At 47.1% G+C, this 72,089-nt stretch overlaps 1 protein-coding gene and 1 pseudogene across 1 annotated transcript; both read left to right on the top strand.

Moving 5' to 3' along the window:
• The first annotated feature begins 26,467 nt into the window (after positions 1-26,467).
• Positions 26,468-45,330, top strand: LOC120847557 (uncharacterized protein K02A2.6-like). The gene is made up of 2 exons (XM_040219380.1): positions 26,468-27,185; positions 45,272-45,330. The coding sequence occupies exons 1-2, from the start codon at positions 26,468-26,470 to the stop codon at positions 45,328-45,330; spliced, it is 777 nt and encodes a 258-aa protein (XP_040075314.1).
• A 17,096-nt stretch (positions 45,331-62,426) lies between these two features.
• Positions 62,427-65,379, top strand: LOC120847534 (annotated as a pseudogene).
• Positions 65,380-72,089: the final 6,710 nt, after the last annotated feature.

The raw sequence follows: 72,089 nt of genomic DNA, 5'->3' as shown, positions 1-72,089 counted from the left end.
CCATGTTCCAGAGGTTGGCACTGGCTAGCACTCGGGAAGCAGTGGCGCCCCGGCACATATGGCCAAAGTCAATGGGATTGCCGTGTCCCCATGGATCCTGTGTAACCACGTGTTCCTGATACCATCCAACATGCTCGAGCCTTGCCCAATCCAGGACATCATCTTGTGCACGTCGATCGGTCAATTCCGTACATGCGACAACCCTCCCAGACTTCTCAGCATCACTCCCAACTTCTTATAGTGATGGATAAATTTCAGCCTACTGCTGACTTGGAGAATTAGAGTGGACACAGGGGCCATGGTTTCATTTACTTCATGCGTGAGTGAAGATGAAGCTATGAGCATGAGCATGTTGCCCTGAACGATGCTACCACTACATGATCGTGCATGCTTGGTAGCGGCATTGAAAGCCTGGATCTTGCACTTAAAATGAAACGGAATCTTGCGTCGTGAGTGTTGTGTGTGTGCATCTGGCAACATCGGCGAGTCAGCAGAAGTCAAGCCAAGGCGAGTCAAGCTGGTTTTACCGAACCGTTTGTCATTCCGGGGACTCGTCGTAAACCATGTGCCTCTTGTCTAACTCCTCTTTTCTGCATGGCCAAGTCGGCTGCCTGAATAAAGATTTGGGCAACGACAAGAATGAAGAAATTCAAACTCCGAGGCACGCAACCACACTTTTTTGAGCAGCGACAGCTTCGTGGCAACTTGGCAACGACGAGAGCATATGGCGAAAAAGGATGAGCCTAACATTGTCATCATGGGGCGGCTGAGACATCTCGAAGAGTTCCCCAAAAAGATTGAAGCGTGGCCCCTGTACCAGGAGCGACTAAACTTTTTCTTCATTGTGCACAACATCGTCGAGGAGTCCCCAATATGCGCAGTCCTGTGTAGCGTTTGTGGACCGACAATCTACTCCGTCATATGCTCGTTGTGTGTGCCAGTAGACTCCCTATGCGGTCATTGTGTTGGAGCTCACCGCCCACTTCACACCGTGCCTGTCAGTGATTGTTCAGTGCTTTGCGTTTCATAAGTGCAGCCAACAGCCTGGAGAAAGCATCGCGAATTTCGTCCCCGCCCCGCGCCGCTTCTCCGAACACTGCAACTTTGGTGAGACCTTGTCAGCCATGCTATAGGACCGTCTACTGTGTGGTGTCTTGGACAAAAGGGTGCAGCGTCGTCCCCTGGGCAAACCAGTGTTGGAGTTCAAAAAGGCGTTTGAGGCTGCAGATCCTTTGCCTTTGTAGGATTTGCAGCAATGACATTGATTTCCGTCAACAGCTTAAGGGGATACTGAAGCGAAACTTGAAATACACCTATTATGGTCAGAAATAGGTTCAATATGATCAATGATATTCATAAATCATAATCGCGCATTTGTATTTTGAACGGGTGGCTATATTTTTCACCCTAATGGGCCCGATTGGGCGCGCGCTCAAAAATCGGCCATCGGAGAGCGCGATGCGTCTTGGAATATTGGGCGCATTTGTGACGTCACTTGTGCCAGACGGGAAAGGTTACGGCGTGAATGTTGTGGTTACGAGCGTTGCCACTTGGTGGCGCGTCGACGATTGACGACCTGTGACAACGTGGCCGTTTGAGATGTGCAAGGGCTGCACGCACGCTGCACCACGGCAAGTCGGCAACCACGGCAGCACTGACAAAACCAGCTCTGAGGCCGGATTCTCAAAGCGAACTCACGACGAAAAAAGTGCGTACGACAAATTTGAGAGAGAACCCGTACTCTCGAAACGAAATTGTCGTAACCTTTGCGCAGGTTACGACAGCTCCGAAGCTGTCTTACGCACTTTTTACGATCAAATCAACAAGGCCGACAGCGTCGCTCAGTTACTTGGTATGGGCCACCAACGGACATTTATTTTTCTACGTGCTCTTCTCGTGCGTCCCGACTTCAACCAGCAAGAAAAAAGGAAGGAGTACTTAAAACAGACCACGACGATCAAGAACGCAGGATCCACAAACACACGTGAAGAGCTACAACGGCCACGATTCTGCCGACCGAGCGAGCTCGGCAGAATATAGTAGGCCTAGCAGCAACATCGACTCGGCGCACCGTTGCTCCGGCGGTCCTTGGCCAAGACCGTCTGTCCATGACCGGCTGGCCTGCTGAATGGAATATGCCCGCGCGACCCTTGTGGACCCTTACCGGATGAGTAGTTTGATCCCTGAACTAAATTTCAGAGGTCAATATTTTCCCCCTGTCATCTCGATCTCCTTGTTTTCCGAGACAGCGGTGACGAACGCTGTCGTCGAAAAGGGACTCTCATTGATTCTATCTCCTTGTTTTGTGTGATATAGAGCTCAAATAAACGCCATACGGATTACCTTCGCAACTCAGTATGTACACTCTGTTATTAGTATGCCATTTTTATTCTGACTCGACGCTACGTCACTGTCGAGCTATAGCAGTTCGTGGGAGCTACGCGATGTCGGTCTAACCTTTCTTTGCCGAGTGTCATGTCAGTATCGAGTTGCAATCATAAAAGATCGGTCCAGAAGCGCTTACCGAAACGCGGTCTAACAGAGCGAATCCAGCACTTCGATCAAACGTGCGTGTCCGCTCCGAGTGTGAACGGGTATTTGCGTGGCTCTTGCTGACACCCTCGTAGTTCAAACATATCCTTTTTAACGTCGGCTCGCAGCTCGCGACTCGCAGCAACTAATACCGGCCGTGCCAGAAGCATGCTCGGGTCGTGTCGTGCAAAGAGCCGCAACGAGAACGAGCTCACTGTAGCCAACTACGCTTTGGCTTTCTCCGCCAAGGCTTTGCAAACGCGTTCAGGCCTAGGCGAATTCTGCCGGCACGCCGTTTGGCCGCAGAACGGCGCTGCTATTATGCCACAAGTGATGTCACGAGAACTTCCCCCCATCCACCAGATGAGAATTTGAAATCGTTTAATTATGTTTAAAATTAGTTCTCCTGTGTTCTACAGCGCAATATTTATATTTCCGAGGTGGTGCCTGTCCCTAGCCCATATTTATGCAACAAGGTCGGCGCTAAAATTTCGTTTCACTGCCCCTTTAAAGGGGCACTCAAGTGGATTCTGAGATCGTCTATTTATTGGCATAACTCAGTCTATGGGCTTTAAGCATCCTGAATAACCCAAGATAGCATTCAAGGGCCCAGCCGGTTTTCATATTAAAAATCCAATTAAAGATTGTGGCACGCCACCCTTTCTGTGCCGTAGCGCAGAACACCAGGGGGTGCCACCGGACGGGAAGGCAGCAGGGGAGGGCACGCGACAGACAGTCACGAGTGACGGCTTCGCGGCGGACTGATTTTTCAAAGGCGCACATGTTCGAAAATTTAGTGTGCTGGGAAGCCATTATTCGTAATTGGCTGTCACGTGCCCTCCCCTGCTGCCTTCCCGTCCGATGGCACCCTCTGGCGTTCTGCGCCACGGCACAGAAAGGAGGGCATGCCCCAATTTTTAATAGAATTTTAAATAGCGAGATTGGCCGCCCTTGTATGTAATTTCGGGTTTCTTAGGATGCTTAGAGTCCATAGATTGAGTTATGACAATAAATAGACGATCTCAGAATCCACCTGAGTGCCCCTTTAAGACGATGACCGCCTTCTTTATTGAAAGTAGCTACCCACTCGGCGTTCTGCGCAATGCGAGCAGTCGCGTCTCTAACATTTCGCGGCACGACGCCCTATTTCCCCAACCAAGATCTAAACCACCATGCAGCCCCCTCATCATCACGTTCCATCCCTCCATATCCAGGCTGAGCAAACTAATCATGGAGACCACTTTCCACCTCGTAAACTCTACAGTTATTTCTAAAGCATCCGCCCTAACTTCCTATCGAAACCCAACTTGCGATCCCTTCCAGTATGCAGCAACCACTCCGAAACCCCCTCATCTTTACGTTCCATCCCTCCATACCCAGGCTCAGCAAACTAATCATGGAGACCGCTTTCCAGCTCGTAGACTCTACAGTTATTTCTAAAGCACCCACCCTAACTTATCGTCGTCAGCCCAACTTACAATCCCTTCTAGTACACAGCAACCACTCCGAAACCCCCTCATCTCTACGTTCTGTCCCTCCATACCCAGGCTCGGCAAACTAACCATGGAGACCACTTCCCACCTCGTAGACTCTACAGTAGTTTCTAAAGCACCCGCCCTAACTTACCGTCGTCAGCCCAACTTACAATCCCTTCTAGTACATAGCAACCACTCCGAAACCCCCTCATCTTTATGTTCCATCCCTCCGTACCCAGGCTCGGCAAACTAATCATGGAGACCACTTCCCACCTCGTAGACTCTAAAGTTATTTCTAAAGCACCCACCCTAGCTTACCGTCGTCAGCCCAACTTACAATCCCTTCTAGTACACAGCAACCACTCCGAAACCCCCTCATCTCTACGTTCTGTCCCTCCATACCCAGGCTCGGCAAACTAATCATGGAGACCACTTCCCACCTCGTAGACTCTAAAGTTATTTCTAAAGCACCCACCCTAACTTACCGTCGTCAGCCCAACTTACAATCCCTTCTAGTACACAGCAACCACTCCGAAACCCCCTCATCTCTACGTTCTGTCCCTCTATACCCAGGCTCGGCAAACTAATCATGGAGACCACTTCCCACCTCGTAGACTCTAAAGTTATTTCTAAAGCACCCACCCTAGCTTACCGTCGTCAGCCCAACTTACAATCCCTTCTAGTACACAGCAACCACTCCGAAACCCCCTCATCTCTACGTTCTGTCCCTCCATACCCAGGCTCGGCAAACTAATCATGGAGACCACTTCCCACCTCGTAGACTCTACAGTAGTTTCTAAAGCACCCGCCCTAACTTACCGTCATCAGCCCAACTTACAATCCCTTCTAGTACACAGCAACCACTCCGAAATTCCCTCATCTCTACGTTCTGTCCCTCCATACCCAGACTCGGCAAACTAACCATGGAGACCACTTCCCACCTCGTAGACTCTACAGTAGTTTCTAAAGCACCCGCCCTAACTTACCGTCGTCAGCCCAACTTACAATCCCTTCTAGTACACAGCAACCACTCCGAAACCCCCTCATCTCTACGTTCTGTCCCTCCATACCGAGGCTCGGCAAACTAATCATGGAAACCACTTCCCACTTCGTAGACTCTACAGTAGTTTCTAAAGCACCCGCCCTAACTTACCGTCGTCAGCCCAACTTACAATCCCTTCTAGTACATAGCAACCACTCCGAAACCCCCTCATCTTTATGTTCCATCCCTCCGTACCCAGGCTCGGCAAACTAATCATGGAAACCACTTCCCACTTCGTAGACTCTACAGTAGTTTCTAAAGCACCCGCCCTAACTTACCGTCGTCAGCCCAACTTACAATCCCTTCTAGTACACAGCAACCACTCCGAAACCCCCTCATTTCTACGTTCTGTCCCTCCATACCCAGGCTCGGCAAACTAATCATGGAAACCACTTCCCACCTCGTAGACTCTACAGTAGTTTCTAAAGCACCCGCCCTAACTTACCGTCGTCAGCCCAACTTACAATCCCTTCTAGTACACAGCAACCACTCCGAAATTCCCTCATCTCTACGTTCTGTCCCTCCATACCCAGGCTCGGCAAACTAACCATGGAGACCACTTCCCACCTCGTAGACTCTACAGTAGTTTCTAAAGCACCCGCCCTAACTTACCGTCGTCAGCCCAACTTACGATCCCTTCTAGTACACAGCAACCACTCCGAAACCCCCTCATCTCTACGTTCTGTCCCTCCATACCGAGGCTCGGCAAACTAATCATGGAAACCACTTCCCACTTCGTAGACTCTACAGTAGTTTCTAAAGCACCCGCCCTAACTTACCGTCGTCAGCCCAACTTACAATCCCTTCTAGTACATAGCAACCACTCCGAAACCCCCTCATCTTTATGTTCCATCCCTCCGTACCCAGGCTCGGCAAACTAATCATGGAAACCACTTCCCACTTCGTAGACTCTACAGTAGTTTCTAAAGCACCCGCCCTAACTTACCGTCGTCAGCCCAACTTACAATCCCTTCTAGTACACAGCAACCACTCCGAAACCCCCTCATTTCTACGTTCTGTCCCTCCATACCCAGGCTCGGCAAACTAATCATGGAAACCACTTCCCACCTCGTAGACTCTACAGTAGTTTCTAAAGCACCCGCCCTAACTTACCGTCGTCAGCCCAACTTACAATCCCTTCTAGTACATAGCAACCACTCCGAAACCCCCTCATCTTTATGTTCCATCCCTCCGTACCCAGGCTCGGCAAACTAACCATGGAGACCACTTCCCACCTCGTAGACTCTACAGTAGTTTCTAAAGCACCCGCCCTAACTTACCGTCGTCAGCCCAACTTACGATCCCTTCCAGTATGCAGCAACCACTCCGAAACCTCCTAATCTTTACGTTCCATCCCTCCGTACCCAGGCTCGGCAAACTAATCATGGAGACCACTTCCCACCTCGTAGACTCTAAAGTTATTTTTAAAGCACCCACCCTAAGTTCCTATCGACAGCCCAACTTACGATCCTTTCCAGTACGCAGCAACCAGTCCACAAAGCATCAGACTTTGCTCCCCGGTACCACGCCGTGCGGCACTCCGACATGTCTTGCATGCAAACACACCGGCTTTCCTCTCAACCTGCCAATGAGAATTTCTCCGGCCCTTAAAAAGTGTCACAAATATTAGATAATGCTGCTCTCCACCTAGTGAAGGCAGATCTGAGATATCATAATGACCACTGTGCCCAGTTACGCCAAAAGCTCACCGTCGCTAAAAGGCTCCTCAAGTCCCTTGACTCGTCTTTCCATTCTCACTCCCGCAACCTTGTCGACAAAATTCTTTAGTCAACTCGTATCTCTATGCCGATGGTCTCGCCTGTAAATCAAGGAAACTAGACACTTTCTTGCCCCGAAATCATGAGGCTGCCGTCCAACGGAATGATGGTGTTGCCATACTTGACGATTTACCCCTCACTGCCCCTGAACACGTTATTTTATCAAAGGGCCTGTCCTTCGTCCCTGCACTTCAAAGCTGATCTGACCCTTTCAATCTGTCGTCTCCCCTTTTAGTATACCTGAAGAAGACCGTTTGGTTGAAACGTCATTCCACTTCTTTCCTTAGGCACTTCTTTTTCCCTTCATACCTCTAATAATATACCAACAGTGCCCGGCAGAACCCCAGATCTTTATATGGAAGAGCTCTTGAACGGCCTTGAAGAAGTGTAGGCTATTTCGGATGACATTCTCATCGGAGGACAAACGGGAGCTGAACACGACGATAGGCTGCCGAGGGTGCTGCAGCGCATCCAGGACAACGGCCTGTGTCTGAACGCTAACAAGTGCGCTTTCCAAGTTGAGGAAGTATAGTAGCTGTGGTACCGTACCAACAAGGACGACGTCAGTCCTTCGGCCGAAAAGGTGAAGGCCACCAAGGAAGCTTCAGAATTGACGAACAAGACAGAACTAAAGTCATTCTTGGGAGCTCTGAACCTCTATGGTTGTTTTTTGAAGGGGGCTGCCCATGAGTTGGAACCCTTTATCGCCTTCTGGATAAGGATAAGGTGTGGGCCTGGACGAAGATGGAAGGAGAGGTGTACAAGCGTGCCAAAGGTCTGCTAGAATCCTCAGATGTTCTAACACACTACGATGTGTCACGTCCCATAGTGCTGGCCTGCGATGCCTCTCCGTCCGGGCTGGAAGCTGTACTGAGCCAAGTGGGAAAAGATGGCATTAAAAGGCCTGCTTCGTCGGCCTGTTCTGGAACTTGTGGCATCATCACCGACATTGTCACTGGTATCTTAGGGTCACTACCAGTGGCAGCCCTGATGCTGGCTATTGCACTGTCCTTGTCAGCCCCACAACGTTCTTTCATTGCGGCTTTTCCAATGTTACCTCACACAGGTTGCGCTTTCTGAAGTGCTTTTGCATTGCACGTCTGAAAACAAGTGAGGAGAATGTCACATAAGTGGCCATGGCTACAAGAAACTGCACTTGTTATTCAGAGGCAGTGATCCCAGGAACTTATAGATTTTTCTGTAATGTAGCCAGATCACTTTGCCTACTTCTATGGTGGCCCCCAGCAGCAGATGTTTTCTGGAACATGTAGATATCTTAAGTAGCAACTGTGCAGCAACTGTATTCAATGTATATGTGCAATACCTTATCAAACGATTTTTGGGATGTTTTGGAATAAAAATGTGCACCTATCATGTAAACATACGTAGCTTATTTAGCTCTGAAACAGAATGGGATTCTCCAACATCAAAGAAAGCTAGAAATAGACACAATCAGAGACTGACTTTATGCAGCATTTCTTTTTATTTCATTTTAGAGCACGTCAATGGGAATGTAAAAGCCGGTAAAAGGTCACGGTGGCGAATACCTACACTACGTTTATTAGAACAACACCACAATTTACAAGATTTGTACCACTTAAAAAAGAAAAATAACCTCTTTTTGACGTCTTGCATTCTTCCCAGAATCTCTACACGGCGGTAGTACATTTGACAAGGCATGTCAGCCAACCTCGGGAGCTGTTGCCTGCGCAACAAACGCGAAATTTAAAGCGCTGCTAGTCGCAGACAGCTATAATAGTATGAACCACGACCAAGCCGGTCGTGCAATGAACTCGTTCAAGGTACGCAGTGCTGCGACTGCTGCGACGACCCACACACGCAAAACAAACACTAGGCGGCCGTCCGCTCCGCTAATTGTCTCACGCGTCGTGGTTTTGCGTGCTCACGTTGGTTACGCCCACCGTCAAAGTTATATCTTACCCAAACATGTTCCTCGAGGTTTCGGTGTTGTGATGGACTGCGACATCTGTCTTGAAAACCGAGGGCTTCTAAAAACGCCCGAATGCCGGTGCAGAACCCGCCGTTCCGCTTCTGCTACTGAAGGCATTCGAGGTGCTCGTCTCACGTAGCTGTGCCGACGTCTCGCGGGTGGTATAATTAACAGGTGGCCTTTTCTTGCCGGCAGGCGCTCCTTCCGACATCGTAAAAATGCGCAAATGTTGAGCGTGACTGGAAATGGAACCAACAGCCGACCGAGGCGAGCTCACGACAGTTACAGCGGTTCAGCGCAGGGTTCAGAGCCATTAGGCCTACTAGATCGCTGGAGCCGTGAGTAGGTTAAACATTTAGGAACGTAAAGTGTGTGCAAAATATCCGTTGAACTAATTGTTTTCGTAATTAAAACGAAGTAAAAATTGTTTCCGCAATTAATGCCTTCTTTTTAAAAAAAAATCCCGTCACATGTGCCGAGCGCTGCCGACGAGAGTACGCTTTGCGAACTCAGTTTACCTGAAATGGCATTTCGGTTGAATGCCATTCGAGTTGCCGTGTGGCAGTGCCTAAATGACATTTACACTGAATGCCATTTGGCGTAAATGCCATTTTAGCTGCCGTCTGACAGGGGTATAACGTTGCCGGAATGGCTGCCTGGAATGCGTCTCCGACTGGTGTGTTTACCGCGGCCAAAAAAGTGGTCCATCGATTTCCGCCTGCTGTCACCGGTCGCCCCTTGGCGGCGTTCCCTGTACTGCTGCAGGTTAGGGACAACTTTTCTTGGCAATGCAGTGGAAGGTAGAGGCCCGCGTCCCCTCTCCCATTTTGAGTGTGCGCGGGCTCTCCTCCTCTCCCCGGAAATGGGGAGGAGGAGAGCCTGCGTACACTCAAAATGGGAGAGGGGACGCGGGCCTGTACCTTCCACTGCATTACCAAGAAAAGTTGTCGCGGAGTGTAGTGAGGGTGGGTGCAACTCAAACCTGGAGTATGGTGGCTGGAAGGGGAAGTGTGACGGGCGCCGTATGCGCGCCGTGTCAGAGAGAAGCGCGAGTTGCGATGAAAATCTTCGCCACCGCGAGGGGCGCTGCAGTCTGCAGGCGAGTCAGCGGTCTCGGGTGATCTGTTGGTTCGCGGGCGCCGGCGCTTTTCTGAGGCTGCTACAAGTTCTGCTCTTTTGGTTGTACTGCTGTTTTGGCTGTGAGTAATCATAATATACATTAGGCTAATAATAAATAAGTGTATGAAGATAAGCTGAAAGTAATCAAGAGTCGTCCTAATGTCATTTGGGTCCAGTTCAAGTCCACTGGTTTAAAAGTAACTAAAACGAATAAAAAGAGTAATAATATAGTCAACTCAGTTCATTATGGATCATTTGGAGGTATAATAACAGGAAATAATCAAACGAGTAGCCAAAATATCAATTAGGCGGAATTAAAGTCCATTTGGTAATAGAAGTAATAAAAAAGTAATAAAGTAAGAAAGTAATAAAACAAGTAACTGCAATGTCAGTTGAGCGAATAATAAACAATTTTATTAAATCTTAGCCCCAAAAATTATAAAAGTAACTCGAAGTAATCAAAAGACTAATAATAATGACTGACTGAGCTACCACCGATAAATTAGCGCTATAATTATACAAAGTAAACAAGAGTCACCAAATGTCATTTAGGCCGAATTAGTCAATTGAATTCAGAGTAACTCAAAGTAATCAAGAGTAATCATAATGTCAATAATCATCACATAAAAATTAAATTTGCTGAATATTAGCTGAAAGTAATAAAGTTTAATTTGAATTTATGGCCAATGGGTCAAAAGTAACTCGAAGTAATCAAAAGAGGAATAACAATGTCAACTGAGCTTATTATAGATCAATTGGAGCAATAATAGCACGAAGTAATCAAAAGAGTAATCATAAATTGCAAGCTAAAATAAATTCGAGTGCGCCATAATAACTCCAGGTTTACAAAAAGAGTAATAAACATATCAATTTTGCCTCGTCAAAAGTGGGACAGTAACTCCAAGTAGTCACAATAGTGATCAAATGATCAGTTGTCGCCCACAAAATCTAAGAGTATAAACAATTATTCTAAGTTACCAAATGTGTAAGCAAAACACGACCACAGAATGCAATTAGTGCATATACTATATATCGTGGATTAAAATGACTAACCCCGGGATTAAAGTGGGTAGCGCAAGGATTAAATTGTGTGGCGCTTGGGTTAAATTGGGTGGTACTGGGATTAAATTGGACGTCTTTTGGATTAGGATGAGCGGGAAAACCTGTAGTTCAGTGTGTGGCATCTCCAGATCAAGCGGCAATCAAACATTTGTCTGCATGCGCACTTTTCCTGGACATTTTTTGCTAAACTATTTAAATAAAATACTCGGCGCGCTTATACTAACGCCTGTTCATGCACTCTTCAGAGAAAGAAAAAGGTCAAAACAAAGGCTGCTTCAGAAGCAAGTAGTTTCTTCCTCTGGCTTGTATTCTTGACGCAATATCTGAAACAGTAAATAAAAGTGAGTTCTACATTCTATTCCTTGTTCGTCACATTTTTCTTCGGCTGCACTTTGAAGCATATGAAGTGTTCACGATTCATAAAGTTATCAAGTAAAAAAAGTCCAATTTCCCCAGCGGACGTTCACCTGCTCCAGCGCATTTGTTATTAAAGGTAAATCAAAAATAGATTTTTTTTCTTTTTTCCTTTCTATTGCGTAACAAGGCGTCAGTAGATTCAGCTCTCGAAGAAAACGTCTAGTTGTCTTTTTTTTTTTTCTGCGTATCAACTATTTTACAGTATTCGCAGCAAGGGGAAAATATCGCGCAGCGCTCTATTCCTATGCTCCGCACGCCAGCGCTAACTTGCCTGCTGCGCGCAGCGCCCTCTATTATTTTCATCGCAACTCTGTGCAGCCCCCCGCTCCCGGCCGCCACACTTCCCCTTCCAGCCACCATACCTGGAGAGCGTTTGTAATTTCATGGCGGCGCCTGAGAGAGGAATCAGGAAAGGATGTGCGCCAATGTTGCCTGCACGAGAGCAGGCGCCCGCTCTGTTGCAACTCTGTTGCTCCAGCGCCTTTCCTCCTCTCGCCTCCCATTGCAAGCAACGAACGCCTTGGCGCAGCCTCTCTCGTTTCCTTCTCGCTCCGAGAATCGCAAACGTCGAGAGGAGAAAGCAGGGTTGTCAGACAAGCAGCAACGTCCAAGATGGCGGAATTTACCAATTTCGCGTTAAAACAATATTTAACCTATCGCAACAAAACTGGTGGCTATGGAAAAGTAATCATTTATACCTTGTGTAAATTATTCGAGCACCTTAATGGGCTCTTATGACCCGAGTTAGAAAATAAAACGACCCTTTGCCCCATAGACTCCCAGCAAAATTTAGCAATTAAATGGCGTCCATGTCCCGTGATTCCCGATCTAGCAGTTGCACCCACCCTCACTTGAGCCTCTTTACTGCAGGTCGCTCTCCACGCTCTCCACTGTGACAGTTCACGGAAGCAACAGCAGCCGTAAGTTAGGACGCCTGGGACGCAGGGACTTTAGGGCAGGGACTCAAACCGAAAAATATAACGTTTCGGTTACGGTTACCGCTTCCTGTTGATAACGGTTTCGTTTCGCTTTTTTACGGTTTTAATTTTTACGGTTTCGGTTACCGGTTACACGTTCATAAAAACCGGTTTATTTCGGTTTTTCCAATAATTTGTCTAATTGAAATGCTAGACAGCCATTTTAGAAAAAAAACTTTAAAGTAGTCTCAGATATCCAATAACGTGAAATACAAGGAACCTAGAAACGTCTTAATACTTCTAATTGGTCAGAAGTTGCACACGTTCCTAGCTCCAACTCTTGTTCACTACATCTACTTACATTATTTAGTTTGATGCCCGAGCATACATGTTACTTCTAGTACTCGGGGATCATCGCGTTCTATATAATAAAAATTAAAATAAACACCGCTACTCTGTTGTTTGGCACCATTTATAAACAATTACCCTAAGAAAGTTCCCACTTGATGCTGGAAGAACCATTCGCACTTTCTCGTCGCTACAGTTGATTTCAACCTCATACATGCAGGCGAGTCTTCGCTTCACTGAAGGAAGGAACAGAACTACAGCCATCTACTAGTAAAATACTGCTAAGTGGAATGAAGTAATAAAATTGAGAGCTGGGCTGGGCGGGCCGTGAGGCAAGAAGCCTTCGTGCAGCGAATGGAAAGTCCGCCGTAGTCGGGCGGCCCGTGAAAACTACTTGCCTCACTAAACACTGCTCAGTCGACTTCAGGTGCCTGCTGGGTCGAGTGGACTGGCGGTGTAGGTCCCGTCGCTTTTGACTTGTAGGCAGTGCTACCCAGGTCCGACTGAGAGTCTTCGACGACGCTTTGTTTGTCTGTAGTGTGTTCCTTTGTGTTGGTGTGGTTTTCCTCCTTGCCATCGTACGTGTCGAAGGAGCCGTCATCGGCGTGGGGCTCAATGACTGTCGGTCCTGCTGAGCCACTCCAGGATTCGCTCGGTGGCGGTGGTTGTCGAGTCGGGATCCATTGGGTCGTTTTCTTCGATCCAAGATCAAGCTCGGGCACGGTCGGCCGAGACGCCAGCCTCGCAAAGAGCATGGGCGAGAATGTCCTCGACAGGAAAAACGCACAGGAGCGTCGAGGAGACGACTGTGCCGTCGATGACGGCACTGGTGGGTTTCGAAGACTCAGCGTAGCTGCCGGACTCACGATTAGGGGGCCTCTTCGACTTGGTGTCTGGGCGGTAGCCGATGTGCGCGGGAGCACGAGGCGTGTGGCGTCCGCGTCGAGGCTGGTTGGGTAGCTGGTCGGTGAGCTCTCTGAAAACCTCAGACTCGAATCCTCGACGTCTGGGATAGGACTGCCGTCCTACAGTTCCCTCTCGCGACGACGTGGAAGAGTTCCAGTCTATCGAAAATGAGGTGTTGGTGTTCGGGGAGCATGTCATCCCAGTAGAACCGATGGCGGGGGAGATGCCTGATCTCATGGACATCTCTCGTGGAGAAACTTATGGTGTCCTGGGCGAGGTCGCTCAGAATGTCGTAGGCATGACGGACCCTCGCTCCGGCATGGGTGGTGGGGGCTCTATCAGAGGTAGTTGGATTGCGCTGGTGGCTATGGTAGAAATGATTCTCGTAGAAGCCATACCTCCGGCGGAGGCAGGAAGAGGCCTCCGGCGATGCTGGAAGCGATCTCTAGGCGCGTCTGTGGATGTTCGAGCTCACCGTGCCGACGTTCGAATAGCTCGCGTTCACAGTTTTGCGAGAGAGACTGTTGAGACTGCTGGCCGTGTGGGGCGAGATTGGCCAGGCCATCGACGATTGGAAGCAGGGCAGCTCCCAAGGTTCAGGCGAAGGAGGCAGAAATTGCATCCGATGTCTGTTGGACGAGGGTGGCGCGTTGGCGCGTTTGACGAGGAGGCATCCTTCTCCTTGGCTTTTTCTTTTGTCATGTTGAGAAGCCGAGAGGCGTGGCAGTGCCGGCGACGGTAGAGCCCCTCTATCCTGGGAAAAGTGGCGCCGTTCATTGTTGTTAAATGCTCGAGGCACGTGCGACGCGCTACTTCTGGGAAATTCATGCCGTCTGAAATAGCTAAGTGTTCCGCTGTGCCGCCATGATCTTCCCAAGGGCTGCACGTTGCACGTGCCTTGTGCATCGACGAACATTGCGCTACTTTTGAAACATGAAGGGGCTTTAGGCGGCGGGTGCCACTCGGTTTGAAGAAGGGTCTCGGCGCGGGAAGGAAAAGAAAAAAACTCGGACACCCTTCTGACGTTTCCTCGCTTCTTCCACCACTCTCAGCCCGAGCATATATATATATATATATATATATATTGTATATATAATACAAAACGCCAATGTCAAACCCCTGACTTTTTCTTCCTTCTGTGTTGTTTCAAAATCGTCACTCGCGACACGTTTCACACTAAATGAACAACATAAACATTATTAATGAACAGCAGGGCCCATTAAAGCCCCTTCATGTTTCAAAAGTAGCGCAAAGTGCGTCGATGCACGAAGCACGTGCAACGTGCATCCCTTGGGAAGGTCATGGCGGCACAGCGCAGCACTGAGCTAGATTTCAGACGCCATGTTCTTTCCAGAAGTGGCGCGCTGAACGTGTCTCGCGCGTTTCCACAACAATGAAGGCGCCACTTTTCCCAGGATACAGGGGCTTTAGGGCCCGTTTGCTCGAAGCGCTAACCGCGGCTAAAGTTAGCCGCAGTACCTAGGAGAGGGATTCTGAGATCATGTGACAGGGATCGGTAGGGATGCGGGAAAACATGGCGGTGCCCCGCAAAGTGAGCGCCGCTCGCTTCGGAACTAATATGTCGTTGTAGCTGCAATATCGCGCGCGTTAGTCAGTAACTAATGGTGCAGGAGGCTTTCGCTTTGCCTTACCTCACTTAAATCGCAAAGCATGAGCAATGACCTCGCCGCATTTTTTAGATAGTATTTCGATTCTGGCCATTCTTAAGCCTAAATGAACACGATAATTGTCGGCATCCATGGAAACGTCTTTGGAAAGTGGATTGCCTTGACTCAATCGCCCTTGTGTTGATAGCACACAAATTTCCCAAGCACCGAGGTGCATGCTACGAGTGTAGTTGCAGGCATTGCGCGTGCTGGCGTATGCAGTAGTAATATACCCGTTGCTCTGGGCAGGGGGCGAGAGCGCGTCCGGAAGACTTACGCAAGACGCGACCAAGTTTTGCTGGCTGCATCATCCGTGTGGCGCTGTAACGTTCGATTTTGCACGTGCCACGTTCGAATACAAGCCGCTGTTAGCATCAGTAGATGTGCGGTAACAAAACGTCTAAAAAAAGTTAAAAAAAAAAAACAACAGAATTATGCTGCTTGCGGCCGCAGCGTTCCATTAAACATTCCTTTCATATTTGCTTTCTTTCACAGCTTCCGCGAGCACGTATATTTCACTTTACGTGATAGTGAAGCCGAAGCTACTCGGAAAAGCGCGTCATCCTGAACGATGCTCGCACTGCACGAGCGCGCGTGCTTGGCAGGGACGCGGAAAGCTCGCAGCTCGCTCTTGTAGCCTCTGCTACGCTGGAACTTAGAATGGAACTGAGTAGAAAAAACTCTAGTGGGGAAGCGTATTGATGAATGTTCGAAACGCGAGCCAAATATTCTATTTTGCTCGCCTGCAGCGCTGCTCAAAACTTGTGAGCTACGGGCCTATAGGCCCGTAGCTCTCAAGTTTTGAGCAGCGCTCCAGGCGAGCAAAATAGAATATTTGGCTCGCGTTTCGAACATGCGTCATTACGCTTCCCCACTAGAGTTTTTTTCTACTCCGTTCCATTCTAAGTGCCAGCGTAGCAGAGGCTACAAGAGCGAGCTGCGAGCTTTCAGCGTCCCTGTCAAGCACGCGCGCTCGCGCAGTGCGAGCACCTTTCAGGAGGACGTGCTTTTGCGAGTAGCTTCGGCTTCGCTATCACCTAAAGTGAAACGTACGTGCTCGCAGAAGCTATGAAAGAAAGCAAAGATGAAAGGAATGTTTAATGGGACGCTGCGGCCGCGAGCTGCATAATTCTTTTTTTTTAATTTTTATTTTTTTATAGAGGTTTTGTTATTGCGAATCTTCATATGCTTGCATTCGAACGTGGCACGTGCAAAATTGAACGTTACAGAGCCACCTGGATGGTTCAGCCATCATAACATGGTCGCGTCTTGCGGATGCGCTCGCGCCCCCTGCCCCAGAGCAACGGGTCAATCGTTCTAAAGGAAAAAGTCTAAAACAAATTTTGCCTTGCACGCGCGTTCGTCCAAGTCTTATAATGATTATTTACTTCGAATCTTTTATAAGAGGAAGGACAGCGAGCGCGGACCATAGAATTACACTTCCAGCGTTCTTCTCGATGCTTGGGTAATTTAGAAAAAGGTCTGTCGGGGCGGGACGCTGGTCTTCTTTTGTGTACTATTAATATCCGGTCGATTGAGTCAAGGCAATCTGCTTTCCAAAGACGTTGCCATACCGACACTTATCGCGTTCATTTAGGCTTAGAAAGGCCAGAATCGAAAGACTATGCAACAAATGCCGCGAAGTCATTGCTCGTGCTTTGCGATTTAAGCGAGGTAAGGCAAAGCGAAAGCCTCCTGCACCATTCGTTGCTGACTAACGCGCCCGATAGTGCAGCTACAACGACATATTAGTTACAAAGCGAGCGGCGCTCACGCACCGGGGCGCCGCCATGCTTCCCGGCTTCCCAGCCCCCAGTCACGTGATTTCAAACTCCCTCTCCTAGGTACTGCTGCTAACTTTAGCCGCGGTTAGCGCTTCGAGTAAACGGGCCCAGGTTTTCTTTTCCGCCAGCTCTGCATGATGGCCAATTTACCTCGTTTCTTTATACTGGCTACTGCATGTCAGGAACATCGGTGCTTTTGAATGAACCGAGCTGGATGGACATCTGAGAATTCGAACTTATTAGTTAATACACTGAAAGCGACACGCACTGAATACATGTAGCGATGTAGGAGTGTGACAGATTTAGAAATATAGAACTTTTTTAATTATAAGCTCGACCACTAATTCAATCTGAGTATTCTTAATCCTAAAGTCAGATTGAATGGAAATATGTAACCAGATGCACCACTCGCTGACAGTAACTCTGTCAAATGGCCACAACAATTTAAGATCCCTCCTCGAGGTCATACTTCAGAAAAACTAATAGTTTATTTTTCGGTTAATATTGGTTAAAACCGGTTACCGGTGAATAATTTACGGTTCCGGTTACGGTTACGGTTTTTATAAATATCAAATAACGGTTTCGTTCCGGTTACGGTTACAGAAAAAATTTCGTTCTTAAACGGTTTTCGGTTTCGGTTACGGTTACGGTTTGAGTCCCTGCTTTAGGGACGCCGTGACGACAGCGACACTCGCGTTCGCTCGTGCTTTTCGCCAGCATTTCTATGGCCAACCGCCAGGATCGCGACAGGCAACAGCATGACACTCCGGCTTCTGTGACGTCCTTTGTTGTCACATTGGGACCACTTTTGATGCAAGGGCGGGATGAGACGCTAAACACACCAGTCGAAGACGCGATCCAGGAATGGATGCGTTTTAAGTTTCGTGTGTTCCGCAATTAGATTGGTCTTTTGTTATGTTTTCCGCGTCCACACGCTTCTTGAAGTGTTGCAATCGACCTTTTCCAAATACCGACGGCACCAGGCGGTGGCTGCACGAACTAAAAATCGAGGAAGTGACCTACCTGCGCTACCATCGATAATGGGAGCTACGTTACCAGTTGCTTCGCTCTCTGAGCAGCGTCGCGTGCCCAACGCAACGAGGTAGGCCTAGCGCGACTTTAAAGAAGGAAATCCGTAGCGTCCACCCAAACGTCGTGTTTTTCTTTCCGTCCACTTTCTTTTTTTGTGTAACACAATTATATATATGCTGCAATTGCGTGTTCTACTCGTCGATTTACAGCCTCACTCCGAATTTCTTCGATTTTTTCGCGCCGACTTCCACCGCTTGGCATCGGGCGTTCGCGCGTGCGCAGAACGCTTCTCGGAAAAGGTCCATTCTTGTGGCGGATCTCCGCAAAATAAAAGTTGCAACGAGCCGCGGCACCACGGCCGTCGAGCGCGACCCGCCTCTATTTCACTCTGAACGATCGCAGATGCTTAGATCCGACTCGTCCGGAGAGTGAAGGAACTTGATCGAACGAATCACACTTGACTTCTTATAAAGTGGGATTGATTAAAAGATTAAAAGTCAGTGGCCTGTGTAAACACAGGCCACTGACGCAGAGCAACTTGGTTACGCATAAAATATTTATTAATTAAAAAAACCGCGTTTACGTTCATGTTTTTTAGTGCGCAGCTCTTAGGCGCCCGTTTCCGGGTTGAGTGGCCTCGCCGTCGGCGTAACCGCGCGTTGCATTATGGGACGTTTTCTCGCTAAAGTTAGCGGTAAAATTTTCCCACTAGATTTAGCGGGGAAATTTGTCCGCTAAATTTTGCTGGAAAATTTCCTCGCTAAATTTAGCAGATTAAGTTTCTCCGCTAAATTTAGCGGGGAAATTGACATCACTTGACCTCAACACCAATTCAGTTTTCCCGTTAAATTTAGGAAACTTTTCGCTAAATTTAACGGTAAAATTTCCCCGTTATATTTAGCGGAGATATTAGGGAGTTTTAGAATAACGTGCGCAATTTTAGCGCACGCTAGCGCTAAATTTAGCGCTTGTATTAGCGCCCGCGACGCAAGAGAGTTTTAGAATAGCGTTACTCCGTCGCGACGCAAAAGCCCAAGCATCTCGCGCTTGCGACGCCACCAAGATACAGTCACAATTTTTATTTCACTCACGAAATGCTGTAACTTTAGAAAGAAACAAGCTTTTTGGTCCAGAGTACCACTTTAGGTTCGTTTAAACAAGAGAATGCGACGCGAGCGGTTGACCGGTCGTGCCCGCTTGCGTCGTCTCGGCAAGAGAGGTCTCGTGTACTGACCTTCGCACATCGTACCTTCGCCGAGAAGTGTTCGCGCGTCGCAAGCATCATGTTGCCGGTGATCGTTGCCAAACCGAGTACAATTTCGTCTCGTATTGAAAATTGCAGTCGCGAGGATGCCGCCGACGTCGCACTCACGACGCCGCCAAAGCAGCCGCCGATACAATCCTGGAAGCCGCCATTTTTGCTTAACTCTGCTCGTCTTGGCTTTAGCCAACTTCTCACCATGAATCCTTCTTGGAAAAGCGCAAAGGCTCTTTGCGTACGCACGCTATTTCCGAGAAATAGCGCACGCTAAAATTGCGCACGCAAAGCGCAAAACCTGGTTTGCGTTCGGAGCATGCGCAGTGGCGACGACGCTATTCTTTGCGTACGCAAAGCTTTAGCGTGCGCTATTCTAAAACTCCCTATTTTCGATTAATTTCCCGCTAAACTTAGCCGGAATATTTTCCCGCAAAATTTAGCGTGAAAATATTTGCTAAATTTAGCGGGAAATTTAGCAAAAACTTGCTGCTAAAGGGGAGGGGAGCAGCAGAGGAGGAGAGGAGCGGAGAAGGGGCACAGCCTCCCCTCTGTACCCTCCTCTCCTCCTCCTCAAGAGCTGCGCTTTACTAAACGTCTTTGATTATTAAATCTTAGAGCAGAGTCACTTACCGACGTTATTTTCGGGTGCATGCGAATGTGAAAGACCTGACAAACTGCAGTAAAAACCCACGAACGAACTAGAAAATAATAATAAAAAGCGTAAAAGTTTTAGAGTTCGTGTTTTTCACATGGAACCCAAACTAAGATTCGGTTTCACTTCAATTTCGAAGTAGGAGAGTCAGATTTTTCTTTTCAGCATGCAATAAAGCCTCTGTTCGTGACACGATTAGACGTCAACCATTGCACGAAATCCCTATTACTATCCTTTCGATTTTATTACTCGACCACTCCTTCAAACACAACAACGCCTGTATGTCTGCCCAAACAGAGCAGTTAGAACAAATGGAATATGTCACCAGGAGTGTCACGTGATCGTAACAAGTCGGACGTGAAACAACTTTTTTTACCTTATCGCCGGGTTCTAGAATTTAAAGTAGCCTTCTGACGTCCGCGTCTGGATATCACTCCGCAAGAAGATGGTCAACCGGATGTTATCTCGGCCACAGGAAGTTCCGTGATTACTTTTTTATGTTCAATTTCAGTTTCGGAAGAAATATCGAAAAATCGATGAAACGTAGTGTAAGCCGAAGTGATACACAATTTTGATTAGCTACCATCGTGCAGTACGAGCGCCTTGCTATTTAAACCATAGAGTTATTATAATAAACGCTAGAGGCTCAGCTGGCGCTAGTGTCTACGGGACTTCCGGTTGCAAATTGAAGCAGACAGCATGCAGTCTACTTTCCCAGACTTCCTGTGTTTTCCTATGGGAAAACTCGCGTGAATTTTGTCTTGTCGCCGGAAAATAACATGAATAGCTTTTGTTATTTCGGCTGTACCGGATAGTATGTACCTTTATTAATATTGTGAACGTGTAATTGCTTTAGCTACAGCATTTTTTCTTTACCACTGAACGATGTTAAACTTCGCTATATTTCAGGCGCAAACCTCTATTCCATGGCAGGTATGTAGAAACGAGCGACGATTCTAAGCAAAATAACAATCGAAAGGAATGTAGAGTGTGTTCAAAGTTCGCCAGCATTCCGTTGGTGCTTATATATTGCTAATATGCCTGTCCCCTCACTATATGAAAATGACCCCGTCGTGCATCTTTACGAGTGGTTAAAAAAATGTTCGAAACGTAAAGAATAAAGTACGTGGGCTACGAAAGGTGTGTTTTCTTATTATTTCCTATGTTGGGCAGTTTTTATCGCGCGCCTGTTCTCTGGCTTCCCCCTATTTGCAGATATTTGGAGCGTGCGGGTGATGATTTGAACACAGAACAAGCATCTTCGCGCATATTCACGAGCAGGAAGCTTAAATCAGTACTTATTCATTGCAAATTGGACTATATTACGTGACTTTCAATTTGTTGTGATCGTCTGCAAGCAGAGTTACTTATCCAGTGTTACTGCGTAGTTCTTGCCGTCTCTCTTCGTTTTCCACATGTCCTTCGTTCGTTTGGCACGTATATCCCCCATGCTGGAAAGCGTTGACGCCGTGTTCGCGCTAACAGTGTCCGACAGTGCACATAAATACATGTACGAAGCAGTTTTAGCACCGTTTTTCATGCCGATTTTAAAATAAAAACGCCGTAGCTGACCAATTATTTCATCTTCGTGTCTGGGAAATGTTCCAATGTGCCTAGTAGGTACGATTTATTCGTGATATTTGCTCTTATAATCGAGCGCAGAGAGGAAATGCACTCGCTTTTTTCATAGAAATGCATTACCGGAAGTTAATTTCGGACTGCTTGCTGTCTGCTTCAATTTGCAACAGCACACTAGCGCCAGTTGAACCTCTAGCATACATTATAATAACTCTATGATTCAAACTGAAGAACCCAAGTCACTAATGGCTGATACGGCAAATCCGGAGACCTAGTCGTCTTCTTTTTTTTCGCGCAGGGGTTGCGGTGACGTCAGAACGACGCCGAGCTCAGGTTGGCTTTGATTGGAAGGATAGGGGGTAGACTTGATGCCATGAGGTCTACGCACTATTTTTGTTTTCAACCAGCCAGTAAGAGCCTTGCATTCTGACACCATCACAACCCCTGTGTAAGAAGCAGATGAACTTGCGCTCCGCATAGCTTTTTCAACTGCGTGATCATTTGAGTGTTTCCAGGTCTTCGGGTACAAGATTCGGCCTTCCTGCATCCTCTCGAATCTCCTGTGCCAAATAAATTAAATAAAATGTTTGCAGTGCCTGTAAACCCTGTAAGCCCTTTCCATCTCAGTAATTACTCGATGAACAACACCGCCGAAGGGGGTGATAGTGCCGACGACGGTAAAAGGACCCAGAGACGTGCCGAAGCCGACGAAAGGGGAAGCCCTGGTCGTGGCGGCACTGCCTGGGAAATCAAAAGGGCCGATAGAGAGAAACGGGGAAAGGTCACGGCAGAGCCACCGCGTCGACCGTCGTCGCTGCCACTTGTTGGACAGATGCCAATAGATGGCGCTACATGTTTTAATGCGAATAGGGTGCCTCCATCTGCCGGCCGCTCCTGCTGACAGGGTGGAGACACCAATGGAGCCAATGAAGCGCCACAATATGGCGCCTAAGGTCAGTATTAACTCCACATTGGGTGTGTGTCCTGTAGAGCGTGTGTGGCAAAGTCGTAGTGCAAAAACATTGTGTTTAGCGAAAGTTCAGGAAAGATAGACGCAATATGACGCCGGTGACAACATCGCAAAGTTCGCCACAAAATGGCGGGTGTCTCTACCCTGTCAGCGGAGAGACCAGAAAATAGAGGCCCCTAATAATGCGAAAGCATTAGGGAGTTTTAGAATAACGTACGCAATTTTAGCGCACGCTAGCGCTAAATTTAGCGCTTGTATTAGCGCACGCGACGCGAAAGAGTTTTAGAATAGCGTTTCTCCGGTCGCGACGCAAAAGCTTAAGCATCTCGCGCTTGCGACGCCACCAAGACACAGTCACACTTTTTATTTCACACACGAAATGCTGTAACTTAAGAAAAAAAAAAAAAAAGGTTTTCTGGTCCAGAGTATTATTTTAGATTTATTTAAACCGAGGGGGTAAAGGTGGGTGAGGAGGAGTGGCAAATCCCGTGCGCCGACATCCTGGGTCCCGAGTGAAAGATCGCGAAAGAGAGCGACAGAACACGAGAGAAAGAAAGCAACGTTGCCATGGTAAACGCGAAGAGTGAAAACTCTCAGCAATATAAACAGTGATAATTTAACGTTGTAAACTAAATTCTGAGCTATTCTAACGTATAAAAAGCAATAAAGTCATTACGATGCATTAACTTCCCTTCTGTCGAAATCTCGAAAATCTGGTGGTTGCGCAGTTTCGTATTCCTCAACCGCGCCCAGCCGCGCCCCACCGGCGAAGCCGGGTATATGGTTTAGTTTAGCGTTAACGCGAGGCCGTACATCTGCACGCTATGCAAAAAGAAAGCTTCGAAAGGAACGCGAATATCTTTCCACCGGTAAGTTCGTGGATTATTGAAGTTCACGAAACTGCTCTGATGATGTAACCGTGTTTGGGACCCCGAGGGTCTGCCTGCAAGATCCGCCGCTTGCGGCCGCCAGAATGTATGGGAAAATGGCGGACCTTTTCCTCTAGAGTTAGTATGTATGATCTCTATGATTTAAACGTGAGAATGCGACGCGAGCGGTTCCGGTCGTGTCCGCTTGCGTCGCCTCGGCAAGAGAGGTCTCGTGTACTGACCTTCGCACATCGTACCTTCGCCGAGAAATGTTCGTGCGTCACAAGCATCAAGCTGTCGGTGATCGTTGGCAAACCGAGTACAATGCCGTCCCGTATTGAAAATCGCAGCCGCGAGGATGCCGCCGACGTCGCACTCACGACATCGCCAAAGCAGCCGCTGACATAATCCTGGAAGCCGCCATCCTTTTTCAACTCTGCTCGTCTTGGCTTTAGCCAACTTCTGATCACGAATCCTCCTTGGAGAAGCGCAAAGAATCTTTGCGTACGCACGCTATTTCCGAGAAATAGCGCACGCTAAAATTGCGCACGCAAAGCGCAAAATCTGGTTTGCGTTCGGAGCATGCGCAGTGGCGACGACGCTATTCTTTGCGCACGCAAAGCTTTAGCGTGCGCTATTCTAAAACTCCCTATTAACTGTCCCGTGTAGCGAGCCGACGTCATCAGCCGCGCCAAACGGCCGATAAATTCCTCTCTCTCAATGGAGCGAAGTGAAGCAGCGATCTGAGGCATCCCAGTTTTTTTGTTCACTTTTTGCTCGCAGTGCTTGTGTTTGCTTACTGTTACGGACGGTCAAAAATATCCGCAAGAGTGGGGTAGAGTGCCTCAATGTTGCTGGCTGCCTCCGTCCCAGAGTGGAGACAACTCTGTCGTCTGCTAGCGGAGCCTCCATATTGCCGCCTTCTTCGCCCGTCGAGTCTATGCGGAACAAGGCTTATGCTGCCGTTTATGAGCTCCCTACGTGGTTAGTGAGCATTCTCACCTGTGAAATGAAGCGTAACCACTTCAAGACACGTAACGTCACGTGTTTAGTCAAGTATGCGTTTGATTTCCCATTTAAAATTACGATTTAGCCCGCATATAACGCAAATGTGCTCGCGAAAGTTCCGCCGGCTGCCGCTGGAATTCTGGTCCAGTTCTTAGAGATGGTCGATCTATGCCAGAACCTTTGATACCGACTATGTTCGTTATCATCTGCTCCAATACCTACCCGTGTTTGGCCTTTCATTGAATGAAGAAAATGAAAGCGATCAACGAGCGAGGCGCAGATATGAGCATATACGTTCTGCTTTCTATCGCCTCTTATTCGCCGATATTATCGTGATAAGTTCTGGATTAGCATTCAGAGCTTCTGAAATAAGAACTCCACAATAAGAGACATCCCATCAGGACCTGTTGAGGTTTTTTGTTTGTTTTTTAATCGGAAGGAGCCAAATTTAGAAACCGAAACTATGCCAATATCGCTGGAATTCTCCGTGCACTTGGACGCGCTGTGCCTCCAAGAGCTATGAAACTGATATGGGTCATTTGATGCAAGAAAAACCACCGAACAGGCGGCCGCCGTACAGGGTTTAAAGGTAATTTGTCAAGCAAACATTTTCGTTTTTTCCATGACTCGTTAGAATTTTAAAGTTCTCACCTGTTGGTGCAGCTGTTCTAAAAACCTTACAACTTACTTAAAAAAAAAAAAAAGTTGCTTGCCTATTTTGTGTGCGCTGGTGCCCTGTAGGCACCAGCGCACACACAGAAGTACACGCAGAAATCCTGACAGATTCAAGTTTTTTTTTTCCTATATTCCTCTAAACGGCCGCAGTAGCTATCTATAAATTTTGTTTGCTGGCCTGTTTTCTCAAAAAAACCTTCCGCAGACAGAAATCAGAATATTTTATTTGTTACAATTACAATAGTTTTGCTCACCTGTTTCCTTAAAATGCACTGATGCCGACAGAAATCAATAGATGTACGTTTAGTTTACAAATATCTGTAGGTAAGTACATGTTATATTAGATACGTTTATAGTATTGAGCACCTAAATAAGAAAAAGCATTGCAATTAACATACATGCTCCCCTGTTCTCAAATGGAAAGTAATTCTTTACCACAGTGTATCAGCACCTGCAACAGGGTTGTATTGAACATTTTACAACATGCAAAAGTCTTACAAAGCAAGTTTAAAGTGGAGAGGATGGAGATCGTTATGGGATGGGGGGGGGGGGGGGGGGGGGGGGGGTGTACTTAGTGTAGTGAGGACATCTGGCAATAGATGGCACCACATGTGTCGTGCTGCGGGCTTACCGGAAGCGAAGCTTCTTCCGGTTGTGGATTGACGATTAAAGGCACTTTTTGACGAGCTGTCACACGGGGTGGTTGTGTTCCTTCTGCCTGGCGACCATGTGGTCGCACTCGGACGCCCACGGTCACAACATGGTGTCAGAAGTGGCCGGCCTCCCGGTCTGACGTCCTCCTCGCTGCTGCTATGCTCACAGCTAGCCCTGCCTCTCGTCGTCTCCGCGTCGCACACTGCTACGCTTTCCGTCTTCTCGTCACCGTCGCTGCGTTCCTCGTCATGTCGCAGGACAGAACAACGGAAGCTGCCGCCACCACCGCCCCCGTCGTCTCACTCCCGAGCTTGGTTCCACCGCCCAAATTCGACTTCGCAAACCCCGACAAGTGGCCGCAATGGTTTCTACAATTCGAAGACTTCAGCTTTGCGTCAGGCCTCTACCAAGCGTCGGACGAAGTTCAGGTGCGGACGTTACTGTACACTATGGGATCCGAAGAGGCGCGGCGTGTTCTTGAGACGTTAGGCCTCACCGCAGAGGAATGGCGGTCCTTCGCTGCGGTAACAGACAAGTTCAAGGCGCACTTCGTACATCCACCGAACGAAGTGTACGAGAGCGTGCTTTTTCACCGGCGGGTCCAGGAACGAGGGGAGACCGTCGACAGTTTTTACACGGCCCTTCGTGCACTCGTCCGCAAGTGCAACTATCCGTCCACAGAGGTCGAGGACAGGCTCGTTAGAGACCGCTTCGTCGTAGGACTTCTCGACTCGAGACTCTCCGACAAGCTCTGCCGCTGTCCGACCCTCACCATGGCCGAGGCCCGGCTACAAGCACGCATCCACGAAGACGCCGTCAAGGCGCGGGCGACCGTTTTTCGTGACGAGACAGCTGCCGTCGCACCTGAGCAGCTGAAGCTGGATGAAGCACGTGTGAAGAAAGGACGGAAACCGGCCCCCAAGACGTCTCCCAAGCGAGACTCGGCGTCGTCGCCGAGAGAAGGCAGCAAGAACTGCAGATTCTGCGGCCGTCAAGCGCACCCCCGTAACGAGTGCCCGGCTAGACAAGCCAAGTGTCACTACTGTCGACGCCTGGGTCACTTCGAAGATGTCTGCGAGAAGCGGAAACGAAGTTTGAGCACTGTTCATCTACATGCCGTTTCGACCGCGGGCCGAGCGAAGTTTGTCAAGGTCGCCGTCAACGGGTACGACGTCGACTTCAAAGTGGACTCCGGAGCCGAAGTCACGGTGGTGCCAAGCACGTTTCCCGGAGCACCTCGCAGTCTCCAAGAGCCTGAAGGGCAACTCACTGGACCGGGCAATCACCCATTGACAGTTCTCGGTACCTTCCAAGCCACATTGACTTGGAAAGGCAAGTCGGTAGTGGAGCGGGTTTACGTCCTGCCGTCGCAAGACCCGCCTCTTTTGGGGTTTCCTGCCGTCCAGAAGCTGGGTGTGGTGAAGTTCGTTGACGCCCTCTCCAGTCTCAACCAGCAGAGCCCTCTTCACAGCGACATCTTTGAAGGGTTGGGTGAGCTGAAGGACGAGTATGTGATTCGACTCCAGCCAGGAGCACAGCCGTTCTCCCTCAGCGTTCCTCGCCGCATTGCGATTCCCCTTCATAACATTGTCCGCGAAGAACTGGATAAGCTAGAAGCTGACGGTGTGATCCGCAAAGTCGACGATCCGACGGACTGGTGTTCTGGTATCGTTGTCGTCCCCAAGTCCTCTGGAGGTTACCGGATCTGTGTCGATCTCACACGCCTTAACCAGGTGGTCCAGCGGGAGCGTCACGTCCTCCCATCGGTGGAGCACATCCTGGGACGTCTGGGTCCTGCACGGATCTTTTCCAAGCTCGACGCTACAGCCAGTTTTCACCAGATCAAGCTATCTGCCGAAAGCCAGCTCCTCACGACCTTCATTACCCCGTTCGGCAGATACTGCTTCTGTCGCCTTCCTTTTGGAATTTGCTCCGCTCCGGAGTATTTCCAACGTCAAATGGGGAGGATCCTGGAGGGTCTCGACGGAGTCGTCCACATGATCGACGACATTTTGGTTTTCGGACGCACCCAAGAGGAACATGACCGGCGTCTTGCAACAGTATTGGGTCGCCTCAGCAGTGCCGGAGTGAAACTGAACAGAGCCAAGTGCGTCTTTTCAGCGCCCACTGTTAGGTTCTTGGGAGTCACAGTCAGTGCAGACGGTATCAGCCCCGATCCAGACAAGGTCCAGGCTCTGGTCAACTTGGAGGCCCCAGCGGACGTCAGTGGTGTCAGGAGACTTCTCGGCATGGCTAATCACATAGGCCGTTTTCTTCCTCACCTGTCCGACGTGACTACGCCGATTCGTGCTCTTCTCCAAAAGAACAGTGCCTGGTGTTGGGGGCCCAGTCAACAGTCTGCCTTTGATCGTCTTAAGGGCATGTTGAGCTCCAAGGTCTGCATGGCCAAGTACGACCCTTCGTACCATACCACAGTGTCGGCTGATGCAAGTTCGTATGGACTGGGAGCCGTTCTGCTACAGGACCAACCATCGGGAGAGCGTCGTGCCGTTGCCTACGCTTCGCGATCTCTTACACCGACAGAAACCCGGTATAGCCAGACGGAGAAAGAGGCTCTGGCCGTCACATGGGCCGTTGAAAGGTTCGACCAGTTCGTCCGTGGCATCAGGTTTGATGTCGAAACAGATCATCGAGCCCTCGTCACTCTGTTGGGATCTGCGGAACTGGACACTATGCCTCCTCGCATTCAGCGCCTGAGGATGCGGCTTATGGCCTACCAGTACAACGTTCTCTATGTACCGGGGAAGCTCCTGGCGACAGCAGACACCCTTTCCCGAGCTCCTGTACAGGCTGCCGACACCAAAGTAGACACCGTCGAGCTCTTCGTTGGGTCACTGCTCAAGGACATCGAAAGTCTTGCATCCACTCGCCTCGATCGCCTTCGCCAGCACCAAGCAGAGGATGGAGTCTGTGCCGGCCTACTCCGATTCTGCAAGGATGGGTGGCCCAAGAAGGTGTCCAACGTTCCAGTTCATCTTAGGGCTTTCTGGAAGGAGCGAGGCAACATCACAGCCTTCGAGGGCCTGTTGCTGAAGGACTGTCGCATCGTGGTTCCTCAGACTCTTCAGAAGGAGATGCTAACATTACTCCACGAGGGCCACCAAGGCGTGGGAAGATGCAAGGCAAGGGCTCGCGACTCAGTGTGGTGGCCAACCTTGAACAGCGAGCTGGAGCAACTGGTGGGGACGTGCGAGCGTTGTGCCCAAACAAGAATTCAGCGCTGCGAGCCGCTTCTCGGGACTCCTACACCCGATCGCCCCTGGCAACGTATTGGGGTTGACCTCCTTGAGCTGCAAGGACGCAACTATGTGGTCATGGTTGACTACTATTCCCGTTTCCCCGAGGTGGTCAGTCTTGCGACCACAACATCAAGCTCCGTCATCGCGGCTATGAAGAGTTCCTTTGCCCGCTTTGGGATTCCGGAGACTGTGGTCTCTGATAACGGTCCGCAGTTTTCGTCAACGGAATTTGCCTCTTTTGCAGCCTTGTATGGGTTCGCCCACCGTACAAGCAGTCCGAGGTACCCGCAAGCGAATGGCGAGGCAGAGCGCATGGTTCGAACACTGAAGGAGCTCTTCGTGAAGGCAGAGGATCCGCACATGGCGTTACTGGTGTACCGGGACACACCCGGAGTGACCGGCTACAGCCCTTCGGAGCTGCTCATGGGTCGTCGTCTCCGGACCAAGCTGCCAGGGTTACCTGCATCGCTGATGCCGAAGTGGCCGTCGCCAAAGCTCGTCAAGAGCAGGGACCAGAGCGTGAAGAGCCATCAACGCAAGGACTTCAACAGGCGTCACGCCGCCCAGTCACTGCGCCCTCTGGAAGCAGGGGAAAAGGTGTGGGTACAAGATATACCATGTGCTGCTAGGGTGTTGAGCCCGGCCAAGCGGCCGCGCTCCTACGTGGTCGAGACGCCAAGGGGTGTTGTCCAGCGCAACCGTCGCCACTTGGTGCCGTTTACGCCCAGTACTCCCAGCCAGCCAAGCGACTTAGTTTGTACCCAGCCTGCAACTTCAGACGGGCCAGTTCCTGTAGCCGAAAGACCAACAGGCGATTCAGCGGTGGTGCCCAGTTCTACACGGCAGTCTCCCCCACCGGGTATACGCGTCACACGTTCGGGGCGGCAAGTCAAGCCTCCTCAAAGACTGAACTTGTGAAAGCACGAGGTAAAGCTCCCTCGAGCTGGAAGGGGAGATGTAGTGAGGACATCTGGCAATAGATGGCACCATATGTGTCGTGCTGCGGGCTTACCGGAAGCGAAGCTTCTTCCGGTTGTGGATTGACGATTAAAGGCACTTTTTGACGAGCTGTCACACGGGGTGGTTGTGTTCCTTCTGCCTGGCGACCATGTGGTCGCACTCGGACGCCCACGGTCACAACACTTAGTACAGGGTTCATTACAACACCTGTTTACTTGACATTTTAAGGGCAAAGATATCGGCAGTAACTAAAATTTAGAGTATTGTTTAGACATAAGTAAGATTTGAGGATGAAGACCCGAGACTAAGGAAATGGAATTAAAAAAGGCACAGAAAGTAGCGATCTAAAAAAAAAACACCAGGATTTATTCGACACAGCAGCTTGATATATACAAAAAAGCAGGACTCACAGATGCCTGTAGGGGAAAACCCAGAAATAAACACACACACTAAATCCAAAAGAATCAATCACACACAACCCAACACAGATTCCACAAAGAAAGTGATAATACACCTAAACGAACAAACTTATAATAGAAAAAAATATATAAAACAATTTCTGGGTATAAAAATAAAAAAAAATAAAAAAAACGGGACACATAGAGGCCTGGATAGGAATCCACAGATATAAAATCTACATAAAATTTAAAAAAAAAACAATGATCAGACACACACTTTCCACAAGAAAAGTGGCAACATACAAACCAACTTACTGAAACATGCCGCTCCTCCGCCACGATCAGCGGAAGTTATTTGCGTAGCTTTACTACAGAACCAAGTCGAAGAAGCCTTCATCTGAAATAATTTATCAGGACCTGAAATACTCCTTTCTAGCAATCGACTGTGCGGCAAAAGACCCGGCGATTGCAAGGAAACAGAAGTTGGTACTCACGCTTTACACAGACGACGAACGGCTCGGCTCCCAGTCGTCGAGCTTTATCTTTATCTGTACGAGCCACAGACGCCTCCGTTTGGCGTTTGTTGGGACGCCGTACACCTTCCACCCTTCCTCGAGTGATTCGAACACTGCGGCAAGCAGCAACCCGGCATTTACAAAAAAAAAAAAAACAAGCCAGTTCAGCGATCCCACGCATGCGTCGGCAGCCGATCGGGGAGGCAAAATGGCGGCGGCGGCCGGGAGCGAGAGGGGGAAAACAAGAAAAGGCGGCACTTGCCCTCCCAAAGGATGTCCCCACTCTAGCAAGGCGCAGCCGGCAAGCAACATTGAGGCACTCTAGAGTGGGGCGGCGGCTCGCGCCATCTAGCGAGGAGTGAAAGTAACAAATTGTCTTTCAAGTGGATGGTTCAAGTATGTACTTGTTACTAGGGGTGTCGCGAACCGGTCGCGGTTCGAGTTCGACCAGGTTCGACTTTTTCGCACTTTTAGTGGAAAGTCGACGAACCTTGTATTGAGGTTCGACTCGTGTGCGCATGCGCGACAGGCTGGCCAGTTGGCTTCGGATTGGATGGTAATGGCTAAGAGATGAATTAAGTGCAGCGCTGATTGGCTATTTCAGTCAATACAGTACTAAAAATTAAGCTATTAACTTCTTCAGTGATTAGAATTAGTTTCTTTTAATTGCAGCTGTTCACAAAATAAAATAACCCCTTGCATAAAAAAAAAATTTTACAAACCTAGACATGCTTGTATTAAGGTCTGGCCACACTGTCTATAAAGTCGAACCGGTCGAATCTGGTGAAAAGTTTCGAAGGTTCGTCGAACCGGTTCGACTCAGTCGAACCCCGGAAGTTCGACCAAAAAATCTGGTTCGACAAAAGTTCGCGACACCCCTACTTGTTACACCAAGAATTCGCCCGCCAACGTAAAAACAAAAACACATAGACTCAGGGTTGCCAGGTTGGGCTATAAATATCCAAATTGGGCTAGTTTTATTTGCAGTTGGCGGGAAAAAATGGTAGTTGGCTATTTGGCTAGTATTGGGCTATTTCTAACCTGTGCATTGGGCTATTTCTGACCTGTGCATTGGGCTATTTCTGACCTGTGCGGGAACCAAAATGCCTGAAAGCACTTGGGTTTATAGGTTCGAATGTATTTTTAGAGTAAGTTACGTGAACATTTGGTGCTTCAGTCCCTTAACCCTGATAAGTTTGCGTCAGCAAACAAATTCGTCTTCTTTTTGCGCGCCTTGTGCAATTGTTTACCTCCGAATGCAAGCATGTGGTGTTATTCCTCCATCTCAACAAGTGACGGCGCGATTCCTTGCGGCCTTAACAGCACCTGTTCTGCGCATTCTTTAGGTTGTCTGAATTCTGCATAGTTCTCCCGTGACGTCATTTTCATGCGCTTGTACGAGCGTTTGGGGAAGTTCGCCGAACGTGCAAGGGACGCCATTTCTGGGGCATTTGATCGATAAAAACGTATTATGTGTCTTTTCTGCTCAAAATAAACGTTTCAAATGATAATTTTTTGGCTATTTTTCTGGATTGACATATGGCTATTTTTGGGCTAGATCTCGTAGACGTTTGGCGGGGTGGAGTTCAAACACCTGGCAACCCTGCATAGACTATGAAACAGCGTTTACACATATGCGATTTTATCGTCGGACTGGTGACAAGCGATAGGTGCGCGTCCGATGTGAAAATCAACAGAGGCGAGGGCACGCGGGGGTTAAAAGAAAAACAAGAAATTTAGTCAGGCGATAAAAAGCCGCGCACGGCGACAACATGACAAAACCATCAGAACGAAATGCCCGAACACGCGTTACTCCAACAACACACTCACGAACCTTCGGGCAGCGGGGCCGCGAAAAAAACAAGACAGCACTCATTTCCTGACACAACGCGAAACAACTCACCGTTCGCGACACAAACTGCAGCCGGGAAACAAGTTCGCCGGTGCAAATAAGACGAAAGTTCCGAAAAAGGAAAGTCCCCACTGCGGGACCCGAAGTCCAGGGAAAAGTTCAAACGAAGTCCGAATACTCACCGACGTCTTGAATCCGACGAAGGACGAAAGCTTCACGTGCCCGGCGTGGTGGACTAGTTGCTTGGCAGCCGACACAACGTCAGCACCGCACACACACACACACACTTCCCGAAAAGGGAAAAACCGACGCCCGTCGTCACTGCTGGAATCGTAGCCAGAGCAGAGGGGTTGAGGGAAAGAAGATAGCAGCGCCGATATCACGTTCTCTTGAGCTGGGGGCCGCCATGTTTCGCGAGACGAGGACGGAAGACCGATGACGGGGCGAGAGAGAGAGAGAGGAGGTGCCGAAGGAAGCGGAGAGCGTTAACTCAAGGTCGCAGTGCCAGGACCTGCATTGTCTCCTTCCGACGGTGCAGCTGGTGCAGCAACGCACCGGTGCGGCGCGCCGCATGAAGTAGTGCAGCCGCACCGAACGTAGTGCAGCCGCACCGACACGACCAGGTGAACGTGACGCGTCCGTCGGTGCAGCGCGGTGCGGTGCGGTGAGCCCCAAGACGAGTGTGACATAAGTAAAGAGGCAGGTTATGCACTGGGGATTTTCGGCCTAATTAGGTACTCCGATCTGTGGAAAAGGAATGAGCGGATCCCGGAACCTCTCGGTCTGGCGCTTATTTCGACAACTGAGTGTCTAAAGGGGATTCCGGAACCTCTCCGTTCGCCACCAGATACTGTACCATATGACCTAAATTGTTTATTGCCTGTTTTGAATACTTCCCTTCGCGAACATAACTTATGTAATACAGCCGTATTGTTCGAGCATTCATACCCGTGCCAAAACGTAAGATAGGAGCGGTTCCAGCTCGGAGCCGCGCGGTTCTAAACTTGTGGACAGTTCCGATTTGCGCGATTCTGGGTGTAACCAGTCGGATCCAGTGAGACGCAACGTACTGGAATCGCACGGTGATGGGTGGATCCGATCCTTTCCCCTTGGTTCCAGTAGGGTCTGGTCCCAGCCAGCGGGTGCGCACATACGTGACTGGAGGAGGGGAGAGGGGGGGGGGGGAGGTCGGCGGAAGACTTCCGCTAAATACCATGTAAGCCAATCCCTATTGAAAATTCTTATTTGTATGAGAAATTTCTGTGTCCAATAAACACATATGAATCATACAAGATATATACGAACATATAAGATCCGTATAAGAACCATATATTAACGATATAAGAACTATATAAGATATATAACAACATACAAGCACCATATAAGATATTAGTGGGAAGTTTCTTATAAGTTTCTTATATGGTTCTTATATATCTTATATGATTCTTATATCGTTCTCATATAATTCTTATATCGTTCTCATATAATTCTTATAAGGTTCTTATATGTTCTTATACGTTCTTATATATCTTGAATGATTCATATGTGTTTATTGGACACAAGAAATTTCTCATACAAATGACTTTTTTTACTAGGGATACTGGCAACTCCCGCGTATCGTTGGCTGGAAGGATGGATGGATGGATGAATGCGGCTGAGCCCTTTGGATCGGGCGGTAGCTTATGCCACCTAGCCATTTTGTTTTACCATTTAAGCTTAGAGTATTTAAGTGTGAAATCTATATTCACTCCGCACTGCAAAGAAAGTGGGGCTATAAAACCCCCTTGCCATCAGTTAATAAGAAAATACCTAGTTTTCCCTCGCTTTCTACCACCATTCACTTAATCTTTGCTTAGTAATCTCTACAGTCTTGAAATCCACTCTCCCTTCACTGTCTTTAAAACCCAATGACTTTATTAAATTCATGTTGTCTTCAGTAGGCGTAGAGTGAAGCCCTTTACAGTAGATTATCAAGTGCTCAGCCGTCTCGTCCTCCTCTCCACAAGCAGTGCACACTGTATCCATTTCCTGGTACCTCGCTCTGTATGTTCTGGTTCGCAGAACACCCGTCCTCGCCTCAAACAACAATGAGCTTCCCCTAGAATTGTCATAAATGCTTTCTTTGGCAATAACTGGTTTGTTTAATCTATAGCTTTCCAGAGCCGTCTTTGTCTGCATTCCGTCTAGCCACCGATCTCTTTCTGTGGCCTTAACTTTCTTCTTAACTGAGACCTGCTCTTCCGTATCTCCACTATAGCCTAAACACTTTCCTCTTAATTTCCTAGTGCGCTGTCTCCACTTTGTGTCTATGCTCCTCATGTATAAATAGCTGAAAACCTTTCGTGCCCATTGGTCCCCATCCATTTGCCTCAACCGATCCTCAAATTCTATCTTTGCTCACCGCTTCCCTGCTCTCAAAAGACGCCCATCCCATGTCTCCTTGTTCTCCCTGGTTTGGCGTTTTGCAATGTGCCCCCAAAGCCAGCCTACCTACTCCGCGCTGTTTTATTTCTAGCCTTGCGTGCACTTCGGATTTCATGCATAGCACTGCGTTTCCAAAAGTCAAGCCAGGGACCATGACCCCTTTCCAAATCTCTCTCACCATTTCATACCTGTTGTAATTCCAAAGTGCTCTATTTTTCATTACAGCTGCATTTCTGTTGCCCTTACCTGTTATATACTTTTCATGCTCACTGAAATATTCTGCACCGTCACATATCCATACTCCTAGATACTTGTATTTACTAGCTCTCTCAACTGTAATATTCTGTATTTTCAGCCTCTCAACTTCATTATTGTTAAAAATCATGACTGCTGATTTTTCACTACTGAATTCTAAACCTAATTGGCGAAAAGTGATCGCAGCGCCCCTGGCGAGCTCGGAGTCTCCGCTAGCAGACGAATTCTCCGCAACACATTGTTTTGCCTATCTCCGTGCGAGGTGACCAATGAAAAAAATTTGTCACGGGTATTAGCTGCTTTGAAAGTTAAAAAAATAGGTGCCACCTCATGAGTCAAGGACATTTTCTTCGCGTGGCAAAGATGTTACAGCTTGTAGGGTGCAATAGAACTTAGGTAAGCCATGCAAAACATGAATGTACCGTCGCCCTGTTTCTTGAAAAAGGGAAATGTAAAATTTTTTTAAAACATTGCTACGTTTCAACTTTACTGTTCATATCGATCAATTCGTTTTGTTAAGACAATTTCAATTTCTCTCACCGTTTCGTCGAATAGGCGAGCTGGCTAATCCCGATCGTCTCCGGATGAAGAAGCAAAAGGCAATTTCGAACCACGTATGTTACTGCGATGTCAATATAATAATAATAATAATAATAATACTCTTTATTTTTCGGGTGCCCTAAAACGGCCGAGCGGCCTTCTCTTAGGTACACCAACTCGTACCATAAAAACTCTTAAACAAAAATCCTACTCATTAAAAAGAAATAGATATGCATATACACTGACGCGCTATGAAGTGACGAAAAGTTCGTCCAACTGACAGCGAAATGTAGCGAAATATGCGCTGAAAGAAGTCGATTGTACACATGCATATCTGACGCTATTACTAAAAGTAATAAAAGCGGAGTTACAAAAAAAAAAAAAAGCACCCGTTGGATGGTTGTGCACCTCCTTCCATTTTTCAAAGTCTACTTTCTTTTTATGTGTGAGGCGACGAAACGCCGCCGCGGTCTTTCTTCCTTCTCCGTTTATGTTTTTGTTGCATCTTTTTTGCGCTTACTTGACGTTCGAACCCTCACATATTTTGCTTTGCCTTGTTCGGCTTAGTTTTTACTTTCTTTCCTTCTCTTCGTCGCTTTACTACTACAGGTTCTCTGCTACGCTATGCCCGGACATTTGGAGGGCCGTCTGCAACTTTGTTGTTATTTCTTTTCTTGTGTTTTTTTTTTTTTTTTCATTGTCGTCTGTGATAATTTTCTTTGTTCGCCTTCGGACATACACCAGCGCATACTTGGAGATGGCAGGCATGCCATATGCCTGCCATCTAGACTGCAAAAGCAAGTTTTTGTGATATAGTGGAAAATCCTTCTTCCGCCTCCCGAAGACCGAACAAACGTGAGTAATTAAGTTACTTCAAATTAAACTCGAAGGGCTGTCGAAGTCTGGCTTCAAAATCGCCACTGACGCCTCAACAGACGAATATTTCACCGAACAAGAGTTCAGCTGAAAATGCACTTGACGCTGCTGATCGTCACTCAAAACAAACGCACTATGTGCAAGGATTGCAGACGTCAACAAGTACTCGAATGTACTTTCGAACTGCTGCGCCAAGCGAGCAAAGAAACAACCTGCCAAATTCACTGGAAAAAAAAAAATGCGAAAGCAATTGTCACACACTGTTAGCACGTAGCAGATTGCAGCGTGCGACTCTTATTTCCCGGGCAGTGTGAGTTGGACTACGTTATTCCTTTCCTCTGTTTTGTTCTTAGTTCCTACCAACGCCGCGAAAGCAAATAAACAAACGTGTAACGTGCAGCTGAAAAGAAAAAAAGTTAAGCTCTTTTATACAGGGTGTTATTTTTTATTCGAAACAGATTTTTAAAAAAGGCGTCTTTACTGCTACGTGAATGCCGTCTTCACTATGTGTTTCTTGAGCTCGGCGGACATTCGAGAGGCGAACAACCGTCACAGTCTGGTGAGTCATTAACTAAAATCTGTTAATTAACTTTTTAATTATTGGTTTTATGGACCATATTGCAATTGTAATTTTGAAGCCAGCCGTCCTGCATGAGGACCCGCTGGTCCTCATGCAGTTCTGCGTATGACGGTTTGATCGCTTGATCAAAATGGGTCTAAAATGTTTTTGCCCGTTTCACTTTTATAATTCACTAACCATTTTTTAACGAAAAACTGACCAGCTCAGTTGTTATATTCTTCTACGTTTATGGTCGTGTCATAATGTCGGAAGAAACTACCTTGTTGACTTAAAACGAGAGATATTTAAAGGGACAAACACACGACACAGCTTTCGACTTTGTCAACGTCAAATTTACTAGGACGTCTAGCCGCTCAGGGTGATGATGAGGATAATAATAATAATAGTAATATATTTGTGCCCCTAAACAACCGTGAGTCAATATACATGACTTAATAAAAAAAGAGATTATGCAGCATCTGATTGAGACACCTGTCTTAAAGGGATGGTGAACCGTAATTTGGATTTCAAAAAACAATGCTGGAGATGTAGGCGGGACGCTACAATGCCTACTACACTACTAGTACGGCGATATCTCAAATGGACGGCCGTAGTTTTGGAAAAAGAAGTCGAGATTGAACCAGGCCGACGAGGCGCGTGACCGTCAAAATACCTTGTTTCCTCCTCTCTTCGCTTCGCTCCCTCAAGGCGGCGAGGCGGAGAAGAAGCGAGGCCGTTCCCTCTCCTTCTCGGAGAAACATGACGTCAACATTCCTGCCAAATGCGCCTCTTTTCTTGAAAAATATGGTCATTGGTTCGAGATATCGCTGTATGAGTGATGTTTTGGTGTTTGTAGCATCCCGTTGCACGCTTTTGCCGCGTGTTTTGGGGAATCTAGATTTCAATTCAATTCAATTCAATGTTTATTTACCATTTTTTACAATGGCGGGGGCTGGGAAAAAAAGCTGCATGGACAGCTTGACAAGTTCCCAGCACCACAAAAGTTTCAGCAGCAGCGGCAATGCGAGTTCACACACAGGGTATACATATTAAAAGGAAGAAAAAAAAAGATAAAAAGTTATACAATATTAGCTAATGCAGAGAACAGTGGATTTAAAATAAAAAAACAAGCAACAAAGCAAGTACAATACAAATGCAACTCAAGTGTAACCATATCACTCGCAACACAAAAAATAAGACCGCAATTCTTTAGGTGAAAGAGTAGTTATGTCTATGTGCTTTAGGGTTAGCATATTTAGCAACTTCGGGAGAGTTACTTTTTGATTCTCTGAAGACCATAGTTAGAGCGGGAGTTTTCAATGAACCAAGGTTCAGAACTACGAGTTGGATAATTTGAGCTTTTTTCCTTCAGTGACGCTAAAGAAATGAAACAGTCTCTATTTTTACTGCATTCTATTTTATATTTCATGCATAACTTAAAGTTGTAGAGTGTGAAGATTTTCATGACATTCAGATTACGAAAAAGTGGTTCTGTGTGAAAGTCATAGCCGACATTGCAAATTATTCTTAAAGCTTTTTTTTTTTTTTTGTTTTTTGCAAGAGATGTATTTTTTGAAGGTTCAGTCCTGTGGTCGTCCCCCAAATCAAATGACAATAGTTTAAATGGGAACAAAATAATGACTGGTACAGAAGTAGTTTAACATTGAATGGAAGAATAAATGCCGATACATTAAACCTACGACGTGACTTAGTTTTGATGTGATGTGGTCAACGTGAGCGTCCCAAGACATATGTTCGGAAAAATACACCCCTAGTGTTTTAAATGATCTAACAACCTCGATTGGTGAAGAGTACATTATGATATTGGTCGGAATTTCAACAAATTTGTTTTTAGGTTTAAAGCAAATAGTCTTTGTCTTAGCTGTGTTGATTTTTAGCAAGTTTGCGTTTGCCCATGATTCTAGCTTTGCTAGTACGTTATTCGCAATATTAGCTATTTCATCCCCAGTCCGAGCAGATACAAAGACACTGGTGTCGTCAGCATAGATACAAAATTTTGCCTGTTTGTTTATATTGACTAAATAATTGATATATATATTAAACAAGAACGGTCCTAAAATACTTCCTTGAGGCACACCTGAAGTTAAATTCTTTACATCTGACGAATAACCGTTAACATGGACGTACTGCTTCCGGTGGCACAAGTAGCTTTTTAGTAATGTTAAAGCCTGTCCTCTGATACCATATGTCTTGAGCTTTTGAAAGAGTAGTTTATGGTTTAAGTAATCGAATGCTTTTGTAAACTCTACATAAAGAAGCATCCCTTTAAAGGGGCGATGTAACAATTTTTGTACTTTGCGCTAATACCGCATAGAATGGATCCCTGACGTTAACGACCTATGAAACACGCGTTCGTTTTTCCCCCCACGCAATAGAAGTCCCAGAAAAAAAATTAAAGAAAAACGAGCAGCGTTCACCCCCTCAACTCGCAGCCAGAACAAGCAGCCACGTGATCGGAGCCGATTATATGCTGCCAATGTTGATCATAGCCACGCGCTGGGGTTGGCAAAGCACAGGAGACGGGCTAAGTTCCAGACATTGTTAATTAAGGCTCAGCTATTGTCGTCGTTGCATCGATTGACCACGGGCCACTCCCCGAATGCTTCAAGAACCAGTAATTATCACGAGCTTAAATCGAGTGCACACGCAATTTTTGGGTCCAATCTATGAACCGCATTCAAATATCGTCATTGGGGTGTACTGCAATCCCCACGTTACGTGATCAAACTTTGCAAAGGAGAGATTGAATGAAAATGATCGCTTTTGTCCTTGAAATTACACCGCAACAAAAGAGTTCCTTGGCCAGTGGCGTTGCGTGCGAGTATCCTGGTGTCCAACTAGTGCCAGTAAGCTCGTGTAAAGTGAAAAACATTCCAGTTGAATATCGTTGCACCGCTCCTTTAAAGGGATACTACAACGAAATTTCGGCGCTCATTTTTTGGTCTATATGTGTTCAAAGGAGCAACATCGCATCGAACATACCAATATCTTGCTCAAAAAGTCGAGAAAAGCAATTTTAAGATGAATTAAACGATTAGCAAAGAGCACCTGGTGGATGTCGCTAACGCCTCGCTTGTAATGCCCGTCTTGGAACCTTCACAGCTAGTGACGGAGGTTGTCTCGCCTCCGGCCACGACGAGAGAAGAGGGGCAGGAGGAACTCCCTTCTTCCCGAGACTGCCTTTTCTGTGTCGCAAAGCGCTATTGTCCCCCTACAAGATTACAGAAGATTAACCGGTCACTCAAAATTGGTACAAAAGCAGTCGCTTCGGTGGCTGGAACGACTAGGCCATCCTCTCGACGTCAGCCTCGCCGTAGCTTTGCTCGTCCCGAGACGACCTACGTCACGATTGCGTTGGATGTTACGTGGTCTCCGCTGGGCCTTCTCTGAGCGCTTGCCAGAGTGGGCCGTTTATAACAAAAAATACAGCCACCAGGCTCAAAATACAAACGTGCGATTGTCATTTACGGATGTTGTGGATCATATTTAACCTATTTTTGAACACGACGGGAATATTTCAAATTTCGTTGAAGTATCCCTTTAAGGTGCAACCCCGCCGTGCATGACGTTTTGGTGCTTTTTTTGGCGGTTTATAACTTTTTTCTATGTATACTACAATTATAAAGTTAATGCCAAATTAAAGAGCTGTGTTTCAACGATACTTTAATGTCTCGATATTACGACTATGTATAGTTGTTAGTTATTTATGCCGCCTTTAACAGACCACAGTCTTTAATATTGAAAAATGTATTTCTTGAGTTATAACGTCCCATATTCCACGATATTTGACGTGAGCGTTCGGTTGGATATAATGAATTAAAAAAGTAAGCAACGAACTGTACAGATAATGTATATTTTAAAATGAAAAAATAAAGTTTAAATTTGTATTATTTTATGGTGCTATAAAAACGGAATCACGCTAACTAATCAAAATTACGAGACATTAAATTATCAAGCGTCCTTCGATATAACATTTTCCAAACTTCCATGTCGATATATTACACGCTAAAAATGTTATTAGACCTCAAACTTTTCCCATTCAGTTACGGCAAATTTCAGTTCCTTAAAGGGGTTATGACACGCTAAAAATAAAATATGAGATAACTATACTGGTAGGACCCGCTCTATTTTCCTATAATCCTGCTAAATTTGTATTGAAAATGGCGCGATATTTTCGTGGATAAATCGATTTATATGCGGGCCCATCGGAGGGGCAGATCCGGGTGAAGCTGGAGGTTGGCTACGTAGCCAGCCTCAAGCGTGGTATCTGCTTGCACGCACTCCCAGACTTGGCTCTCTTGGCGTATCAAGCCTCAGGTTCCTCGTTTACCTTCCACGTCTCGAGCATGCGGTCCGTGACGATTACGTTTGCGGCGTCGCTCGCCTTGTCGAAGTGTTCGACATTGATCGCGGCAGCGATGAGAGTGATTGCTATCAAAAGATGTGGGAAGCTGTTCATTTTGACTGCCACCCGCTGGCGACCAGCACCACCGACGACGAGTTACGGACGTGCTCGCTGTGGCCAACGTCGTCCGGGAATATTTCGCGGGCGCATGCAGGGTGGAAGGTCAACGGGCCGGGGGCGAGAGCAAGAATAGCTTTCGGGTTACCGAGTTGTGTGAGCGGTTTTGATCGTACCGCGACGAGGATAGCTTGAACGATCATGGGGGCGCCTAGAATGAGAGAGATCTCATGGTCACGTGGTTTATGTACACCATTGTGTGACTAACTTGGGCGGTGTTGCCTGGTCGCCAGATGAAAATGATAAAAATTCGTAAATTGAATATTGCAATTAAAATTGGGGTTGTGTGGTATGTTTATACAGCCTAGAACTTGGTCTGCCTCACAGGGGCGACGAGTCTCCCAGCTGTAGATGAGCAATTTAGCCAGTGCAGTACAACCGCTAACTTGGGGTCTTTAACGTGCACCACGCAGTAGTGATACACGACCGCACGCCGGTACGATGCTCATCCAGATCGAAACGGGCAGGGGTGGGGATTGCACCCAGGATCCCTGGGTTCCGCAGCGCGAGCTTTCGCTCCACGTGCTCCAAGCTGGTGTGCGCTAGCCCACTCGGCCACCGATCCCCCCTAGGGTGCCTTCATGTGCGCTTTGCTTAGGGTGGAGACATCTGGCCATTTTGTCTCACACTTTTATTTTTATTTTTTGTTCAGAAGCGCGTGAAAGAACGTGTCCCTGCACGCGCTCGTGGCGCTGACTGTGCTACGGCGACATTTTGTTTTCGTCGATTTCTTTGTATTTTACCCGTGAGCGCGTGCTGTCGGCATCGGGTACTACAAAGGGTGGCATCACCCTAAACAGAAGGACATTGAGGCACCCTAATCCCCCCTATTGCAATTACCAAAGCTCTAAAAATCGCGTAACTTGGTTGTGACGGTGTCGCGTGAACGCTGGGAGAAAAAGGAAAGGAAGAAGAAGATCGAGCAGAAAAAGAAAAAGAATGTCACCACGCCTCAACGGAGCCGAACATTAAAGGAGTCATGAAACGCTTTTTCAACTTTTTTTGTTTAGCTTTCCTCCTCAACTCATAAATCGCGCATTGTACCAAACAGTTCAAGAAGTCGGAAAGAAGGGAGTCCCCTCTTGCTCGGAATCTCGCTTTGTGTAGCCTGGACACAGCCATTGTCCCCCTAGAAGATTAGCCCGTCGCTCAAAATTCCGACTAGTTGCTTTCCCCACCCCGTTCACCCCGAAGCTCACAGTGCTGTGGAAGCTACGTGCTCGTTGGGCCAGCCACACATTTTCCACGTGATCACGCTCTCTCGCGCATACCGACCCGCAGAGAATGAGGTCAGGTGATGAAAGGGAGGCGGGTGATTGGTCCGGCAAGCGCGTAGCTTCCACCGCAATGTCAGCTTAGGGGTAAAGGGATTAAGTGAGGTGCGGAGTCGTGTGACGTGCGCTTGGGCCCTGGTGACGCGCTGCGGGGGCCCGGTTATGGTGGCTAGTAGCCCGGTGACGCGCTGCGGGGTCCGCGGATGTATCACAGTGAAACGGCGGAGAGTTTACGAAGGGAAGGAGGTACGAAATAGTCCGCTATATTTTGCAAATTTTTGTAGCGAAAGTCAGGCTTCTGACTTTCTACCTTTGTTCTTTTGGCCCACTGAACGATGTGCTATTAGTAAAATCCCAATATAAATTGACTTACTCCAGCCCAAAATTCGTTTCATGGGGGCAGCATCCCCTCTGGGCCGACCCTCGCGGAAGGGCCGAGTGTGGATTAGGGCCGAGCGAGCCGGAACTGCCGAGTGCGGGGGCTAGGCCGACGGCTGCGAAAGGGCCAGGAGGGGTGTCGAGGCCGAAAGAGGGGGGAAGGCCGGGTACGGCGGCAAGGCTAAGGGAAGCGTAAGGGCCGATAACGGGGGTGGGGATTAGAGCGATCAGTGCACGCGTGGCTCCTTCGTCGACGCGGGAATTCGTTGGAAAGAAAACCGATAGATGGCGCGCCCTGTTTTCGCTCCTTTCTGTTTGAAGACCTGTTTGGTTTGACTAGTCTGGCGTGGAGCACGGTGGAAGAAAAATGTGTTTCTTCCACCATGGCCTAAAACCCTTTTTTTTTAACACACATTTTGAGCGAGCGATTGTCACGACAGAGTGAAGTCTGGAAAAGCGAAACAACGTAATCCCGCTGCATGAGCTCTCGTGCAGCCAGATCCTCTTGCAGTGCTATGAACTCGTGCTCTAGCTTTCGCTATAGACGCTTTACACATGCGCCAGATTGAGCCGCCATAGCTGCCCTTCTCTTGTCTTACCGAGATGCCGAGCCACTGAAGCGGGCGTTGACGGGTCTTCAGAAGGGCCTATGCTGGGCACAAGAACACAGTAGCATCTAAAATGGCAATAACCTGTCCTGCTGTGGTAATGATGAAGTGAAGCGAACGGAATAAGAGGGAACAAAAACTGAAGGTCAGTTATGGCGGCGCCCATGCACTGCTGCTGTAAAGCGTCTATAATACACGGGGCTCCTAAATTGTCTCAACATCTTTGTCTTCTATGTGCTTGCCCAATAGGGCGCGGGCACAAGCCCTGTTTGAATAGAAGCCTCTTGGCTCCCCTCTAGGCTGACTGGCGCAGTGTCTTCAAGCGGCAAGGTCAGGGGTGCTATGTTGCGCTTTTTACACTCCCAGGAGACTTGGAAGAGGGAAGTGACGTCAACGACTAGAGCAAATGCAGATGGATGTTGACAGAAGAAAACAAAATCAACATCCAATCTGCATTTGCTGCGTTGTTGACGTCACTTCCCTCTCCCTAGTCTCCTGGGAGTGCAAAAAGCGCAACATAGCCCCCCAGGAGCTTCATTTCGTCGCGTACTACTACTTCCGACTTTATAAGCCCGCACAGTGGAAGGCAAGAGGCAGAACCTCAGTTTTTTCTGCGCCCCTGCCAACAGAAGAAAAATAAGCTTACCATGATCCCACTGATAAATTCGGAGTACACTGGATGTGTGGTGTCTGAGGTGGCAAAAAAAAAAAGTGCAAAATACTCCTACGAGGGCACCTATTGCACATATTACAAATTCTGTGCACTCCGAATTGTGTGTGCGATCGATCTAAGGAATTTGCAAAGAAAACGTCTGCTAAGCAAACGTTTGGATACAAAACAAATGAGGAGATCTACGGAATGGGGATTTGCTCCTTTTTGATCCAGAGGCCCGACATGGAATTCTAAATTGAAACCCGGCTCACACCGCTTATACCTCATACAAAAGACAGTCTGACAGACACGATCGAGTCACCGCAAGATCCGTGTTTCGAATGCCGCGTGCCATGTCTCTTCTTCAACTCATTGCCCTGCAGCATTCGAAGAATGGACCTCGCGGTGACTCGCGTTCGAATCTGTCCGCGGACCGCCCTTCGCAGGATTTATGAGCAGTGTGCACCCCCGCTTAACGTTCAGGTATCAATTTTATCATGAAAATCCTGAAAGATTACGTAGACGGGGGCGGTATGTCATAAAGCAAAAGCGACGGGATTGCCATGGTGGAGAAGAACAATCAGAGATGCTTAAAAGAGATGTAAAAAAATTGCAAGGCGAGTAAAAAAAAACGAATTAAGATTAATTAACCGCGTCTCTATGAGAAAGCAATTGACGTCGCACTGAGTTTCTATTTGTGCACGAGCTCACTAGGTAATCGGACAAAAGCTCACCGGACAAAGCTCACCGGACAAAAGCTCACCGACAAAAGCTCACCTAATTTTTTTGGCTACCAGGGCGAAAGGCAGGCTGGGATAAAGTGTGGACACGATGGACATTGCACCACTTCTTGGAGAACATGGTGCCCCTTACCATACAAAGGTGTCGACAGATAAGCCATAACAGGCGAAGCGACGATTTGGGACCAAAATTTAGGTCACCGACATTGAGTGACGCTGATAACATAAAGCTTGCTTAACTTAAGGTATGCCGGAGCACCCTTGCGCCACGCTGAAGGAACTTCGTGGATCGAAGTTTTGAACCCGATTTTTAAATGTTCTTAAGTCACGCTAAACGCGCAGATAAAAATTATGCAGAATCTACTCATCGACATTGCAAGAACACAGTGGTATATAATGGTCAGTGCTAGTCTGGAAATACCTTTAGCTTATTACTGGAAGCATGCTTAAATAGGCTGGTTTAGGCGTGTTAGCTTTGCCTCGAGAAGTTGAAGTTGCTCGAGCGCTTGTAAACTTTGATTTTGTCAACGCGCGATTCAGGTGAATTTCTGCAAAGTAAAAAAGAAAATAGCGTGGTACAGAAATTATATATGTTTTGCTGTTTTTTTTGTGCATATTAAGGCGTCGCAACCAAAATGGGTTCATCGGGACCGCCAACTAGGGCCGCCGTTATGTCCACGCGTCTGTGCCTCGCCATTCCGTCGTGGCCAAATGCATGGGACTTTCGTTCTAGATTATTATGTTGACTCTATAATCCCGACAGACAAGCTTCGTACCCCAACTACGGGTTCATGGACAGAACTTCGTGTCAGATGAGGAACCTCTTTGCGATTGACTAGGGGAAAATATATTCTGAAATGGGATTATAAAAAGACGGCTCTCTGACTACGGCACTACCGCTGCCACAATAAGACGCAGAATGCCTCCAACATGGCGTCAAGGCACTGATAGCAGACGACAATGTTGGTTCCGATCGTTTCGATTTCGAGTCTAACCGGAAGTGACGTCAGGTGCAAACTCTAATAGCGAGTTCGTTTCACACGCACTGGCACCGTTCGAGTTCTCTCCCAGAATCCCCAGAATGGATCGCACTCGCAGAATGCCATCCATTCTGGAGAGCTGGACTGAAACGGAGAACTGGACTCAAACGAACACGCCAAATGCACCGAGTGCGGAAGACTGATGATGCCGCCATCTATGTTGTAAAAAGAGTACCGACCTCAAACCGAAACTAGCGCCTTTCTGTTCGGAGTGATGGGTGGGAATGCGAGAGGGCCAGTCACTAACAACGTCTATCTACAAACGTTGAACGCTGCTACCTGTGGTTTATAATTGCGATGACTTCAAGCAACTCAGCTGTCGTAGAGATAGTTACCGACGGCGTAAATTTCCGCATCCAGCTGTCTACAAAGTAGCTGGTTGCGTTTACAGTGAAGAAAACTGATGATGCTGTCCGAGCAGAAGCTTGATCCGTTTGAGCATGGCATTATGCGTGAACCACTGAAAGGGTGTGGCTTAAAACTAGTCTGTTAGAATATCCAGCAAACCTTTTCGTGGGACTTTCGATTTCGGTCGTCATTACAGGTGGATCAGATATCACCCTTGGTGAGGACGTCGAGAATGAGAGCTTTCTCGAACAAAATACAACGGGGCAAGTTAGCTGACGTAGGTAAATGTTAAACATGATGATGTTGCCCAAGCCTCGAGTAAAGTCACTATGTTTAGCTTTCTCGTGTGCTTATTGGGCAGTCAGAGGTATCTGTTGGGGGATTTTTGTAGACAAATGTTAAATTTTTCCCCCGCACACGGATGGTGATAGATATCTCGGGGGCCGCTGTTACGTTTGTTCTGAGCATTCCTTTACACACTGGTATATTTCAGCGTTTGTACGGCAACAGAGCGATTTAAAACCTGCAAATAAATCACGGGTTGTCAATTGCTTTCTTCGGGAAACAGAAGACGCTCACAATTCAAGCTCGCGTTTGATTATGTTGCACGCGGGACGCGATTTCTGTCAGAAAATCTACTTTTTTTCTTTTCGGTTCCGCGACACATCGTACCAGACGAACCACTGACGAACCCTCCGTCGTCTGCTCTCGCTCCTCGCCGGCCTTGCCGGAGCGAGGCATGACGGGATTGCACTTTGGCGAACGCCCGATTTTCTCGGTGCAGCGAGTACATGCACGCGTGGGGTGCCGCCGCTGAAACGAACTCGGAGAGTGCAACCACTCGTGAAGTGCCTGCCGAAACGAACTCGCTTTACGCCGCAAGTGGGCACGCGTGGACACGAGTGTTGTGAAACGAACTCGCTATTATACCTAAAGACGCAAAGAAATTGAGCACAAAGAAGTAGGCGTGCACACTCGGAGCGCTACAAGCAACTAAATTTTATTTGAAAAAAAAATAACAACGACAAACGAACATATATACACACTTTATTATACCTCACCCCAAATGAACCTGAATTCCTTATTTGATAAAACGAGTGACGACGCACTGATGCAACCGTTATACTCATTTACACTGATTTTGAACGCCTCAAAAGTTTCTCCTCTGTTTTGGGTTCCTACTTCCCCGGAATCTGTGTTTTATCCAGCAAAGGATCACATGAACACTTATTACAGTAAACATCGAAGTTCCACGAAGGAGACCGCTTTACAGAATGTTGACGATCTATGTACAATCGGGTGGTGCACGAAAGCACCCGATGACAAAAGCTCCGTGTGAAATGACCACGACTGACACACCGCCCCTTTGCCCCGTTTTAAATGGCCAGTTTCATCAGGAGCCAATGACGCGAATCCCCAGATCAGGTGGCCGGGTCCTCACCGTGACGGCGGAGCATTTTGCTTTTAATTAAAGGGCCTCTGACACGCCAAAAAATGTCAAAGTGCCCGCCAGTACCCTGTGACGTAACAGTGAACCGCAAGGTGTCGGGGCGATCAGAAGGGACGCATTGACTTACGTCACTAAATTGTGTTCACCGTGTTATATATTGATTGTCATCGATTGAATCAGACCCAGACCCACGGATTCAGACGGGCCGCCAACATGTGTGTGTCCCACACAGCTAGGCCTGACTTTTATTCACGAGGGCAAACCGCCACTAAGAGGGCGCCACTAACATGTCGATATATATATATAACACGCCGCCACACAAGTAACAAATGCACAAAAATAAAATGTCCGACTGGGTTTAGTACAAGAACCTTGACGGAATCTTCACAGGTCTTCCTGAGCGAGTCTGGCGGGGTTGAGCTTGTGGTGGCGAGTCTGTTGCATTGGACTGGCGAAGGGAGGTGCTGGCAGTGGGCGAGGAGTCTAGAGGATAGTAGTCCTCAGCCGTCAGTCGGGGTTTCCTCGGGCCAGCTTTCCGGTTGGGCTTGGACTCTCTGGAGTCGATTCTCACACGAAGGTGATGGCGGTTTCGTGCGTAGCTCTGGCCATCTGGCGATGTCACCTGGTATCTTCGTGGAGCTGGACCCACCTGTGTCACAACTGCTTTTCTCCAACTTTTTCCATGCCAAAACCAAACTGGCTGGTTCTTCTGAAAAGGAGGCATCTCTTTCGCATGTTGATCCGCATGTTTATGCTGTGCACGCTGCCTTGCTTGAAGCTGCTTGGAGAATGACTTGTGTGGATAGTGTGGCAGCAAGCTTCTTGGACAGGCTGGTAATAAAGTCCTTATTCTTCTTCCCATCAACATTTCTGCCGGAGATGGAAGGCCGTTACTTGGCGTTGCTCTGTAGGTCATCAACACTAGTGCCAAGTCCTTTCCTTCGGAGAGAGCCTTAGTCATTGTGGTCTTGATGGTTTGTATTGTCCTTTCTGCTTGTCCATTGGACCTCGGAAAGAGTGGTGACGATGGGTTGTGGACGATATCCCACTCCTTGTTGAAGCTTCTATACTCCACAGAATCAAATGGGGGGCCTTGGTCACTGACAACTTCACTTGGTATGCCGTGGCACGCATACAGCTCCTTGAGCACTGATATAAGAGCAGACGCCGTTGTAGTCGACATTTTCTTGACTTCCACAAACTTCGAGTAATAATCTACCACAAGCAAATAAGTGGTGCCACCGTGGTAGAAGAAATCCATGGCTACTTTCTCCCATGGGCGTATTGGCAATTCTCGGTCAAGAAGTGGTTCTCTTTGATTTGCTCTTTGGTGGCGTTGACAAACTTCACAGCTGCTGATCAGCTCCTCGATGTCCTGGTTCATCCTAGGCCAGAAGACGCTTTGGGAAGCCAGGTTTTTGCATGCGACAATGCCGCGATGGGTCATGTGAAGTCTTGAGAGCACATCCTTCTTGCATGCTTCTGGCACTACTAGTCGTTCGCCATAGCAGACGAAGCCATCGGTTATGTAGAGCTCACTTCTTCTTGAGTAGAAGGGTCTGACTGACGGGTGGACCTTTGAGATTTTATTTGGCCAACCGTGTTCGATGTAGGTCGTTACACGCTTCAAGACCTCATCTGCTGCCGTGCTAGCTTGGATTTCAGCCAGCTTTGCTGTGGATGCTTGAACCAATGTGCAGACCAGGACACCATGTTCCTCGTCTACTGTCTTGATGGTCTGCGCTGGATTAGGTGCACGAGACAGTGTGTCAGCAACTGTCAAGTGTTTTCCAGGCACATGGACTAGCTTCACCGTGAAACGCTGGATACGAAGGAGCAAGCGTTGGAGTCTGGGGGAGATTTTGTAGAATTCCTTTTGGTGCAAGCCGATGAGGGGCTTGTGATCAGTCTCCACCACGACGCTTCGACCACAGATGTAGTAGTAGAACTGCTCACACGCAAACACTATGGCCAACAGTTCCTTTTCTATTTGCGCGTAGCGCTGCTGTGCCGGCGTTAGTGCTGCTGATGCGTATGCCACTGGATGTCCGTCCTGCAGAAGGATGCTGCCAATTCCATACGAGCTGGCGTCGGTTGATATCACAATTGGTCGCGAAGCATTAAAGTAATGCAACACTGGAGCAGTGATCAGGTTGTCTTTGATCTCGTTGAATGCATTGGACATCTCGCGAGTCCAGTGCCATGCCACGTCGGACTTCAGGAGCTCACGCAGAGGTTGCGTCTTTGTTGAGAAGTTTGGAATAAACTTCATAAGGTATGTTGCCATTCCGAGAAATCGCAGGAGCTCTGCCTTGTCATTTGGTGGTTGTAAGGCCTGGATTGCCTTTACCTTTTCAGGGTCAGGAGCAATGCCTTCTTGGGTAAGCTGGTGACCAAGGTAGGTTACTGCAGACAGTCCCAACTTGAGCTTGTCCTTGTTTAGCTTCAGATTGTTGTTGCGTGCTATTTCAAGCACCTTTCGCAGATGGGTTGCATGGTCACTCTGCGTTCTAGAGGCTACCAAGATGTCGTCAAAGTACGGCATCACAATGGTTTGGCGCTCGAAGATTCTGTCAATGGCTTGCTGAAAGAGCTCTGGAGCTGTGCTGAGTCCAAACGGAACTCTGAGGAACCTGTACCGACCCCAAGGTGTGGCAAATGTGCACAGGTACGAGCTCTCTTCATCAAGAGCCAGCTGCCAAAATGCACTTTTGGCATCAAGCACTGAAAACACAGTGCACCCAGATAGCCGCGCAAAGAGTTCTTCTGGAACTGGAATGCGGTAGTGCTGCCTCTTAACTGCTGCATTTAGGTTTCTTGGATCCAGACAGATCCGCACATTTCCATCCTTCTTTGTAATGATGACAATGGGGTGAACCCAGTCAGTTGGTTCTGTCACGGCCTTGATAATGCCATTGTCCTGCATTCTTGTGAGCTCGGCCTTCACAGTTTCCTCGAGTGCACTTGGCACCCGGCGAGGGGCAGACACCGTAGGCTTTACATCCGGTTTCAGGCGAATGCTGTATTCTCCTGGGAGTTTGCCGATGCCCTTGAATACTTCTGGAAATTCTTGAAGTATTTGTTCAAAGTCCGGAGCAGGATGAGAGGCTTTATTTGCCACTTCGATGTGCCTCACTCGATGCAAAAGGTTTAAGGCTGTGCACGCAGCTGCTCCAAGTATGGGCTTGAGATTTCCTTTCACAAGCAAGAACTTGACGTTGGACTGGGCATTCTTCACAGTGCAAAGGAACTGGCACTCATTTTCTATATCAAGCTGCTCACCCAGATACGTTGTAACCTTTGCTTGAGTCTTCTTGATAGCTGGATGGGGTTGCCATTTAATCACAAGCTGCTCTGGAAGTATGTTGACATCGGAACCCGTGTCCAGCTTGAAATTCACTGGGTTGCCGCTGACGTCGACAGTCTCAAGCCAGTCGGAGAGTGAATCTTCTGCGATGTCGTTTACAGTCAGGCTGCCCAGACCAAAATCTTGAACAGTCACTTCTTCCTCCACGTCTAGAGTTCGGACGTGTCGCGGTGCCACTCGCTGTTTCTGTCGGCATAGCTTTGCAAAATGTCCAAACTTGCCACAGGCGTAGCAAGTGGATCCGTAGGCGGGGCACTGTCGGGGCAGGTGAGTGGTTCCACACCTACTACAGTTTTTCTGGTGCTTGGCTTCTCTATGTTGTGGATGGTTGCTTCTTTGTTGACATTGGGGCTGTTTTCTCGGTTGTTGTCTGTTTTCCTGTCGCTGTCTTCCGCAGTTCAAGTTGTCGACCGTCGTCTCTTGTCTATCGGAAGTCGTCAACAGCGAAGATACGTGCTGCTTTGAAATTTCAGCCGCTCTGCACGTCATGATGATCTTTTCGAGAGTAAGGTTCCTTTCCCGAAACAGCCGCTCTCGCAGAGCTGTGTCGCGAATGCCAATGATTATCCTGTCGCCTAGGAGGCGGTCGTGCTGGTCGCCAAAATCGCATTTCCTCGATTGGCATTGTAGCTCAGCGATGAAGTCGTCAATCGGCTGATTTTCTTTTTGGCACATAGAGTTGAAAATAGCTGCCGCCTGCGTCACGTTTTTGTACGGCAGATACTTCTCATCGAACTTCGCAAAGATAGCGGCCACTGTGTCTGTTAGAGGCTCACCAGTTGCCGGAGCTGGAAAGACGAATGTGTCGACAATTTTCCGTGCTGCTGGGCCGATGACGTGTAGCAGGAGCGCTCGCCTGGTTGCTGGGGGCTTGTCTGTATACTCGCAGGCTGCCTCATAGAGTTCATATGCCGTCTTCCATTCCGACCACGTTTCGGCGGGGTTGCTGCCTGGTTCAAACGGCTTGGGCGGTTGGATCAGGGGAAACGCCATGGTGATACAGTTGTTGCTTTACTGTAGTTGTTTCGGGGAGTTGCCGAGTTGCGAAATTTTAACTTCTGACACCATGTTATATATTGATTGTCATCGATTGAATCAGACCCAGACCCACGGATTCAGACGGGCCGCCAACATGTGTGTGTCCCACACAGCTAGGCCTGACTTTTATTCACGAGGGCAAACCGCCACTAAGAGGGCGCCACTAACATGTCGATATATATATATAACACACCGGAAGTCACGTGAGTGTCGCTCCTCGTGCTCCCCACGACCGTGCCTAAGACTTTTTTTTTTTTTTTGTCTTCTCCACGAGCGATTGTAGAAAACAAAGTTTCAGTTCCACTAGCTTTTTATCACTGCACCGTTTGTTAGTTTGCGCGCTGTAAAAGTTCTGGGCCCGTTTGCTCGAAGCCGGTTAACTCTAACCGCGGTTAAAAGTTAACCGCCCTTCCCTACTAGGTACCTACAAGTGCCTAGCCAAGTTTCACGAGGGCTGGATGAGCGATAGCTCCGTGTTTTATTATGGGGCGGTGGCTGGTGTCACCTACTGGCTGTAGCGAATATAAGTGGCTTCCGTGGAAAGGTTCCCGAAATGGGGGGACCCAAAAAATGCGCGCTGCCTGGTTTTCGCGACGCAGCGTGGCATACATTTGAGCTTATGAAACAATTTTTATTGCTCGTGGTACAAATAATCGGCAAGGTAAAACTAAATTAACCCTTGTTTGGAAATTTTCTAAATATTTCGCTGTATGAAGTGAAGAAAAGCCTCGTTGAAATTTCCTTCCGACTTCGAAAGAGGACGACGAAGTTGAGTCCTAAAAACGATGAGAAAGAAGTGAGCAGTGAAAGGCGGGCGGTACACCGGCAGCATGGTTGGCCAGCATGTAAGAACTCGTAAATTGAAAAACCTGTAACTCGGCTCCACTGAAAATCGACCTATTAAATTACCCGAACATCGAGAAGAACGCTGGAAGTGTAATTCTACGATCCGCGCGCGCTGGCCTTCCACTTATAAAAGATTTGAAGTAAATAATCATAATAAATCTTTGACGAACGCCCGTGCACGGCAAAATTTGTTTTAGGCTTTTTGCTTCAGAGCAGTTATTACTGCAGACGCCAGCAGGTGCAGCGCGTGTAACTACACTCGTAGCATGCACCTCGGTGCTTTTGAAATTTAGCAAGAGGTCTATGGGAACGCTCTATGCTTCTGCGTGCGATCAATACCCGGCCGATTGAGTCAAGGCAATCCACTTTCCAAAGACGTTGCCATGCCGACAACTATCGCGTTCATTTAGGCTTAGGAATGGTCAGAGTCGAAAGTCTATCTAAAAAATGCGGCGAGGTCATTGCTCATGCTTTGCGTTTTAAGTGAGGTAATGCAGCGCGAAAACCTCCTTCACCATTCATTGCTGACTAACGCGCCCGCTACTGCAGCTACTACGACGTATTAGTTCCAAAGCGAGCGGAGCTCACTCACCGGGGCACCGCCATGTTTCCCCGCCGTCCTTACTCTGCCGGTCACGTGACCCAAAATTCCCCGTCGTAGGGAAATCCGGTTAACCGCGGTTAGTTAACCAGCTTCGAGCAAACGGGCCCAGGACGAAGAGTCGGTAGATTGACGTGATAGAGGTCAATGATCAAAGCGTTGCGAGTACAAGCCAGCGCAGGAGTGCATGCCATCAGTCCGATAGTACAGAGCCATACTGGGGACAAAACAAGCTATCAAGTTTTGAAAATAAAAGTTAGAACGCTCGCAGAAATTAGGATTGGTAGCATAAGACACCTCCGATCGCATTGCTAAAGGTTCAGACACCGAGGTTGTCGAATCATCGGATACTCTCCAGGCTGAAGATGTTTACCATCTAGAGAATACGAGCTGGTGGGTGTACCAAGTGCAAATAAACGTCCAGTATAAAGTACGTGTTTTGTCTAGAACATGAGCAAAACTTGTTTACTAGGTTCACTGACACCTCTTCTTCTACCGTTACAGGCTCATTACACGATGAGAAGCAAATAAAGAAACATTGTATGCTTGGATTTCTCGCGCAGGTGCGGAGAATAACAAAAATATAAAAACGATATTACGTGCGCTCGCGGTAAGCATGAGGAGTGAGACAGCTCACGTGACTTCCGGTGATGCCTCCCTTCTGACCGCCCCGACCTCTTGCGGTACACTGTTACGTCGCAGTGCACTGGCGGGAACTTTGAATTGGCTTCGTATTTCAATTTTTCATAAAAAAAATCTACGCAACTCCAAAGGGAAACAATTCTTTGGTGATATCCTGATACATTTTAACGCCTAGCATGAAAAAAAAATGGGGGGGGGGGGGGGGGGGAGGCGTGTCAGAGGCCCTTTAAGCGGCAATAAGTGGGCACGCGAGCGTGTGTAACGTAATCATGCCGTCATTGGAACAATGCTGGTTGAAGCTTCCACATGGTTATCATGCTACATACGTACGAACGCCCATGTTTCGTTGATATCTTAGACTACCGATGTAGCGCATCCCACATCTTTGTGTGAATGTTTTTTTTTGTTTTTTTTGTGCGCAAGCTCTTCTGTTTTGTTTATTTTGAAGCATAATTTAGTTAGCTTCAATGGTGCTCTGAGGGGAAGCCAACAAGGCCGACAATTTTCTTGAAATTTATATCGACCCTTTTTTTTTCGTTCATAGCCATTTTATTTTTTATTGTCTCTTTTTAATTTTGACAGTAGGCTTCAAGTTGAGTTTCGAGCTTCATGTCTCGCTTTTTGTCCTTTTGCTCTAGAGTTTTCTTCTTTTTTTTTTTTTATATATAAGCAACCATACCACATTCGTTTTGGGACAACCGGATCAGAGCCTTTTATACTGGGAGTATAAAAGCTCTAAACCGGATAGCAAATTTGAGCAGAAACAGACGAAAGTATTTGAGAAAGGGGAGAGCATAGGGGAGGGGCGAGCCTGAAGGTCGCCCGGCTAAACTCATGGCGCACCCTCTCTTTCCCTCAGAAAGGGCGAGAGACGTGATGAGAGAACAGTTACCCTCCCGTTTTCCCCACACAAATCTCCTTTGTGGGCGAAGAGGACTCGGCGTCCTTGAGCGACAAGAAATCCGTTTATTCCTAAGCTGACAGTACAGGGGGAGCTACGCGCCCGCCGGATCAGTCATCACCTGCCCCGCTCTCTGCGCATGGTTACGGGAAGGAGCGTGATCACGTGACTAAAGTTAGACGTGCGACTGGTTCACCGAGCACCTTAGCTTCCTCTACACTCTCAGCTCAGGGGTGACGGAGTCCAGCCAGCGAAACACACACAGAAAACGAGGTCGCGTTGACCAAGGCCACACGATAAGGTAGGGGTCGACTGGAGGCCGGTGGGGACTGTTCGACTGTTTCGGGGAACTTTCGCCATCGTGAACAGTGTTGCGCAACCGGGAACTACAAACGGGCAGAAACAGAGAAAAGAATTGCCAGATGAACATGCGGATATCAGGACATCGTGGTGCCAGTTTTTAAAGTTGTTTTAGTGCATTTTATTGCTTAGCTGACTGTTTTTATCGTGCGAAGCGGCTCGGCATATTCACCATCCACGCTACCTCTACTGGAAACGGCAAAAAGGGGGGTTTTAGAGCTCCGATCACCATCAGCGCATTCCGTCTTAATGCCAAGTGCGATCTTGAGCACGCGGATTGTCAAAACTTGTGCCACTAAATAAGCTACGCTTCCGAGTAACGACACTTGGCGGTATTGTGGCTTAAAATCATGGTTGGCAGTTATGTGAAGCTTTATTTGAAATCAAAGAAAACGCTTTTTCGTCCTCCACAAATGTTTAAACAGTTCGCGACAAAGCAAAGCTATATTACATGAGCTTCCTTACACCGAATCTAATGTTGAGGAAGTCGCACTTTTGAATCATAATGATCGGCAGCTACGTCTGCTCTGCACAGGCACCAAAAAGGCGGCGCCCACAACAATGTCAGTGAACGGGGTGCCGATACTCTAGACGCAGCTCATTTAGTGGCTCTAGTCAAAACCATGGATATACTCTCGGCAGCCCCTACACACCTGTGACCTTCCTTTGTTGTGTACATACAGGGTGTCACAAAAGAAAATTTACACGGTCTTTTTTACCGCAAAAATAAACTAGGCATCGCCGAACGCTCATTCTCCGCTCAAAGGTAGCGCTAGAGGTCACCACCAGATGCCAAAGTTTCATCCCGATCCGATAAGTTAATCAAAAGTTATAAGTGATTTTCTGAAAACTTCAATGGGAAAATGGAGCCCATTTCTGCCCGGTTTCGGTTTCCGGTGCCATAGAGCCTCATGTGTTTGAAAACTCCGTCGGCCGCCATTTTCCCATTGAAATTTTCAGAAAATCACTTATAACTTTTGATTAAGTTATCGGATCGGGCTGAAACTTTGGCATCTGGTTGTGACCTCTAGCTCCACCTTTGGGCGGAGAATGAGCGTTCGGCGATGCCTAGTTTATTTTTGCAATAAAAAAGACCGTGTAAATTTTCTTTTGTGACACCCTGTACATGTCATTATAAGCTTCGACGGACCGAAGACGCGACGGACCACCCTTCCTTCCATGTGAGTGACAAAGAGATGACCTCTTGACCATCGGGGACATGTGTTCTTGCTACGCAATGTACGCTTTGTCATGATCCGGTGAGTTTGGACTGCGTCGAACTCTGTGACAGGAATCTCCGACGAGTCCAGCCTGTAACCCACAGAGATCGGCCCGACAGGCCTTGTACAACGCTACTTGTAAGTGTTTTTTTTTTTTTTTATTCAAATAGACTGTTAGAGACGTTCTGATTGGTTATTTTTTATGTTCGAAGTCATTGTTATTTTATTTTTCCTGTTAAAATATGGGTGTCTTCGTGTCGCAAGATGTATGTCTAAAGCTGAATACCACAGAAGCGTTGGTTAACCCCTATTTGCCCAGATTCGGTTTGTTGGTTGGAAGTGGAGTTTAATTTATCTCAACGCGCTATGTGAGTCCATTTGCCTGTAATTTTCTTTACTCGTCAAGCTTTTTTTACGTGCGTGATTTATTTGAAATTCTTGATTGATTCAAGCGTTATGTTCTGTTCAGCTGTAATGTTCCTCTCGTATAACAGGCTGTTTATTGAACTGTTAATTTCGTAGCCCATTTGACACTGGTGAGCTAAAAAAGGCCAGCGATTTGATTTATAACTTGTAAATATTATGAAGGAAACATTAGTATATTTGTAACTATATATTTCTGTGCCGCAAATGCCGTAAATGTAAAGCTTTTTTTTTTTTTTTTTTCAAATTTAACGTAGAGATATAGGTGTTAACTTAAATGGTGAGATTGTAATTAGCAGGTCTTAATGTTGGATGAAGGGTTGAGGAACCCTATGATGTTGCAAGAAAATGGCTAAACAATTTATGGATTAAACTTTCTACTATTTGATTAATTTCTTTAATCACTATCAATATTACATACTAGATCGGTTGAGCTCTGAGTTAGGAGAAGTCGGGCGAACAAAACAACAGTTGACGCCTATGCCGGGTTGCTGGAAACAGCGTCTCAGCTGAGACTAGGGAAAGCACTATCAAAGCCAGCGCAGAAGCTGAGCGCGACTCATACCTCGTCTCAAGACGCTCGCGCGCCCCACAATTTGCAGTGCTTCTTTTCACTCATTGTCGGCTGGGGCGCTCATTGCAGCAGGCCGGCCCAGGTGTCTTACTTGCTCATCTATTTGTTATATAAGGCAGTACTGCTATCTCCTAGAATACTCAAGTTTATTGTATACAAAATAACGAAAACTATTCACTGCAAAAGAAAGTTTTCATTATAGAAATGTAAACATTAAAAGAGTCGGCAGGCCTTTCTGAGATTTTATGTTAGAGAGCAACTGAATCGATTAATCGAACAGTTGATTAAAGGGTGACGAATAATAAAGCTATATTTTATTTCGATATTCATAATTGACAAGGGTAAGAGAGAACTGACAGTGACTGAAGATGAAAGGTAAATGAATATTTAAAATTACAGTGGTATGAGGTGGCTGGCACCTGAATCGAGGCCCTCGCTTCTGTTTCTTTCAGGACTGTGTGCCCAGAACTCTGCGTGGGATCCCATCACGTTCTTGCCCGGTTCACAGCTTGCAGGGGTGAATCCTGGCACTCATTTTTGCTTTAATTTTTCTTTAATTGTAGTACTTAATAAAATGTATTGACGGTATACTTTGAATTGCATGCTTCTATATTCACCTGGATGCGATATAAGAAAAAATTCCACAGTGAATGTGGCTTGTTTACTGCAGCTTTCTTTTCAGATATATGTGTAGTGTTCAACTGATCATTATAAACACATCTGAAAAGAAAGCTGCATGTCCGCTAAAATGGCTGCCGAAAATAGTACAACCCGTGCTTGAAATCGGATGCCAAAATTTAAATAGCCAGGGCATAAGGTTGGGAGCTAATATTGGATAAGCTAGTGATTAAACTTTGATGCCAATATTGGTTGTATAGGATTCACAATCTCAATAGTGGTCCAATGATGGCTTAGGTGTTGGTGAAATTGTGGCCCAATGTTGGGCTTAAATTTTGGTTAAAAGGCGGTCCAACGATGGCATAAATGATAGTTCAATATTAGCCTAAACATTGGTTGAATCGTGGTCCTGCATTCGCATTCTTTAATGGTCCAACGTTGGATCGGGTAGTGGTTTCGAAAAAAATCAACATTAGGCCAACATTGGAGCCAATGTTTGCCAGTTGCGGGCCTATTTGGTCAAGCAATGGTGTGCCGCTTGGAAGTTGGGGCGCAGTAATCGTCTAAAAGATAACGCACTATGTTGTTTTTTTTTTCTTTTTTTTATTTGCGGAAGGGATGTGTTTTGTCGTCTGCTCTCAAGCGCGTTCTCGCTGGACTGAATCATCGGTCTTCCTCGCGCAGATTCCGTCTGCGACGCAGGTGACTTCTACAGTCATTATATAGAGCTGTGACTCTATTGTGTAGTTACTTCCAAGCGTGCTTTGCGATCCGTGATCCCTCAAGTTTAGCAGACCGTTTTTGCACCTTCGATACGATACTTCAGCGGTGCGATCGGCCATGGAGTAGTTATGCCTGAGCGCGTATCGGGCCGGCTGGAACCACGGCTACTGTTCTCGCACCGATTACAAAATTTTGATTCCGCTGTTGTAGCCGGACTCAACAGGTTTTAATCACGACTGAAAGTAAACATCTTGCTGTCCTTTAGCTGTGGCAAGTATATTTGAGATTGCTAAAATTCGTGATAGAAAGAAAGGAAAAAAATAAATAAAAACAGGAGATGTGCATTCTCGTTTTTTCTATTCATATTCCTAAAAGTTGACGCAAAATCCCTCATGCGTGCATGGCCTAGCGGATAAGAGGTCTGCTACTTTGACCTACGTAGCGAGTGGATTTTCAATTAAAAATGTTAAGGAAACCAACCCGTCCTGGGTTTTGAAACTCAGGACGAGTTGGTTAATTTCCCTCATATTTTTCCTTATGAAAGTTTTGATAATAAACTGTGCGTTAAAAAAAAAAAAAAACAGGTTTTCAGACTTATAGCGAGTTCGTTTCACACGCACTGGCACCGTTCGAGTTCTTTCCCAGAATGCATCGCACTCACAGAGTGTTGCACGGAGAACTGGACTCAAACGAACTCGCCAAATGCACCGCGTGCAGAAGACTGATGTTGCCGCCATCTATGTTGTAGAAAAGGTACCGACTTCAAACCGAAACTAGCGCCTTTCTGTTCGGAGTGATGCGTGGGAATGCGAGAATGCAGTCGCTACCAACGTTTATCTACAAACTGTGGTCGCTGCAACCTGTAGTTTATAGTTGCGATGACTTCAAGCAGCTCGGCTGCCGTAGAGATAGTTACAGACGGCGTAAATTTTCGCACCCAGTTTTATACAAAGCAGCTGGTTACGATCTTTCAATTCTTATAACCGTTTACACTGAAGAAAACTGATGATGCTGTCCGAGCAGAAGCTTGATCCGTTTGAGCATGGTATTATGCGTGAACCACTGAAAACACTGAAAGGGTACGGCTTAAAACTAGCCTGTTGGAATATCCAGCAAAACTGGGACTTTCGATTTGGATTGCCATTATAGGTGGATCAGAAATTAGCCTTGGTGAGGGCGTCAAGAACGAGAGCTTTCTCGAACAAAATACTACGGGGCAAGTTAGCTGACGTAGGTAAATGTTAAACATGATGATGTTGCCCAATCCTCGGGTAAAGTTACCATCTTTAGCTTTCTCTGATGCTTATTGGGCAGACAGCGGTTTCTGCTGGGGGAGTGTTGCCGACAAATGTTAAATTTTCCACCCGCACACGGATGATGATAGACATCTCGGGGGCCGCTGTTACGTTTGTTCTGAGCATTTTTTTACACACTGGTATATTTCAGCGTTTGTACGGCAACAGAGCGATTTAAAACCTGCAAATAAATCACGGCTTGTCAATTGCTTCCTTCGGGAAATAGCAGACGCTCACAATTCAAGCTCGCGTTTGATTTCGTGGCCCGCGGGACGCGATTTCTATCCGAAAATCTACTTTTTTTCTCCTTTCGGTTCCGCGACACATCGTAGCAGACGAACCCTCGTCGTCTGCTCCCGCTCCTCGCCGGCCCCACCGGAGCGAGGCATGACGGGATTGCATTTTGGCGCACTCCCGATTTTCTCGGTGCAGCGAGTGCATGCACGCGTGGGGTGTCAGCGCTGAAACGAACTCGGAGAGTGCAACCACTCGTGGAGTGCCGGCTGAAACGAACCCGTTTCACGCTGCGAGTGGGCACGCGTGGGCACGAGTGCCGTGAAACGAACTCGCTATAAACTTGTCAGACCAAACAGGTCTTCAAACAGAAAGGAGCGAAAACAGGGCGCGCCATCCATCGTTCTTCTTTCCAACGAATTCCCGCGTCGACGAAGGAGCCACGCGTGCACTGATCGCTCTAATCCTCACCCCCGTTCTCGGCCCTTAAGCTTCCCTTAGCCTTGCCGCCGTACCCGGCCTTCCCCCCTCTTTCGGCCTCGACATTCCTCCTGGCCCTTTCGCAGCCGTCGGCCTAGCCCCCGCACTCGGCAGTTCCGGCTCGCTCGGCCCTAATCCACGCTTGGCCCTTCCGCGAGGGCCGGCCGAACTGGTAGTGACCCTTCATGGGTCCTTTAAAAGAGATATTTCGACGACCAATCGAGCTTGGTCGTCGAACTCTAAAAATCGCGTAACTTGGTGTATATACTAAGTGGCCTATGGGCATTCCATTTCAAGAATAATCTATCCGTTTAATTTTTGTGTCATAACCCCTTTAATATGAAATACAGATGGCGACACGTTTTGAAGAATAGCTTGATGTGCATTTTCCGTCGTGTGCCGCTAGGAACGCCACGTGAAAGACAGAAAAAGCATAGAGTAATCTACACAAGGGAAAGAGTGGCCACTTGACCCGTTTCGCGGCTGAGCGTTTAGTTTTCTCACCGACCGCTAAGTGGTGCCAGTGTGACAAAGAATGAAAATATTTCGTGAGGTTTGTTATAAATAAATACTCAAGTTTTAATTTTATTATATTTAAAATTGTTGCAAGTATCATAAAGGGTGAAATAGTTTTTGTTTACTACGTTAAGAAGATCACGTGATGCACGGGCCAGTTCCGGTTCCTGCAGTTGCTCTGAGAAAGCGGTTGGAGTGGCTGGAGCGGGACGGACGGACGGACGGACGCGGGCGTGGACGGCGTGACCGCATGGTGCCTGACACCTGTCAACGCGTTTTGTGTTGAGCGCATGTGAGCACAGCGAGCAGAATGTGAGCACAACGTGGATATTGTCTGCGCCTAACAGGTTTCTTCAGAAGGTAAGACGTTTTCTCATTTCTTTGTTATTGCTTAGTCGCGAGCAAAACACAGCGTGCGCGGACGAGGGCAAGAGAAAAAAGCAAACTGTATCGTGTCCGTTTGTTTTACCCGTTATTTGCATGCTCAGAGGTCCAACAGTCGCTGCGAAATAAACCTCAGACAGCAGCCGGCTTTTCCCGTGTGTGTTATTATTGTTACATGGGCTGCGCTATCGTACTAAGAGCTACGAATATTTGTGTTTATATCTTACGTTTTTTTCTTTCTCAGATGCCCTCCGGTTGCTACTACGGTAGCTACTGCTGTGTCGCATGGTGCAAAAACAACGGTAAAACGCACAAGAAACCCGGCCCAAAGTTTTTCCGAATCCCCCGTGACGCAAGGTAGGTTGGTGTGAGCTCCTTCTTGTCAATAGTTCCTTGGAACCATTTGCGTACTTGAGCATGTAAAAAATCCCAATAATTTATTTTTCTTCACAATATAATTAATTACTAGAATGCGCTTCTAAATCAAGTGCTAAAGTTGACTGGATGCCTTAACTGTAATGTGGGGATTTGGGCTAAGCGATCTCAGGTCAGTTATATTAATTTTAGTACTGAATTACCACTTTGTCTTTGAAGATAAAAACTGACAAATTAATCTTATAAGACAAAATTGTTAAGCAAAAAAAGCAGCCCTTGATTTGTCTTATACATAGCGTGAATGTAACGTTTTTAATGTGGCTCTAAATTGGGGTTCTAAAGGTGCTGCTTCATGGTGGGGTGAAGTTTCGTGTTTTTTTAATGTGGCTCTAAATTTGAGTTATAAAAGCGCTGCTTCATGGTGGGGTGAATATTGCTCTCTACTGATACTGTCTTTTCCTAAAGAAATGTGAATGTGCACCTGCTGTTAATTAGCTATAATTAACAGCAGGTGCGCGAAAGGACAAACACAAGGGAGGACAAGCACAAGCGCGCTTGTGCTTGTTGTCCTCCCTTGTGTTCGTCCTCTCGCGCAAAAACCATGATTTCTTAGTTGAGCCACTTTTGCACTACTCTGGAGCAGGAACCCAAATTTGTCTGTGTGCGTTGAGACATCCAAAGCAAACCTGCCAAATAAAAATATGTCCCCATCGCTTGCAAGCGGAGCCAAAATGTCGAAGAGAGGGTTGCAGATTGGCATCTGACATTTTGTTCCAAAGTGTGCATTTAACACATTGAAAACAATATATATTCCAGGTCAAAAGCTTGGCTCGACTATGCCAAGAGGTACGATCTTCTTAGAAAGTCTGCTTCGCAACTCTATGCCACCTATCGCCGTCTGCAGTGATCACTTCACTGCAAAAGACTTTATGGACCCAGGGCCAGACTTGTACCGTACGCATTACAAGTAATCAAATTACTTGTAATCGATTACTTTTTGGAGTAATTTTGTAATCAGTTGATTACTTTTACTAGGCAGTAATCAGAAGAGTAATCTGATTACTGTTTGAAGTAATAAAATTACTTGTAACCGTTACAATTTGTCCACGCCCCCCCCCCCCCCCCCCTCCCCCGGCACACGCCTTTTTTTTATGAAACGACAAAAATAAAATTTGCTTTTTCTTTTTTTTTCGAACGGTAAGATTAAAGATTTTTGCGGAGCTGCAGGAAACGAGGTCAATCTCTTTCTATGTACAGTCTCTGTGGAATATCCGTTTTTTTTTTGTTTTTTTTTAATCTGGGAGTGGGAAGCACCAGTGAGTGACAAAGGCCATTCAGGGCAAAGTTTGAGGAAGCAGAATGTGCCTTTGTGAGTCCTTCGTTCAAACTAGAATCCTCACGCACACACACAGAAATAAAAGAAGAAATAAAAAATTCTGCTTAGGGTACCTACTCGCGGCCCGTAGGAGAACCAGAACCGAAGAATGCCTAAAGCGGATGCAAAATATAACAAAGGCAGTTGAAATATTTCCCCATTTCTCCTACGTGGTCTTTGTGACAAGCAATGTTTCGAGTTGAGAAGTGGTCGGGGCGATCTCTTCCGCTAATGATACTACATATGATCCACTTCAAATCCTTGAGCTGCTGCTCTTTGTATAACATGCGAGCTCATCCACATGTGAATAATAAAATGAGCGACGCAAACTTTGAGCGACAACACTTGCTCAAGCTTAACAAGACCTAGAACCCCCTCCGCCCCCCCCCCCCCCCCACACACACACACTGGCGAACGCCCAAATCATCAAACGTCTTCAAACGAATTCTATGCTTGTGTCCGCATCGTGAAGGTGCAACGACCACGAAGAGGGAGCCAGTTTTTCTTTTTCAATACTTGTGCAAATGTGAAAAATAGGTTGGGAGTAGTTCATTGTTATGAGCGCTAAAGATGTGTCTTCACACAATAAAGTAATCGGAAAAGTAACGATTACTTCTTTAAGTAATGTCCAATTACTTTTGCCGTCGAGTAATCAAGTAATCTAATCGAATACTTTTTAGCCAAGAGTAATAGTAATTGTAATCGATTACTTTTTTTTAGTAACGTGTACAAGACTGCCCAGGGCATACAACCCTAGTGCGATCAGCTGTGCCTACTCTTCGTCCTCCCTTAAACTGGGCATCTGCAATAGGTGATTGTAATAATGTGTTTCCTTCATATACACAAAGGTATAAGTAACTTCTCTATGTAGGCTAATAAGCCCATTCTTCCAGGTTCCACTCAGGCAGCCAGCTCGTCTGGCCCTTCACTCCAGTGCAGCTCCGTCGCAGCGAGTCGTGCTGTGCTTGGTAAGAGGCTATCTCGTCACGGTGCACTTCTGTGTCTAATAATGAAACCTTTCCAGACCAGGCAGAGCCCGACAGACTGCAGAATTCACCACTCCCATGCAGCTCCGCAGTAATTCACTCTGCAGCACTCGGTAATATAGAGTTATTTTAAAGCACCAGCCTGTGCCTAATATGCGCACTCTTCCAGACCTAAGTCAGACAACCAGCTCTTCTGGTCGTTTCGCTGGCCACTGTGGTCCAGGTCAACACAGTAAGTGTCCCATTTTGCTTTCGCCACTTTTTGAAACATATTTGTGTGAACCTCTACAGCCAGTAGATAATACAATCTGTCCCAGAAGGATCAGTTTAAAGAATTCTAGGTATATAGTCTTTGCTATAGACCTAGAATAGTCTAGCTATTCTATAATCTATAGTCTTTGCTTCGTGTGTGTGGCATACCGATCTAACCATTTGTATTACTAATGACTGGGGAGGTGTGGGAAACTGGAACACACATATCAAGCGGAGGTTTCAAGAGAATTCTTAATAGTTGTTTTGCGTTTTTCATGCTATTTCAGCCTTTTGAACTTGTAAGGTTATCAAGGATTTTACGTGAAGACATTTAGTACAGAATATTTTACATGACTAGTAAAAGAATAACGTAATTGGTGGTCAGAAGTTTCACTGGCTTTGACAGTGCTTAAATGGTAAAGGACAAGAAGAAAATTCAGGCTTCACTCCACACCTTACCTGGTATGCTACTGGTTAGTGGTGCTTGTACCGGTTAAATCGTATCGCACTCATTGCAACTGTTTTCAATCGAACTGACTTATCGACATTTTTATAGCTGGTCCAAACCATCCTGCCCCTGTTTGCCGCAAGCTCACGAAAGGCCCGAGGACGTTATCAAGCGACTCCAAGCGAGAATTTCCAGCTAAAGAAAGACGATAGCCAGACTGCGGAAGCAGCGGCTGAAGATGCCTCAGACAGCTTCTCAAGCTCTGGAAATATTTCGGCCTCATGTTTCTGAAGAGGTATTTCACCTCATATCATCGCATGTAAAGAATAGGTCGAAGGGCAAGGGGAAGCGATTTCCACTGTGGCTGAAGAAATTTGCGCTACATCTGAATTTTTATGGACCGCGGGCATACCGATTTATGTCTTCAGTGTGCACGCTACCATCTCCGCGTTCACTACGAAGGTGGCTAGCCAATGTCAAAATGACGCCAGGTATCATTCCAGGCATCATGTCATCGATTGCGTCAAAAACAAAGTCATGGAACGAACGCGACCGCATTTGTACCTTAGTGTTTGACGAGAGGATATTGAAAAAGAACTTGTCATACGATGTGGCGCAGGATGTTGTCCTCGGATTTGCAGATGATGGTGTTGAGCGAACTTCTAGTATTGCTGACAGAGCCTAGGTTTTCCTCCTCTCTGGAGTTTCCAGGAGGTGGGTGCAACCTGTAGCATATACTATTGGGCATACGTCAACACCATCCTCTGTAACTCGTAACCTGCTTATGTCATTGATTTAGCAGCTGAAGGACATTGGCATTACTATCAAAGCAGTGGTCTGTGACCAAGGTGCCTCCAACGTAAGTTTGGCGCATCTACTTGGAGTGTCTGTTGAGCAGCCATTCTTCAAAGTAAGAAATGAAAGTGTCTATTTTATTTTTGATGTACCGCACGTGATAAAGACCACCCGTAACAACCTGCGAGCCCACGAGCTTCACATCGGGAGTGAAACTGTAGACTGGAACCACATTGTGCAAATTTACCACTCCACGCACGAGATGCGACTACGATTAGCCCCGAAACTGACAGACCAGCATATTTATCAGAAACCTTTCATTAACATGAAGGTGAAACGTGCGACTCAGGTCCTCAGTTCATCAGTATGCGTTACACTTTTAGCTCTTGTGTATGCCAGACAGCTCCCTGAGGCGGCCATGTCCACGGCATACTTTTGTGACCGCATGGACAAACATTTTGACTGTCCTGTGTGGCAGGTTACTATCAGGGCCGTCCTCATGCTCTGGGAGGATATTTCTGAGAAATATAACTTCAGCTTTCTTTTGACACGGCGACTGCAGCAAGATGCCCTCGAAAATATTTTCGGGCAGATGAGGCAACAACACGGCTGCAACACCAATCCTAATGTGTATCAGTTTACTTGTGGACTGAAGCACATTGGGATTAGGAAGCTTCTAAAACTCTCGGAAAAGGGAAATGCTGAAGATGACAACACTAACCTTCCTCAGGAGATGTCCCCGTTTTGACTAGAGACAACCTCAATCGCTGATGCCGTGGAATGTGCCCCCGTGGACGACTTTCCTCCATTGGACGATATTTCGGAACTTGCATCAAGTAAAGACTCTAACATAATAGACGACTCTGCCACCAATTATGTTGCAGGATTTCTAATCAAACTGTTCCTGGAAAAAAGTTCACAGGGTTGTCTCTGTTCTGGGTCACTGAGGGAAGGGACTGACAACTTGAGCTGGCCCTACCAGTATTTTACAATGCTTAAAGCCTTTCATATTCCAGGAAAGATGTTCGGCAACTTAACTGTGCCTTCGGAGGCTGCTTTCACTTACATTCAGAGCCTGGAATCTCACTTTATGTGTGTTATAGAAAGCGTAGCACACCTGCGCAATGTCTGTTATGCTTTATATCACCATCTGTCGCGTATTGGTTTTTTGCATTTATGCTCCGAGGAGTGTCAGCGGAGGTTTTTGAAGATGTTTTGCAGGGTGCGGTTGTGCTGGCATGTGCGCTTTATTAATCGAAACTTGGAAAAAGATCGGTTTCATTCTTCTGTTGCTGGCGCTCAACTCGACAAGTTCAAAGCTTAGTATGGTATGGTGTTTCAGGCGCCTATGAAAGAACGATTTTTAATTGGGTTGTGCAGTTTGCATGCCGATTATATTTCTGGCTTTTTTTGCAACTTTATAATGCAGGACATAGTTTTTTTATATACGGGATGAGGACGTTTTCTAGCAAAGTGATCTTTGATGGGTGCGTGCGTGGAGTATATGCCGAACATGTCCGATATGTTAATGTTTTAATCAATGTGTCTTGTATATTGACCAAATGTTGTGTGATTACTTTGGTAACAGATTTTTTGTATATTTTTATTACCTAACACTGTTAGGTGGTTTGACCTTAGCTGCCTGTTCTTGCTGTAATTTCCCACAGGCCCTGTACTAGCATTGCTATATTTTCTGCTGTACACTCATTGTGTTGAATATGGATGGGAATGTTGAATATTCCCTGGGTCTGTATGAGGTCCTTTTTGTTAGCCTACGAGAAGTGTTAGGCTACTCCAAATAGTGTACTGTATATTGACATTGAATCTGCTTCTTTGAATTCTGTGCAGTCTAGGCTGTGCTCTAATAGCGTAAACGACCTAATCTTCGCGTGGACCTAATTTTCGCAAATATCGCGATTTGATCAAGTTCGCAAGAAATTGGTAACGTGAATAAGTTGCCCTATGGACATGAATACATGCAATGTCACTCACGGTGGTGAAAGTTTGTGCCCGCGAAATATTCCCGAAACTGGCACATCGCTAAATGTCGAGCTCGCAACAATAAAGTCGCTTACAGTACTTGTTAATGATAGCTATGGCTACATGTCCACATTACTGAAACTGCTCAGCATTGTGACAACCAATGATTAATTCAATCAAACCGTTTAGCATCACTGGAAAGTTCTGGCTTGGAGTGTTGATAAATGTGGGACTCTTGTAACGTTTCTTCTCGATATGAATGTGTGTGCCCTCATAAAGAATACTTCGCGATTCTGAATTGTTCAAGTCTGTTTATGATTGACCTCAAAATAAATCATTCTGAAGCACTTTTTGTTGTTGCCTGAAAATACTTCGTAAACACGTAAACAAACGGAAGCAGTATGACAAGAATAGATATCTTAATATTTCACAGCAGTAAAGACAATTTTTGCTCTTTCGTGGTGTGAAGCCTCTAATCAGAAGCATTTGTGCCATCAGGTAAGAGAAGCCGCGCGACAGCAAGCTCGGCAAAAAAAGCGCCGGAAACGAAACCGAAACTGAAACCACCGGAACCGGAATCAAGAGTAAGCTTTTCTCATCGACCGTTTGGCGCGCTAGTTGTTATACGGGACGCTGGGGCCTACGGCAGTGTCCGCTCTTTACCTTGTGTAGATTACTCTATGGAAAAAGCGGAAGATGCAACGAGGTAGAGGGGCTTAGAGTGATAAACCGGAAGTTCCGAAGTGGCACCCCCCCGGTTGCCGCCATGTTTTACGCAAATGTGACCACTCGTCACGTGACCTCACAAGAGCCGTGACGTCCAGGTAAGATGGCAGCGCCCAGAGCTGGCGGATGCGAGTTTGTTCGGTGCGCGGTAGCCGTGATGTGCAGCGGCTTTCCGACGATTTCGGGCTTTTTCGTGCTCGCTGACGCAGGTATATTGTGAAAATATGAAGGAATGAGACTTTATACCCTTTTTGCGCAAGATCGCTCTGGATCATCTGGATATTAACACCTGTGAGACAGCATCAGCCGTATCGCCGTACCGGTGCTCGGATTCCGGGATGTGTTCGAGGATCGATAGAACTTTGAGTGCTTTTAGCATAAAATTTTCGCGTTCTCTTAGCTTTGTTTGAACATTGAAATGTCTATGAATCGACGCGAAAGGTATACGTCGCGTTAGGGCTTAGGAGAAGTTGTTTCAGGCCTGCGTCACCGAATAACCATAGCAACTTTTAGCGAGGAAGCTCCTGCGATCTTTAACCCTTTGTGCTGATCGACGATTCTACATTCGATCGCCTTTCTTCCTTTTTTGGTGAGTGCGAAGTGCACACTTATTTTCAGCTACGAGGATGACGTTTTATTGAGTGTGGGGATGAATAAATCGTTGCAGGCACCTGCTTCAAAGCTATTTGACTTGCAACAACAACAACTGTTTTGGTGTAGGCATAGATTAACTGCACCTTTTTCTCTTTCGTAGGACTTATTGCAGCAATACTTTTTTTCATCAAAACTGCATTGTATTAGTCAGTCAATTATTTACTTGGTCTAATTACCTGGATAAGATGATTCATATTTGTGTTCATCCCTTGCCTGAAGAGCAGTCTTGTTGAAAAATGTTGACCATTCCTTTCGGTCTCTTCAATAACCTTTTTTTGAAAAGTGTGGGTTGCCTATACTTCGTATCATTGTAACCTGGAAAAGGACAACCGCCACAGCCCCCTCGAGCCAGTCAGAGAGACAGAGCGAAGGTGTGTGACAAATCTGTGCAGACGAGCACTCTGAATGACATGTTGTCATGTGCCTCTCTCCAACGTGCATATTGGCTCACCGAGACTGTAGCCTTTGCTGTTTGCCAAATTGTGATGAAACAAATTACAGTAGCTACTACTCTAATTACCCCAGGCTTTCATACTTTGGTCATTTGTTCGACAAGAATGTTACGTCCGCCATCGCTGTGAACTCGGCTCAGCGCCTATTGCACTCGAATGCTTCATTAGCATTCGACGTGAACTGGGGCCCATTTTGTGCTTTACGCCGAAAAAAAATGGCAACAGTTGTGTTGCTTGATGGGTTTCTGCAAAGGGTCTACGTATAGGAAGTGTCCTGCTATATAACAATGCATCAACACATACGATTAAAGTATATGCTCAGAGGTGTGTTCAGGAAAAGTGGAATGAGTGCAGCCTAATGCAACAAGTCTGCCAGTCTGGTATGTCCCATCAATTAATATTGAAGGGTCAGAGATGCGAGTGTCCTCAAAAGGACCTGCGCGTGTGGTGAACACTATTCTTGGTGTATAAACTCTCAAGGCATAAAGGCAAGCGGAAATAGGTTTATCTGGTTAGTGTATCTAATGTTTATTTCCACTACATTACATAATTATTGATTCTTAGTTAATGGTTCTAGAACGAGTTCTTTCTACGACAGTCTCAATCGTAATACCTGTGGACCTTTTTGTGGGATGACGCTCCTGGCACGTCCGTGTTCAGTTTGGTCGAGTAGCAACTTTAACCGACTGATGCCGTCTTGTAATCATACGTCATGTGCGCCTACTGACATCTGATGCACTGAAGCTGCAGGGCTGGCTTCTAATCCGCAAAATTTTCCTGGTAGTTTTCTGCATCAATGCAGCAAGCTCAGGCATGTATTGGTTATATGGCTGTGCCTTTTGCTGTACCGTTGACTTGATAGCTGGCAACAATGTTTGCTATCCAAGCCATTTCACTTCCATTTTGTAATGGAGATTTATAGTGCATCCCACGACCACTGCAACTTGTGCAAGTCTTGTGTGGCAAAGTGAAGTCTCGTGACGCTTGCGGTCCATTTTTGAGAGAAACCAACCATTCTATTTCTTAAGGTCACTGAGCGGCATTCTCCCTCAAAGTTGGAAATTGTGTGCTTCATGGCGTGGACACAAATAATTAGTGTCAGCAAATTATTAGGTATTGTCCTTGGATGACAACCGACACCAGATCAACTCTCCTTGCATTGCCGCTCACCTCCTTTGTCGTGCTTACCTCCCGTCCAGATGAAGTAGATCACAAGCGTCAGGGTAATGTCGGCAACAGGGACAAAGACCGCCGAAGATAATCCTCAATCTTCCCCGGACGCTCGTCAAGACGGGGTCGAGGGTCGTTCGGCACGAACCCTTGCAAGCCAATTCATTGGTACGGGCACCTCCAGTAGACAAGGTCGGCCTCATGCAATGGTAGCAGAGTGGTTTTCGGTCGGCCATTCGCAGTACCTCCGTCTTCCTCGGTGTACTTCGTTCAGCGCGGACCTACACT

Source organism: Ixodes scapularis, unplaced genomic scaffold (genome assembly GCF_016920785.2).
Source record: "Ixodes scapularis isolate PalLabHiFi unplaced genomic scaffold, ASM1692078v2 PGA_scaffold2__306_contigs__length_199485367, whole genome shotgun sequence".
NCBI lineage: Eukaryota > Metazoa > Arthropoda > Arachnida > Ixodida > Ixodidae > Ixodes > Ixodes scapularis.
The sequence above is the reverse complement of the archived record's forward strand: the minus strand, read 5'-3'. Positions and strand labels throughout refer to the sequence as shown.

Bases quoted from the DNA above. Each gene is read 5' to 3' on its own strand.
- LOC120847557 (XM_040219380.1), top strand. From the start codon at position 26,468: ATGGCCGAGGCCCGGCTACAAGCACGCATCCACGAAGACGCCGTCAAG. The intron at 27,186-45,271 runs GTGAGCTGAAGG...CTTAACGTTCAG, and splicing joins CGACATCTTTGAAGGGTTGG to GTATCAATTTTATCATGAAA.